The sequence below is a fragment of the Haliotis asinina genome, chromosome 14, assembly GCF_037392515.1.
Source record: "Haliotis asinina isolate JCU_RB_2024 chromosome 14, JCU_Hal_asi_v2, whole genome shotgun sequence".
Classification (NCBI taxonomy): domain Eukaryota; kingdom Metazoa; phylum Mollusca; class Gastropoda; order Lepetellida; family Haliotidae; genus Haliotis; species Haliotis asinina.
This window is the reverse complement of record NC_090293.1, coordinates 45,845,328-45,917,416: the sequence shown is the minus strand read 5'-3', so window position 1 is coordinate 45,917,416 and position 72,089 is coordinate 45,845,328. Positions and strand designations below refer to the sequence as shown.

The following is a 72,089-nucleotide window of genomic DNA, read 5'->3' as shown; positions in this document are numbered from 1 at the left end:
AGAATACCCCCATAAAACCTCGGACGAAGAAAAGCCGGGCAAGCGGGAATTACTAAAAATGGAGGCCTCGCTATTAAATAACAAAACACGCTAAACTGGGTAGGTACACGTAAAACTACTAGGTAGGTACATTTGGAGAATGTCAGTAGGATTGACAAGACATATTTCAATACAGTTTAAAGATCTCACAACACTGTTTATTAATGTGTCCCAGCATAGTCAGTGGAGTTCGGTCACTCGTGATTAGGGCTTTCACAAATAACTTCAACTTCATAGATATAGCTTGAATTTTGTTATATTTATAGAATACCTAAATTCAAAAGAATCTCAAGGCTTAGTATTCTAAGTGTACTGTATATGTTGCTGGAAGTAAAGCTCTGTGTTCGGGACCCGTGAAGATCTGGAGTAGAAGAGGGCTTCAACAACCCATGCTTGCCATAAAAGGCGACTAAGCTTGTCTTAAGAGGCGACTAACGGGATCGGGTGGTCAGGCTCGCTGACTTGGTTGACACATGTCATCAGTTCCCAATTGTGCAGGTCGATGCTCATGCTGTTGATCACTGGATTGTCTGGTCCAAACTCGATTATCTGCAAACCGCCGCCATATTGCTGGGATATTACTGAGTGCGACATAAAACTAAACTCACGAAATTAAACTGAATTGTCATTAGAATTTCATCTATTTTTAAACCACATGTTTGCAAAATAAAGAAAACAAGCAAACGAAAATATTTTCGTCCACGAGTGAGATTAGTCGAATTAAGACCGGAATGATTTCATTTTTTTGTCATGATACTTAGAAACACGCTTTCATTCATAAATTTACAACCTCCAAGACAACAAAAAAAAGACTATGAAAATTTAAGTGGAAGTCCAGATTCTTGTACTTGTTACAAATTAGCGGAATTAAGTCAAACTGAGTTGCATTTTGTGCCATGATACTTATGAATATATCCTCATTCATTTACAACCTCCAAAACACAGGAAAAGATGTATTTTGAGTAAAAGTAATTATTCTGGCATAATTTTTAAAAATCGCCCTGAAATCGCAAAGTTAAGTCAAAATCAGTTGAAGTTTGTGTCATGATACTTATAATGGCACTTTCATTCATCTACATCCTCCAAAACATTAGAAAAGATGTATTTGGTGTGATAAGGAAATATTTTCACTCATGGGCCAAATGTTTTTCGCCCATGGGCGAGATGTTTTTGAAAGTCGGTCTCAATTAGCAGAATTAAGTCAAACTGAGTTGGATTTTGTGCCACGATACTCATAAATATATCCTCATTCATTTACAACCTCCAAAACACAGGAAAAGATGTATTTTGAGTGAAGGCAAATATTCTCGCCCGTGGGCCAAAATGTCTTTCTCCCATGGACGAGAGTTTTTAAAATCGCTCTCATTTAGAAGAGTTAAGTCAAAATGAGTTGAAATTTCTGTCATGATACTCATAAATGTAGTTTCATTCATTTACATCCTCCAAAACATTGGAAAAGATGTATTTGGGGTAAAAGGAAATATTCTCGCCCATGGGTCAAAATGTTTTTCGCCCATAGGTGAGATTTTGTTAAATCACTCTAAATTAACGGAATTAAGTCAAAATGAGTTTAAATTTGTGTCATGATACTTATGAACATACTTTCATCCACTCCCAACCTCCAAAACATGGAAAAAGATGTATTTTGAGGAAAAGTAAATATTCTCACCCATGGGCCAAATGGTTTTCGCCCATGGGTGAGACTTTTTAAAAAATCACTGTAAATTAGCCGAATTAAGTCAAAATAAGCTTAATGTCGTGTCACGACAATAATAAATACACGTTCATTTATTTAAAAACTGCAAAGCATGGAAAAGACATGTATTTTCAATGAAAGTAATTATTCTCGTCCATGGGCCAATATGTTTTTAACCCATGGGCGAGATATTTTAAAATCGCTGTCAGTTAGCAGAGTCAAGTCACAACAAGCTGAAATTCGTGTCATGATACTTGTTAACATTTTTTCATTCATTTACAACCTCCAAAACATTTATTCTGGACGAAATTAAACACTCTCGCCCATGGACCTGTCCATTGGCCACTGTTCGCCAGCGAGTTTAAATTTTGAGTTTTCGAATTTTTTGTTTCATTTTTTCATCCTTAGCACACATACATAACAGCTGCATATTCAATTTTGCCAAATCCCTTGTGAAAGAGTGGCCACATTGCTGAGAGTTTCTGGACTTTTGTGAGTCCAGAATTAAATTGTGACGTGTTTGACATAAATCGCTATGAGTTTTAAATTGAACATTTATGTTTAACAAATCAACTTTAATCGTTATCAATGGGCTTACATCGAATTTGTGTGGGAAAGCATATTAGTCTCACGTCTTTGGTGTCAGCCATATTTTATCGGCGTATTCATTATAAATTCCACTAGGTATATGGCAGCAAGGTTACATGGATGTTCATTTTATAAAGTCTGCTCTAGCAGTTACGTTTAATATTATTTGTATTTTCTATAAAATAAATCGCATTGGTGATTATAACCTCATACATATAGAAATACATATACATTTAGAAATACATGGTGAACAGCTGCTAACAATCACGTTAGAATATGTGTTCAACATTATTTTGTTCCTCCTTCATTTGGTTGTATAAAGAGGGTTAATTCTCCAAAAGAAATAAATGATAAAATAATCAAATTCCAAGCAAAACAATGTACGAGTGCTTCGGTGATATTGAGTGCCGTTGGAAACAAAAGAGGAATAGAATAGAGTTATCGTTCTTGTCTGAGGCAGTTCTGATTTTCAAGCGCCAATATAAAAATACGGTGCTTTTTCCGAAAGTAAGCCCAGGCCTTCTAGACGGGAAACAAGGTTTTTGACAAGTGAACTTTGACACATATTCTACAAAGTCCTTAGGTTTAAATGTAAAACAAATACTAACAGACCAGTTTATTAAAAAAAGTCAAGAAAATAAACGTTCCAGTTCTAAGGGATTCTACAATCAATACTTTACAAAATACACTGTCCTTTGAAAAATATCTTGTATTTCCAAAATCTATACACATCCCTATTTAGAAAGTTGGAACCTTAAACCTCAACCTCCCGATCGAACCTGGCAGATGGCAGAACATACCGAGAGAAGAAAGAATATGTAGATTATGCAACTGCAACTTCGTTGGTGACGAATTCCATTACTTGTATGAATTGTTACGCAAATAACTCATTATCATGACTCATGTATATATTTATATTGTTAATATTGTATATTCTTTGCTCTTGTACCAAATATGATGAGAACAATCTTTTTGAGAATATAGAAGTTGAAGTTGACTTCAGTCAGATAGAAGCCCGGGCTTATATTCGGAAACATAGGCTTTTAATTCGGAAAGTGACAATCGTGTGAAATAAAAATAATCATAAGACAATAAGTGAAGGAAATCTATGGGGTATTTAAGAATGAAGATTTTATGGATATCAACTTCTTTATGAGATTACACAACGTTTCGGAGTTAATGCTTACTCCTTCATCAGGTGATTGAGAAAGGGATACAGAGGTGTATTTATATGTACAGGTAAAACAATAACAAAGTAACAAGTGGAATGAGTTAACGAAAGCTAGTATAAACAAGCACTGATAGGAAGCCGATAGTTAAGATAACAATGATGGAAGCCAATGGTAATGCATTACAGTTGATTGGATATGTTTACATAACATGATTGGGGATAAGGATGGAAGCCAATGGTGATACATTACGCATGATAGGATGATGTACATAACACACGATAGGGGGTGAGCATGTTTACATGAGGGTTGGTGATGTACAAACACAAGTATGTACTCGGGTAGATAGACTATACATGAATTACATAGATAGAATGTACACAGGTAGATGAGATTAATTTATCAATAAGTCCCAGGCACTTGGTAGGTACACTCCTTGGTCGCGGTTGATGGCTGGTTTTTCACGAATACTGTAAGGACTATGCAATAAAATACAAACTTTATTATAACTCTTCAAAACTTCAAATGTTTAAAGTTGCTCCTGAGAACTGTGGCGTTCAATCGAATCAATCCATCGCACAAAGATCATGACAGTCGACACCGCTCAAAAAAGTAAACCGATATGTTCGTCATGTCAAAAATAGGAAGAAATAACATGGACAAGCTGTACTTTAGAAAGGGGAGGCTACTCTCGCTATTCGGCTTGTCCCGGAATAACTCGAGCTGGTGACGAATGACATCAACTGATCTTTTTTATCCATTTTAGTCCCGGCTAAATCGAACTGTGTTTCAATATCTTCCTGAACGTTTGTGTAAAATCCAGCTTTTAATTATTACTTTTTTAGTGAGATGATCATAGGGATTTGGGCTGAAAAATATGTACGCAAACGAGTTGTGTTGACAAATTCTGTCCATAAATTATATCCTATGTGTTATATGTCTGTACGATCAGATCCGATGCTTGATATGGGCAATTTAGGGACCCCGAGTACGGTCATAAGCTGCCACGGTCGGTTTCCGCACTAACGTGTTACTGTGGCTTTTCCTATCCGACGTTTTCTAGCGGATCCGACATTAGAGATTTATACATGGGCCTGTTGGAGGGATCCGAAGTTAAAGTTTGTACTCGCCGTGATTGCACAGCATGACTGTCGTTCTACTGAAATTAACGCGTCAAATACACCTGATATTCGCTCACACAGGCACATAAGCCCTTCGCCTTCACGATAATGCCAAAAGCAACTCGCAACCATCATTGTAAGCAGCCAATGCATACTGTATCAACTATTAATGATCGCTGCTTACAGGTATTCAGTTGACTGGTAAACTAAGCGTTAGTTCTCTCGTGACCTATGATTTCGGATCGGCACGACTTGCAAATTTTCGGATACGTGGAGATTCCTCGGTTCTTACTTGTTCCTTACTGTGGTTGTTGCGCCTCAGCTGCGCGTATTGTCGGATCACAACCATTGGCTTGTATATATATACGAAGAAGCTTCGGCGCTGTTGAAAAATATCTGAAATAAGGTGTATACGAAGCACCGGTAGAATTGAGTTGAATAGCCCGTTTGAATCAGAACTATTTTCATAGTTTCAGGGTTATTGGACTCTTTCAATTTTTTAAGGACTGATCTGCACCATTTGTGTTGTGGATTTATTTTGACCCACCGAGAATACATGCAGAGCTTTTGTTTCATGCCTAAACACGATTCCAGCATTGCTAGGGGCTACCTTACCCAACGATGCTTTGGTCACTTCGTAGCACGTTTCAGAAAGTTTTGTTTCTGTCTTTTGACATAAAATTACCTAACTTGAGACATGAGACAGACATTAGTCCAGTATGAAGAATCTGTGAATTGAACTGATTTGCAGTTACCCACGCATGTCGTAAGAGGACCAAAGAGGTCGGGTGGTCAGACTCACTTACTTCGGCGACACATATCGTCGTATCTCAACTCAGTAAATCGATGCTCATGATGTTGATCACTTGCTTCTGATGATCCTAACCGACGCCATGTTCATGTAACTTGAAGTTAAAGTTTCAAATTCATGACGAATGTTTGTCAATTTAACAAAACAAGAGTAAATCTTGACAAACTTCAAATTCATGACGAATGTTTGTCAATTTAACAAAACAAGAGTAAATCTTGACAATGCATCGGATCTTCATAAATGCAAGGCACGCATAATATGGGTGACAGATATTGTAATAGACTAACGCTTAGTCCCTGAATAATAAATATTTAATAATGGTAAAATATTGATAGTAACAAATAAACAGATTTAAACTGAAAAGGAGCCCCAGTGGGTTGGGAGACACTGAACCAGGGGAAATCTAGATTTGGGCTTTAGCATTTCAGGGAGGGCTTGGTAGCAGGGAAAATACTATGGTTCAGGGACCCGGAGACAGACGAAAGTACTGTCAGAAAATAAGAGCGACCTCATTGCCACCTGTAGTCTGGTCTATTGTTTATAGTAGCCAGTCGTATTTTTCTGAGTTTTTATCCGATTTTACGAGTAAACATGGTGTCCTGTACGTCCTGTTACGCATCCCATTGAAAACCCAGTAAATTTGAGGGTTACCCAGTAACAGCCTAAAACAGTTTTTTTTCTGTTTCAGACAGTACTTAAGTATTGTGTGTGTGTTTGTAAATAGTAAATTGTTTTGCTAAATTAACGTGACTGTCATTAATATGGGAGCAATGGTAATCTTGTGTGCTTGGGATCTTCCTAACTGCAAGGCCATACTGTGTGGGTGTAATAGATACTGGATATCGTCACCATTGTCTTTCGGATAAAACAATTGCTATCTGTGATATGTGTTGTGTGTCTATTCTCTCCCGCTCTAATCAATCATACCCGTATAAGATCCGATCCGATGCTTGCTATGAGCAACGTGTTCGCTCGACGACGGACATATTCTGTCACAAACACGTTTCTAGCGCGACTACTCGATTCGTCTTCCGATCCGAGATTTCCCTGCGGATCCGACATTAGTGGTTAATCGCGGGCCTGGTGAATGGATCCGAATTTAACGTTTGGACTGACCGTCGCCGATTGCACACCATAGTTATATAAGGTAGGATAGTTCCACGTCAGACTCACCTTATGTGTTGCGCGTCGTATGTCGCTCGCAATTAAACGCTAGCGCGCCGCCGTCATGTCAGTTGTTTTCACAACCATATCTGATATGAACGTATGCTCATCCCATGTTTTCAACGACTAACCAGCCAGGCTGCATCCAGCGGAGTTATGTATGCTGTACAAAATTACAGCCGATGCGAGATATTCTGTAGTCATGTCAGAGTGGAGTCACTTCTCTCACGACGTGTGATTTCGGATCGGGAAGTTCTGTACGTGTTTCGGATACACGAAGTTTAGTCCTCGCCGGTGTTTGTTACTGCGGTTGTTGTGACTCGACTGTTCACATTTCGGATCTCAGTCGTCTGCTTGCACGTCTGTCGGTTACAAGTGGAATACGTGTTTTGGTCGGCTATGTTGAATCTCAAACCCTTTGACCATCAAATTTTTACTGTATTTTCAAGGTCATTGAACTTGCTTTGTTTATTGAGAGACTCAATGTGTTTCACAACCCAAGAATGATTTAAGTTCAGCTGGATTTACGGTATCGCACAGGTAGTTCCTTACCTGGTGTCAGGTATAGTGTTATGTATAGTATCAAAACATAAAAAATGAATTTCTATAGATTTTGTTCTATGTATCTACGTGTACCTGTACACTAGCAATGGGACCTCATCGCTGATATATGTATGTAAACATTTCTTTGGAACATTTCTTTCAGAGTCTAACCATTACCGTTAATTTGCTGAACACGAATGAGTGACTTCACACTGTTCCCATGTGGCAAATCGAACTCGGGTCTTCGGTGTGACGAGCGAACACTTTAACCAGTAGGCTACTCCACCGCTCCTTCTAAACACGAATGGTTACAGTGAGGATGGAGTAGGTGATTTTTTGCAACAGAAACTTTATGGTTTGTGACAGAATATTATATTATGACAAAACAGCCTTGTAAAATGCATACGTTTCCCGGTGGAATTTAGAGCATGGGACAAAATATCAAATACTTATACCCCTATGATGTTATAGTCAACATTTTCCTTACTTGGAACAGTTTAGAAATTAAATATATTAAAAAAAAGTCAGATTCAGTTTAGGGTTTGTGGAATAATAGCTTCAAACATTAACAGAAACGTACAATTCCGATTCATGAAAACGATTTTATAAATTATAACAATTGATTGTTTAGAGCACATGCTTCTATGTAGTTGGCGATAAATTCAATGAGAATGCTATGATTAATACAGTTCTTAAAAATGTATGACTTTTCTTCATTATCAAGGGTTTTCAGAGTAACATTCGTTCCTAAAGGAACATAGTATTGAGGTAAACGGGAAATTTATTCCCTAGTAAATTTGATTTTGGACGTCTACGTGACATGTATTACACCCTCCCCTCGCCTTGAAGTTGTTAACATCACAAAGACTATCGGTAGTCACGGAACATAAAGTTTCTGTCGCAAAAATTACAAAGACTTCACACTCACTGTAACCAAGTTTCCTGCCAGTGAATATGTTGTCAGCCACACAAATTTGCATAGACTCGTTAGTCAAGCCAAGGTAATAATTTGACAGAGATAGAAACAGGTCTTTTTTCTCCGTTGCTCGTAGGAGATGGTCCCATTGTATGCGTAAATATTCTCAACTCAGAATACTGGTAGTCTGAAACATTAGTGAGTGAGTGAGTATAGTTTTACGCCGCCTTTTGCAATATTCCAGCAATATCACGGCGGGGGACACCAGAAAATAGGCTTCACACATTGTACCCATGTGGGGAATCGAACCGAGTCTCCGGCGTGACGAGTGAACGCTTTGACCACTAGGCTACCCCACCGCCCCACTGAAACATTAGACCAGTACATAAATTGCTATGACTATCATTATGGTATTGAGATACGACACGTCAACATTTCTGAGTATAGGATAGCTTAACGCACAGCTCTCTGATAATGCTGTTCGTGTATGCATTTGCTTGTTCTCGCTCTCTTGACAATGCACATATACGATCCGATCCAATGCTTCCTGCTTATTTGCAACTTACTGGCCCCCATGACGGACATGTGCTGCCACAAAAATGTGTCCATAGCGTCAACGTCTTACTGTGCGTTTTTCGGTCCGATATTTCCTTGCGGATCCGACATTAGAGATTAATCGCGGGGCCTGCTGGAGGGATCCGAATTAAACGCTTGGAGCGGCCGTTAGCGATTGCGCACCTTGGCTATCAAAGCCAGCGAGTTTTCTTATCAGGCTTACCTGACGTGTAATCCGGACAGAGTGGTCAGCGTATACACTAACGATACACGTTACAAGGTTCTTTGCTTGCACCGACTAATGTGCCGCTTCGGGCGGCGAAATAATAAAACGCCGCTGGATACCTTTACTGCGATGGCGGATGAGGGTGGTCACTTCGCCCACGACGTATAAATTTCGGATCGGGACGATTTGCAAGGTTTTCGGATATGTAAGGATTAATTTGCGCTAGGGTTTGTCGCTGCAGTTGTTGCTGTTAACATTTTCGGATCACGCCTGCCTTGGTACGTTTGTTACACCGCTGCAGAAAGAGTGTGAGAAAAATGGTCGTGGACCTTGAACCCTAAAATAAATGATCATAATCATAAATGGCTTGTGCATCAGGAACGAATCAAGCTCATCATACGAGACACCGTATCATGCAGATGCTTACTTGGTATCAGTTACATGTAGTTGTATAGTATGTCACTGCCAAACTGGGACAGCTGGGCAGTCTAATCACGCTGAAGATTGCGGTTCTATTCCCCACATGGGTACATTGTGTTAAGCACATGTCTGGTGTCCCCCTCCTCATATTGCTGCAATACTGCCTCAATCACTATGAAACTGACCATACCTTTCGTGTAACGCTTTGGGTCAAAGTAGCCTAAGTGGAATAAAAAAAAAACCCAAAAAAAAAAACAAAAAAAAAAAAACAAAAACAAAAACAAAAACAACTACAAAAAAACAAAAAAAAACCCGCCCTCAAAGCATGGTGCTGCAAGTCATTTTAAGGGTGTTAACACTGATCTTGTCACATGAAAATGGTCATTGAAGACACAAGTGTATGTGTTCAGTGAGACTAATGAGTATCAGGTGGATCCGCTACATACCCGGATGACACATTACACACCACTTCCAGTGCCTCCAGTTAGGGGTAGGATCTATTCTCAGGCCAGCAAACTATTCAGCATGCAGATGAAGATTCTGTACTGGAAGGTCCAGTGCCTCGATGTGCTACAATGCTCCAGAGGGTTCAAATCTGAGTTTAACGCTAGTCAGGTAGAGTAGTCACGGCATTCGTCTTTGTGTAATCCACTACGGCACGTGATCGACGAGACCTGGCGTTGTGGTCCATGTACTGAGGTCATGTAGCAAGTGGATGGTTATCGAGATGAAGGACAATGTCTCCAACGTCCATCAGTAGCATGAAGAAAGGTGCGGCTTTCGTCTGACCAATGGGTTTTCCACCAGGTCCTCAAATTCCAGTGTTGTCTGAGCATGTCTCCGGACTAAACGGCTAACAACGGTGTAATGGCTGCCCAAATTTCGCCCAATCGCCTTAAAGAACATACCTGCAGTAGGCATACCAATAATCTGATTCCCAGTGTCGTCTGACAATCGCTCTCTCCGGGCCATGCTCTATGAATAAATGAATATGTTTGGATGGCCGTTTCAACCAATTTTAAGTACCCACACATACAGTTGGGCCATACTGATCTGCGTGATCGTAGGTGGTAATGTTTGCAGGTGCAAGTCACAAGCGACGCATGAGACATGAGGAGGCATCAATGGTTATTTCTGCTCTTACGATGATTATACCTTGTATTTCCAGGGAATATATATACATATGTGTGTGTGTGAATTCATAAAAAATATCAAGGGTGCTTAACTGTTTTCTATGTATGCAGTAATTTACAAACATTTACACATTTTACACAAAATGTTTAATCAACGTAGGCATGGAAAAGAATTTGAAAATACCTAATTATTTGATTCATTTCCTGTTTAACACCTAGTCGTCCTCCCCGATTTTGATTACGATACGAATACACCCTTAACAAACGAGGAATCTTAACCTAAGCTAAACCGGAGCAACTAATGAGCTGTCGGAAATTTCAGCCCTCAGTACATCTGCTAAGAGTGTTTTGTTTTCATCTCGATGAACTGATCTATGGCTTGTAACGTGTCAGCATCCCAAGCAAGTATAGCGTGTAATATATACTACCGACATGAAATAAGGGAACTAATGAAATAATAGCGAATTTGAACCTGCTTTAAATATCCACTAGATCAATTTTAGGCGTCAAGTTCAATATCTGGTGAGTCCACCAGGTTGGGCAACACATTCACGGCACCTTGATGGTATGCTGTTAATCAGTTTCCGGATGGTTGCCCGTGGTATTGCCCGCCATTCCTCTTGGACAGCTGCACCAAGCTGGGCCAGGTTGGCGGGTCCTGGGTCCCTGGCGTACACCCTTCGACCAAGAACGTCCCAGAGATGTTCAATTGGGGCCAGGTCTGGAGACTTAGAGGGCCAGTCCAATGTCTGGATACCTTCTTGTCGGAGATAAGCGGAGACAGTTCGGGCCCGATGTGGTCTGGCATTATCATCTTGGAATACAAAATTTCGGCCGATAACTCTAGCCAATGGAGCCACAACATGACGCAATATTTGGTCATGGCTCCGTTAATGATGACCAAATCTGATCGTCTATCATGTGTAATCCCACCCTACACCATGACACTACCACCTCCATATCGATCATGGTCAAGAATTGCTGCTCTGGCAACCCCACCCGTTTGACGGTACTTATCCCACAGGCGTGAAATTACACTTTTTGATTTACCCATCTGCCGGACAACTTCACATAATGATGTCCCCCCTCTATCATCCCCACAATTCTCCATCTTGTTGCTTCACCGAGATACTGCCTTGGAGGCATTTCTGTCAATAAGTGTCAATCTCTATTGCATTAGTGATTGCGACTTCTCCAGTACATTTACAGGAGTTAACTTCTGTATGCTCGTGTAACACGTGCTGGGCATGCATTATGCGAAATTCCATTGTCATTGGATGTTGCGTTTGGGAGATACGCCACGATAACGGACCCTGTCACAGTCAAAGTCATCTGCATTCAATTTCTTGGTTCCCTTATTTTCTGTCGGTAGTATATTTGACACAAAATAGCCCTAACAAGACCACTCACTTTAAACGTTTTCTTTCAATTGGTAAATGTGCTCCAAAAAAGACAGTGCTTGGAGAAACTGGTCGTTGTAATATGTTTGTAAGTAGGACAATATGCAAGTGTTAAATCTGTGTTACAACCTCTGTTACATAACCATACGTGATAAATCTTTAACAGGACGTTTATGTAAATTCAGAATTTCATTACACGTTTTAAAGATTAATGGATATCGTAGATTAAAATCATGTGATTGCAACACTGTGGATAAAGTATGTAAAAATGATGAATTACTTGAAACTGAAGATGAGTACCATGTATTCTTTGTTTGCCCCCAATACACTCATATTGGTAGAAATAACTACCTTGGCTACATAACGTGCAACCCAGTATGCAAATTTTGTTATCCATTTTGATCTCAAATTCAAAACTCCTGTAAATCACGTGACTAAGAGATTAAGAAAGTTATCATAATTGTACAATAGGCCATTAATACCGAAATATTGAATCTTGACTGTTGACACAATGAGTGCAGACAGTAGCTGAACGGAAGCGGAACCGTATCATGTACTTTGTTTTTTAATGATATTTTAATGTTGATTATAATGTGAAAATGGGTCCTTCATGATCAGCTTGTATGATCTGGTTACCTAGATAACAGGTTTATTACAATTGTTCATTTGAAGAAGGTTTTCATTGCGAGGTAAGTTCTAGTTTTAAAGTTGAGAATGGTATTTGGTAGCTTGAACACTAACAATCCGAGTGTTGATGGTGGCAGCAAGTTGATTGAGGCTCTCGTAAAATATATCTATCTGTGCTGAATTAAGAGCCTGCTTCCTTTCGTATTGTTGTAAGTGTCATGACCGTGTCTAGGTGGCTGGTTCTTGCAATATGTTAGCGATCACATGTGCTATATACATACGCCATTCTTTTCCATGACTGAAGGACTATCAGTCTGATAGAGACTGGATGTTTTGGCATATGATTCAAGTTTGTGGACTCAAGAAGACAGCCATCGGTGCTTTATGAGTACGCCACAAAACCCCTTTACTCGTAGTCGCGTCAGATTAGGAATAAGTGAATGACTGAGCTTTACTTTACACCACAGTAGCAGCCTTCCAGCGATATGGCGGCAGTCTTTAAATGATCGAATCTGGACCAGACATTCTAGTGATCAACATCATGGGCATCGACTGTCGATGAAGGTGTCAACCAAGTCAACGAGCCTTACCACATGATCCCGCTAGTCGCCTCTTTGCAACTATTGGTTACTGAAGATCAGTTAAAGGGTCCAAATTTGGAAGAAACATAAATTGATAGGATATCAGTGAAAGACACGCGTATACACGAAGAACTGACACATGTATATCAAAGAACCCAAATCATTACAGAATGCTGTGTTGTTTGATGCAATTTCGCATTACTATGTCGACATTTAGACCTGGTGATGTGAATATTTAATACACAATCAAATTCTGATTGTGATGCAGGGACCCACACTGTGATGATTCTCTCCTGTTATCTAAGGACCGTCAAATGGGATCCACCATCCATCCATTCCTCCATCCATCCATCCATCCATCCATCCATCATCCATCCATCCATATGGATGTTATAAAGAACAAGCTGAAGTAATCATAAATTATTTGATTGTTCTGCATTTTCACTGCTATTGCATATTGATTTCATATGAACATTTAAGTTTAAATATATTAATATGTAATGACTTACATAAACATACATGTTGTCTTGTGTCATACATTATAATGATAGTTAAACGATTTCATTCTACGTAAATCGCATGACGTTGTACTATTGATTTTGGAATATCTAATTATGGCCCAGCTATGCAGATATTGGTTTAGAATGTTCTGGATTCAAAAAGATAAAGTGGAAAAAGTGTTGAAAAAATGTGCGAACGGTAATTATTCAGTTTATTTGTAGTACAGTATGCATGAAAAGGATATATAATGTAGCATATATATCATAAACAAAGGGGAAACACATTCTCTTTGTGGACTTCTGTGGACAATATCAATAAAAACAAAACCAGAGCAAATGATTATTATTTCTGTTTAAAGTCCCACCAGTTTTATGTATATGAATATATAGACATGAACATCACACATGTAGTAACGATAGTTTTAAAAAAAGATACACCCAAAGCATGTAGATAATAGATGAATTAATATAAAGACGTTTAATATCCATCGCAAGTGTAGAGTTATCGAAAATATGTGCGTTCTAAGGGGGTGATGACTGAAGACTCCCATTGCTTATCAGACAGGACCAATATCAAAACATTTTTATTTTGTCCCAACTATAATCTTTGCCTTGTCCTGCTACAATGACAAGAGATTATTGTGGTTGGGCTATGGTGTTAACTTCAGCGGACTAGATATTTTCATCTATACACATGTACATGTAAAACCAGATATTTGTTTCAAAACTAATATTTTTGAAGATGTGTTTTAGACAATATTTCTTTCTTTTCAGTCAAGAAGGAGCAAACCTTCTAATATCATGTCACATAGTTATGATAATACAGACAATTAATCGGAAAAAGTGAGTACATGGTTTAAAACTATCTATAGGCTTAGAAACAAAATTGAAAATATATTAACTCTCAAAGCCAGAATTTTTTATCAAACATGTAAGGAATGACGGAAAACATAATGCATACAACATTACACATTGATGCCGTCACGTGGACTGCTGAGCGTGAAGAACACTAGTGAAAACCCACGTGGCTTTGTGCGTGACTTCGTGTGTAAAACACTAACTTGCGATACCTCTTAAATCTGTTTGACGTATAGAGTTCAAAAGATAAATAACAAATTCCTAGATTCAAGGGATATGCTGAGGTATGAACATTCTAAAACCGATTGCATAGACATTTACCGGGTATGCTCGGAGTAGAAAGGGAGTGTAAAAGTGACATGAGAAATATCAACATACTTTGCTAAGAAACAAAACAAACTCCATCTAACACTACTGCGCTATTGAAGGTTCCATCGATGTTTTTGAGTCCATTTTCACAAATCCTTTACAATAACTGGAAGCCAAAGATTGTTTCTTGTAACCTTTCCCTTTTCGTCTCTCAAAATTCAACAACTTGTTAAAATTATAGTTATACGAGACACACGGTGAAGGATATGTGTAAATTTCGAATTTATGTAAAATAATCTATTTATTCATTGACACACTGATAAGGTATCAATCATAAACCAATACCAATATCCCCACAATAATGTGCCTAGTATGTTATGGTATAGTAACATTAAGGTATTTGGAGATATTTATGGAGTCATTATTTATTGGCCCGAAAAAATATGTTTGAATTGTTTCATTGTTTAACAATAGTTAAAACTCTCAGTTAATATAAGGCAGCTGATTGGACGGCAACTCTTTCGTCATAAAACTTATAAATGGGCGTTTTTATCGGTCTCAAATACATTATCTTCATTAGAATATTTCGCCATTGAAATTCGTATGACTATTTAATGTCAGTTGACTTCGAAGATATTTCTTGATGCCTGACAATCCCATGTCTGTGCACTTCATAGCAGGATTGCTTAGTTGGCACCAGGAGATACTGTTAACGTCTTCCGGTCTGAATGCAAGAAAAGAAGAACATGAACATTTCTAATCATGAATGCATAAAGAGGATATGGTGAGGATATCCGAAAGACAAGAGTGTTGGTTTTATTTTGTTTGCTTTATATTGGTTTTAACATTGTGTACAACCTGACCTTAAGTTTTAGTTCTCTCCTAAACATATAATTTTACCACGACCTGGATGAAACGTGTGCTGACTTATTTCAGAACTCTGGGCACTGATCGCGAATGCTACTCTCAAGGCCCCTGCTCATTCTCCTCATCAGTGTCCTCATCTTGTTTTATTCAACTCGAAGCAAAATCGTGACTAAGAGTATTCCAAAACTAAAACCTACTGAAAAATAGAAAACATTCTCGTGGGTAACGACTGAGCAATATACCTGGTTTGAGAAGCACAACGTTAAAAGAAACAATTTGCTTCAAGAACGCGTAGAAAAATTGTAGTGAGTGAAAAATGCTCCCAGATAAGGGAGTGAAGGGGGCATGTATGCCATACTGATGTATAATATACATATGGAAATTAATTAAGCAACACCAAATTCAAAGACACATAAAAACTTAACAAAGTTTAACGAAGTAATTTTGATGATTGATTATTCAATTTTGATGTATTGACATACAGCATGAGCTTTTCATGGGTTGATATGACGCGCGTGAAGCTTGCACAGCGCACGTGCATTGCTTTAACCTCAACTTTCGAAAAATGCACTTTTTCCCTGGGGTGTTTACAAGCGCAGGTTGTCGATTGCATTCGGTTTTTCATTCATTTCAATGTCATGGCACGTAGGAAATTATCAGAGGCCACTCGTTGGCAAATAATCGGCATGAGGAATGCTGGTATGTCTCTAAGACAAATCGGGACTCAAATCGGACGACATCATTCCATAATTTCAAAACTTTTGAAAAAATACCGGGCCACTAATGAAGTTAAAGACCTGCCTAGACCAGGAAGACCCAGGAAGACCACAGTCCGGGAGGACAGAGCTTTACTGAGACTTGTACGGCGCAGGTCCTTCGACTCGAGCTCTCGGTTGAGACAGGAGTGGCTTCCAGGGAGACCCATCTCGAACAGGACTGTTCGGAATCGTCTGAAAGCTGCAGGATACCGGGCAAGGAGGCCAATCAAGCGACCCAGACTGTCTCCAGCCCATAAGGCAGCCCGACTGGCCTGGTGTAATGACCGTTTGCACTGGAACATTGCCTCTTGGAGGAAGGTCCATTTCTCAGATGAGAGCCGGTTCTTGCTGCACATGGTGGACGGTCGTACTCGGGTCTGGAGGCAGAGGAACACAGCAATGGCTCCACGGAACATCCAGGAGACTGTGGCCTTTGGGGGAGGTTCCGTTATGGTATGGGGGTGCATTTCCATGAACTGCAAGTTGGATATCATTACCATCCGTGGCAACCTTAACGGTGTTCGTTACCAACAGGAGGTTCTTGACAGGGCTGTGGTACCTCATTTTGAGAACCATCCTCTGGCAACGAGACCCATATTTATGGACGACAATGCTAGACCTCACAGGGCGCATGCTGTAAATGATTTTTTGCGGCAAAATGCAATTGACAGAATTCCATGGCCTGCCATGAGCCCTGACCTCAACCCCATTGAACATTTGTGGGACTTTCTTGGCCGTCGTGTGAGGCAGAGAGACCCACCAGTCCATAATCTCAACGAATTGACGGCTGCCCTGCATGAGGAGTGGAACAGGATCCCCCAGAATCAGATCCGGAGACTCATCCAAGGAATGAGGAGGCGTCTGGAATCGGTGGTGCGTGCGCAGGGAGGACACACTAGATATTGATGAAAGTCGGTGTGCAGACTCTCAGATGACTGTTCTTTCTTTCCATGTGACATTTGTGTTAATACACCTGACAACAACGTCTGTGGATGAATAGTAAATTGTGTCCATTTTTTCATGAATTTAAGACAGTTTTAAGAATTTGGATTTCGTTGCAATAAAGCAAAGTCTTGATACTTTTTCCCTTTAAGTTGTTTGTCAGAGATCGTCTGTTGAATAAAAAAGTGTCAAACTATATCAACCCGGCATATTTTGATTGTCAGAACACTTCAAAGTTGCTCCAATAGAAAAAATTGGGGTGTTGCTTGATTAATTTCCAGGTGTATAAATAATCATGGACGTAATACATGCAACAATATTTATATGATCATCCAAACCTTCTTGTCTTCAGTTGTCTTTGCAGTTGATTTCTTCTGGCCAACACCGAATATATCTTCGTGGTATCTCTTGTCACTCTGGAAGACAAAAGCTTTGTCAGTCCCACTAGGAGGGTTTTGTTTTTTGAAAGATAGTTTCTGGATCATACAAGCAGCCGATGCTTTCGGTTTGAGTTACTATAACAAAAGGAGGTATATTTTTCCACCCATTCAATTCTTTTAGGGGAAATGTTATATTCAGGTGACGAACATAGGCTCTGGCTCCTCCCAGTTTCCATACTTAAACTAGGGCTGACGAACGTAATATGTGACTCATCCGAGTCTGAGTGCTTACCCTCTCTGCAGACATCCTAGAACATAGGATGTGGCTCCCCCTGGTCTTTATACCTACCCTCAGTTGACGAACATGCATGTGGATCCTCCAAGTCTTTATACCTACTCTTAGTAGACCAACATAGGATGTGGCTCCCTCTGGTCTGTATACCTACCCTCAGTTGACGAACATGCATGATTTCTCCTCTCAGTCTTTATACATACCCTCAGTTGACGAACATAGGATGTGGCTCCCTCTGGTCTGTAAAGCTACCCTCAGTTGACGAACATGCATGTGGCTCCTCCAAGTCTTTATACCTACTCTTAGTAGACCAACATAGGATGTGGCTCCGTCTAGTCTTAATACCTACCTTTAGTTGACGAACATGCATGATTTCTCCTCTCAGTCTTTATACATACCCTCAGTTGACGAACATAGGATGTGGCTCCCTCTGGTCTGTATACCTACCCTCAGTTGACGAACATGCATGTGGCTCCTCCAAGTCTTTATACCTACTCTTAGCAGACCAACATTGGGTGTGGCTCCGTCTAGTCTTAATGCCTACCTTTAGTTGACGAACATGCATGATTTCTCCTCTCAGTCTTTATACATACCCTCAGTTGACGAACATAGGATGTGGCTCCCTCTGGTCTGTAAAGCTACCCTCAGTTGACGAACATGCATGTGGCTCCTCCAAGTCTTTATACCTACTCTTAGTAGACCAACATAGAATGTGGCTCCGTCTAGTCTTAATACCTACCCTTAGCTGACGAACATGCATGATTTCTCCTCTCAGTCTTTATACATACCCTTAGCTGACAAGCATATGGTGTAGCTCCTCCACAGTTGTAAAACATAGGATGTTACTTCTGCAAGTCTTTACACTTACCCTCAGTTGGCCAATGTAGTCTCTGGCTGCTTTCGTGGTCAGCTTTCCCTGTTCAGTCAGAATCCGTTCTAGCGTCTGCTTGACGTCTTCGGCCATTGTTATATCGCCGCATATGTAGATGTGTCCCCCGGCGTTAACCATGGTGTTATAGACGTCCTTGGCTTGTTGTTGCATCATGTCCTGGACGTACATCTGTGGAGAAGACGAAACAGTTCACTATCAAATCTAGAGCATTATGCAGGAGAAGGAACTTTTTACTATCAAGATGGAGGTGGTGGAACTTTTTACTATCGAGATGGAGGTGGTGGAACATTTTACTATCATGATGGAAGTGGTGGAACATTTTACTATCAAGATGGAGGTGGTGGAACATTTTACTATCAAGATGGAGGTGGTGGAACATTTTACTATCAAGATGGAGGTGGTGGGACATTTCACCATCAAGATGGAGGTGGTGGAACATTTTACTATCAAGATGGAGGTGGTGGAACATTTTACTATCAAGATGGAGGTGGTGGAACATTTTACTATCAAGATGGAGGTGGTGGGACATTTTACTATCAAGATGGAGGTGGTGGGACATTTTACTATCATGGTGGAGGTGGTGGAACATTTTACTATAGCGTGTGAAGGTGGTGGGTGGTGGGACTTTCCACTCCCATGCGTGAAGCTGGAATATTTCATTGTCACGTCTGGACTATCAAATCTTGAGGAGAAGGAACATTTTCACTATCGAGTCTTGAGGAGAAGGAATATTTCACTATCAAGTCTGGAGGAGAGGGAATGTTTCACTATCAAGACTTGAGGAGAGGGAATATTTCACTATCAACTGTTGAGGAGAGGGGATATTTCGCTCTCGAGTCTTGAAGAAAGGGAACATTTCACTATCAAGTCTTAGGGCGAAGGAACATTTCACTATCAAGTCTTGAGGGGGAGATATATTTGGCAAAATAAAATGAGGGTGCAAAACTAGGAACTCTTCAATATTATTATGTACAGCATTGATCAACAAATGCTTGTCGCTGGTGCCCAGAGATTCAGGTGTCAGCGAACAGCTGCTTTTGGGTCATGGTTCAGAAGATGGCATCTACTTCAATTCTATTCTTGTCTTACTCAGTAGTCTGAAACTGATGCCGACTGGCTTTACGATGGTTGACATAGGCTTCAGTTGTAATGGCAAAATAGGCGAACAGAGACAACGTGTCAGTGAATGATACAAATGTCATACTGATATTCAAAGCAGGATGACATCACCTTGGGTTTCTCTGGTTCGCGGGACAAAGCCACGTAGTAGTCGGTCAACACTTTTTTGGTCTTCATTGTCGCCAGCTCCGAGTCATACACGTGGTCCTGGCTGGACGACCGGCAGCCGAAATACAACCTCATGTCACCCCAACCCTGTCGGTTTCCGTCTGAAGAAAAGAAAGAATAGTATGATTCTCAATGGCATCTGACGTCAGTCTCAAACATATACGGCTACATCCATAGTTGCAACGCCTATATTTTCCATCGCAGGTATAATTAATGGTGACATGTTACAAGTTTATTATCTTATCCATATGCGCTGGACGTTGTCTAGATGTGTAACGGACTCACTGGTTGGAGCAGGCCCTTTAGCCATGTCCACCTCTCGCTGCTGCCAAAAACTCCTAAAGGGGGCGACACCTGTCCCTGGTCCCACCATTATCACCGGCAACGTCTTGTCCTCTGGGAGGTGAAAGTTGGGGGCGCTGTCACGCACAGAAATGGATTTAGATGTTAAAACCAAATATACGCCTGCTGTCAGGGTGAGATTCAAAACTATTATTAAGCATGACGATTTGCAGATTTCAAGCTTTATTTGATTACTTACGCTCTTATAGCGCACGGGATGACCTCTCCGACCTTTTGTCTGTTCAGCCAACCGGAACACACTCCCTCACGTTCAACACCAGCTGCAGGAACAAACACTTTTAATTTTGTTGTCAAATTTTAAAACTGAATTTACGTTAATATTTTGTTTTAGCTGCTAATATCCGTAAGTAGGTATGCACGTTCTACCTTGCTCTGTCAACCGTGTTTCTATGTGTTTTAGATTCCGTTTGTATTATTCTAGGGTAGCCTAGTCGTTGAAGCGTTCCCTTGTCGCTCTGAAGACCCGGGTTCGATTCCCCACATGGCTGCAATATGTGAAGCCCGTTTCAGGTGTCCCTCGACGCGATATTGCTAGAATACTGCTGAAAATGGCGTGAAACGAAACTCATTAACACTCTCTCCCTAACACTGATTTATACTGTTCCTGTGCTCGACAGAAGAGACAAGCAGTGTTGTAGTTTAATTAGGTAATATAATAAAACTGTACACAACCGACAGTCTATACCTAGGCTATTTTTAAACGAACCTATCTTCGCAACGAAACGATACAGAGAGAAGAGTGGGTTATAGATTTATCTGTACGTTTTACCCCAGTATCTAAGCATTATCACGGAGAGGCCAAACGTTGCCGATCTAATTAAAGACCTCACTGATATTAGTTTGCTATTTTACAGGCCATGGCTCGACTAACGCAATTAAGTTGTGTGTATGAACATGAGATATTCAATCTGAACTATTATTTAGATATGTAAGTGTAAGTAAATATCAGTGAAAGCAATTCTCAGTCATATGATCAGGCATTAGTGACCTTCAGTTGTGTACTTAAGTACGGCGACAGTTGCATGAACCTCTTTGGGGTTCGCATCGTTAGACGAGCTGATGCTGTAGTAGCGCTGTTTCAGGAAGGGAAGCTGCGTGACCAGCAGTGAGGTGGGTACCCGGAGGGAAGGGAATTCCTCCAAAACCTCAAGGATGGTCGGGTTCTTCGTATCCCTCCATTCCTCGTAAGCGCTGGAATTCTGAAAAAAGGAACAGTTTTCATTCAATAAGCACCTTGGAGCACACCGTCAGTGTAACGTTTCGTAGTGAAGACAAAAATCAAATTCATTCATGATCATAACTCTTTAAATGTCTTAAAAATTCAGGTTTCCAAAATTTAAAAGCTAGAGATACAGTCATAGGTGAAAATACTCTTCACACTTACCACTATTTTAAGCGATTTGGGTGGCGATTTTCAGCTTGGTGTCCTATTTTTTCGTGATAAGCACTATTTAAATAGGTAATATAGTCTGGATACCAAATCGTAGTAAAAATGTCTCAAAATCGTTGTACGTGATCTTTTTTCCAAACTTTGGCCATTGTCTATACACCCATTTAGGATTTATTTGAGATTTCAGTTCTGAGGAAAGAGAACATTTCTTCTATAATTACGCTTTTACGTTTTTTCATCAACAATCGGGCAGAAAATACAACTGTTTAATCAGATGATGCACTACTGGCGCTCATACAGTCGACTCACGGTGGTCAACAGGTCCAGCCTGTCCTTGTCCTGGTTCTGGTTTGCCAAAGTGGACAGTATCTTCAGGAAGTCCTGGGTAGGCGGCGTGGTCACATCCAGGTACTTGGTGAAGGCGATTCTTAGGGTACATGCCGGGAGCTTATCCCATGACACCCATTTCTTGGTGGAGTCTGGAACATTTTATGTCCATGCTGAAAAATATCTGATACAAAATCGGTGAATGATGCATCCCTGGACACCAACGGACAGTGGTATTGTGATAACAAACCCAGAAACATGATCAGGTCGAACTACGACCTTTGGATACTGGTACGCATATGGGAGGCAACTCTGAAGAGCAAGCTGTCGCCATGTTTGACAGGGTCACCATGGCAAATTAAAATGAAATGTCTGTTGTTTCCAGTTTCAAGGATTTTTAGTTTACCTGGTGCGGTTGTCTCCTCCTGCATCATCTCTATCCGCATGATTTGTCCGTCAGGTGGCGCGTCGTCGAGACGAGACAAGATGGCGTTGACCATTTCCGGTGGATTTGAGGGAAATATGGCGAGGTGATCACCTGGGCAGTACTTCATGACAGAGGCGGCATTAGTACCGAGCCGGACCAGGATGGTTTGCCGCCTGGATGAATACAGTCAAATTCATATCCGCGTTAAATACTTTTTAGGCACCGTATGTATGCTTACCAAGAGCTTACGAGTCCAGTCATCGAGCCTAACAACCCGATCCCGGTTGTTGTCTCTTATGACAAGCAAAGTATACCGAGGACCAATTTTAATCCGGATCTTCACACGTCGCGGAGAATTTGTGGGTAAATAAGGAATAGTAGAATAGCAGTAAAGGAATAATTATAATTATGATTTGTAATAAAGTCATATTTAAAGGACATTTACAAATACCAATAAAGTGTACGTTAATTGCTTTATATCAGGGAATCGCAATGTGCAGACAGCCATAATTTGTAATGGACCAGCTTAGGATAAATGAGACCGAGCTCTTAATGATTTTTATGATGAATCTCGGGCACCTCTGATCGATGTATCGAATGCAATTATGAAAAAAAACTATTTTGCGGTAGAAATGGAGTGACACTGGAAGGACATACGGAGACGAGGATGACTGCAGCTGTTTTATCTCAAGGATCTTACAAGGGACGACGGCCTTGTTGCTGATCTTGCCTAGAGCTGGAAGAAGATACGACAGAGTGAGTGAATGTTAGTTTATGCCGCATCGTATGTTTCATGTATTTAAGGAACATTTTATGAGGTTTACTGTTACCTGTGAACAAGTCACTCTCATTCTTGTCGGGGTGTTTTGCTATACGGAATCTGTCGGCCGTCCAGGTGTCGTCGTTGTTGGATAGGTCACCGACGAGGTTTGTCACGTCCATGTCCACATCGAACGCGTTGAGGGAGGCCTGCAATTGAGATGGGGTGTATTGAAGGATACTTGCAGTGGTACCAATGTCATGGAGTGACCAATCAAGTGCACCCAATTCCTATCCCTTATACCAGCTCCTCACCCCTTGCACTACCTCGAAAGCAAAGCTTTAGGAACCAGTTTACGGTACTTTGAAATCACGAAACACGGCCTAATAACCTTCCGAAAGTTTTCAAAAAGCGAAAGGCTTTGCAAGTTAATAGGAAATGCAATTTCGCAGCAGACAGACGAAGAAAACGGATGAATGTCTGACAGACTTCAGAATGCTTTTACACAAAGTTGGCGTTTATAAGGGCCGAGATAATGAAGCCGCTTCGGTGTGACAGAATCTGCGAGGTTTGGACATTTCATTCGGCCCATATAGTCTACTAGTTCATTCCAAGACATCATAAACTGGGTATGATTACACAATGCTGTTTGGAAAGTAGTCAAATGTAACGCATGTCATATTTGGGATTACACTTTCTTAGTAAAGTACATATTCTAGCACTTTTTCGAAGAGTCCCTTCCGGTATTCAGACCCGTGCCCTCAGAGTTAGGCACCTAATCGCCAGCACACAAAGTCAGCCGCCTAACCCGCTCAGCCACCGAGACTTCCCGTCTCCAGTTTAGACTACCAGGTGTTCGACTTTCATTTTGTGAAACATATGTTTTATCAGTCCACCTCACTTTGAAGGCGCGCTGAGCCCAGATCTTAAACGATTGCTCCTGTCCACTCAGTTCATCCCCCTCTCCTGTCTCAAGGATCTTCTGACCTCCAAGGTCGCCCAGCAGCGAGTCCAAGAAGTGTCCGAAGGCGCAGAAATGAGGGTAGGCCCTTGATCCAAGTCCAAACACTCCGTATCTTTTTAAATAGAAGAAGCAGTCAAATACTCTTCAAAGTCGTACAAAACAACTATATGTTAACTCCATGCATATTTTAACCGTTCTATAGCAACAAGTATACTTTCCTATTTCAAGGTAGACAATTGTTACGGAAGTGTTTGTATGTACTTAGTGAACATCACTGCACAATGGTTGTTGAAACACTTGTTTAAGGTGTTAAAAAGTGAGTAGACAAACACGAACCTGATGCTTTTCAGTGGTCTTCCACTATCCTCGATATTGTTTCCCACTTCAGTCCCCTTGTTTCTGAATCACATGTCAACAAGAGGGAAGGCATTAGGAGGTGAGTTTAAATGGGGTTTAATGTTGCACTTCAGAATACTTTGCCCATGTGAAGACGTGCAGGAATACCCCACTCAGACTCCATACTGAAAATACGGCTGATGTTCCTTTACAAAATGTTAGAATGTTCAGGCGTTCACATTTATTGACATTTGAGCGTTTTGGAAACGAATACTTACTTCGACTCTTTGAGTTTCTCCAGACACTTGGCGAAAGGCTGAAAGATACAACCCACACAATATTTACAATAAATATACTATGAGTTGTTTACTGGTCTCGAGGGGACATGGGTTGATGTACCCTCTATGTTTGTATATGTTCCCTGAGCCCAAAGGGGACATAAAGGAACATCGAGGGTACATCAACTCATGGTCTCCGAGGGACCAGTGAACTATGTATTTATCTTACAGAACACTTCAATGTTAATTTTGAACTGTTTGAAGCATGGGTATCGGATCGTACACTTCAGCCAACCTGTGTGAATTAAACGATTCGAATATTGCATCTTACTCTTTTTCCCGCACGTATTGTCTTAGTAAAATCGCCGCAGTGTAATTCCCCTTCTTAATATTCACAGGGACTACATTTAGACGTTTTGTCAAAATTTATTTATTGGAATGAGAGAAAAATCTTTTCTGAGCCATCGTTAGATTTTGCAGACGGAACAAGAAAAACACAGTTAGATTTATCTCCCTTTCATCCAGTTGCATTCGCAAAACATCGGTAGTTTACGTTCATCATGCGTGAGTCAATGTTATTCGAGCTAAAGATGTTCTGCCACGAAGTACCAAATGCGTTGCCATTGGCAGCGGGGTTCACTGAAATGCACATGTATCTCGCTTATAAGTGGGCTACACTGAAATTAATAGAGGAGTGCTTAGCCAATGAGAAGACGACATTTATGTGTGCAAAAAGTGCAAAAGCTCTCCGGTCTCTCTGTCTCATCTTTCTCTAGTTATGTGTACATCCTTCCTTTCGCTTTTCGTCTGCCTTTCCCATCTGTTGTCCACCCTGTAGCTACATGTCCCTTCCACTTTAGGCTGCATAAAAATATAATTGTTTCTCGGGCACATATTTTTCAAAAGTGACGAAAGCGGTAGGACTTTTAACCAAAAACATTGATGAAATAAAGTAACGAGGGAGGAACACATTTTTTATGTTTTGCTCTCACAAATACAGCTTGGAAAGTTTACCACGTGTTAATGAGTTGCAGATTCACTCTCGTTCTTACAGACACTCATTCTCATGTGCACAAATGGATGATCGGGTATGGCCATGAAAAATTGTTACGCGCACACATAAAAGTGCCTCGCAGATGCCCGAGAAACATTTCACTTTTTTATTTAGCCTTACCTCTCCTTCTCTCGGTTTACCTATATCCCAACCCTTCTCTTTTGGTATGGTGAAGATTTCAAACCCGCAATGCCCACCTCGCCATTCTCCGGACCGTCGCCGTTGCCGAAGGTGCTGGTGACTACGAGGATCAGGTCGTGCTGCTTCAGCTCATTGACGTCTGTGTCCTCCATACACACGACCTGCATAGGGACCACGGTTATTAGTTCAGGGCGTTTGTCAATAGCTGTAATGACATCAGTATACCTGCAGTAAATTTGTCTGGTGACTTGATTGTTGTACCATGTGGGAACCTTCCAGACTGACCCACAACTGACCCACAATTACCATTTTTTCTCGGGTTTGCAAGACTGTTTGTTTTTCAGTCATGGTCACTACTTCAAAGTGTTTGTCTGTGAATGATCATATGAGGTTTTAGGAAACCGCTCACCTCGGTGGTAAAAGCACGCTTAAATGTCTGACAGAGTCGCCTGGCAAAGCGCTCAGATCTGCCGGTCTCCGTGGCGTACAAGATGAGGCAGCTGACATGACTGGCCACCGCGCTGTCTTGGGATTTGGCCAATCTGTGATAGTGTGGACAGACTCATCACCATTGATAAGATATAATGTCACAGAGCAAACAAATAGAGCGTGCATTTTACGAGTGATTGTAGTAATTACAAATGTCGCACCAAATGGCATAACCGTCATAGGGTATGAAGATGAAGCGCCACGAATCATAACTGAGTGAGTGAGTATGATTTTATGCCACTTTTAACAATATTCCAGCAATATCATAGCGGGGAACACTAGAAATGGTCTTCCCCACCGCCTGAATTACAACAGAAGTACTTTCTTAGTTTTTGCACATACTGGATTAGTGGGGCAGTGACATTGTTTCTTGTTTAACATTGATCTGAAGTTTAGTGTCCACTTACCGTTTCTGTTGCACTTTCAGATACTTTTTTTCCAAGTCCTTGTCTTTCCAGTTGTGAGCCGCCCATGCATCCTCCTGGAATACAAACAGATGATCTTACATTGGTCCGGTGGTTTTATAGAAAAAATAAGATCTGTAACAGATGAAATGAACTCTCTTGTATGTATATTTAGTCAGAGATATCAATATTATCTGGATATCCTTAACACCAATCCGGAGACAGTCTTAATACAGGAGGATTTCCTGTCCAAACAATCAGTGCCTTTGTAGTAAGAGTTAACGGTTACTCCAACTAACCAACTCTACTTCCAAACATATTTTTACCGTTACCGTTACCTCGTACTTCTATCCTGCTCTGATAAATGTCCAAAATACAAAACAGGTATTACGCGGGGACATTAGGGGACTTATGGCGTTGACAGAACTTGAGTAAAAGGCTTCCGTGTGACTTCTTTGAAAGGCATTTTAGAAGTTGTATTCATGTAGATGAAGGGGAAAAAATCTATAGATAGTCAGCTTCTTTAGTGCAGCGGGTACGACGTTTCTGTGTAGGTACTAACACCGTTATCGAGCAAGTGATGCATAGAGGCTTTCGTCTGGCTGGACAGGAGTCGTTACCTGGTACTCATAAGAAGGCTTGAGTTTGTAGACCATCATCTCTTGGTGAAACACCTCGGTCTGACTGCCACTCATCGGGGGCACCACCCACACCCAGTCAGCGGGACACCCCCCTCGAAGACGCTGCTCGTTCTGGAGATGCTGCATGAAGGATTCGGACGCTGTGTGATGATCGAAAATTGTCACACCTGCTGCCTGTGGCAAAATGAGGACACCGTCAAGGACACAAGGGGAAGAAGAAGATATTTCACATGACTAGAAAACTGGATTCTTTTGGTTGGATTTTCCTTGAAAAACGTGTTAATAAAAAACAATTAATACTAAATGCGGATGCATCGATTTTGATCAGGTCATATACACATAAGCACCACCCATTTTCATGCTAACACAACACACAGGTCATTCGTGATATGGAAACCAAGCACATGGTTATATATATTTTCGTCAACTGGACCATCTAAAGTGTCAATCTATCAACTACCAACACTGCTGCTACTTTCGACTGTAATTTCTTGACGGTCATATGGGGGCACTAAAGACGTTATCAATAATCGTGTCCAAAACGCTGGTCACACAGACAATGTCTGTGGTCCCATGCAGACAAGGTTCTCAAAAAACGTTCATTGTTCAATCTTAGACGAACAGTAATGGTGACATCAGTATTTTATGTATCCTCCCCTCGCACGGATAACTGCTGCAACCCTCCTCCTCATGTTGGAAATCAAACGCATCACTGGAATCCTCTGCCATTCCTAATACCATTCCTCATGACGAGCCTGGGCTAATTCCTTTAGATTTTGAACAGGTGGATCCTTTACTTGAACTTGACGCCCCAAATGGTTCTGTAAATGCTCAGTTGGTTTGAGCTCACGGTTTCTCGCAGGCCAAGGTAATCTGTCAACTGCATTGTTCCGCAAGTATGCGATAACAGCTCTGGAACGATGGGGCCTAGCATTATCGTCCATAAATACTGGCCGAGAGGGTGGGTATCAAATGCGGGACAACAGCAGCTTCCAGTTCTTCCTGTTGGTATCTCTGACCATTGTGTGTACCTTGAACGGTGATAAGATTCAGCTTACATTCACAGGAGATACATCCCTACACAGAGCCACCGCCAAAAGTTTCAGCTGCATAGATCATCCGCTGGTGATAGGCCTCATTACTCCTTCTCCAAACTCGCCATCAGTAACAGGAAGAAGAAACCGGCTTCCATCGGACAAGTGGATCATGTACCATGTCCTCAGACTGTGGGCTTGCCGTTAATTACACCACGCCAAACGTGGAGCCTTGTGTCTATCAGTGAGCAAGAAACGTGCGATTGGACGACGTGCACGGGGTCCAGCGGACCTGAGCCTCTTTCGGATGGTGCTGGTTGAGAGACGAACACTCACTCTCCATTGTTCTCTGAGATCTTTGGCATTGGTCATTGGCCTGCGTCTCACTAGGCGAACTCGGTCGCGGTCATCACGGGGAGTGGTCTTTCTCGGCCTTCCTGATCGTGGACGATCCTTGACATAACCAGTGGCCGCATGTTTCCTTACAAGGCGCCTGATGACAGTGTGACTGATATTCAATCTGGACCCAATGCTGCGACAGGACAAATCACCTTCATGCATACCAATAATCTGCCACCTGGTATTTTCAGAAAGCCTATGCCTCGGCATGTCCAAAAACATTCAATTTCAGCACTTTTCACTTATTGATGCGTCAATACGAAAGCAATGAGATTACTTCATTTCACCTGTTTATACCCTTCAGCCGCTTGTAGCGTGACAGTACTTTAACATGAAAAGCATGCATTTGAGTCAGCACATGAATTTCATGCAAACTGCATGTGTATTTAGGTACAACTGGTTGACTTCTCTGTTTTGATCCCTTTTTGTTTCAATCAACAATTATTTTTGGTGGTGCTTAATTAATGCTAATGTGTATATTTAATCCCAACACACTGGAGAGAGAGTGTGTATTGTTTTACGCCGCTTTTTGCAATATTCCAGCAATATCACGGCGGGGCACACCAAAAATGGTCTTCACACCCTGGAGGCCATACAACTACAGCAGCCATTAGGCGTACCAAATTAATACGGGTTCCAACTAACAGGTTGGTTGACAGGGACACATAGTCACAGTACTTTGTTCACGTTTATTGCAAGTTGTTGTGTACTCGCAGCTGTTTCCGGCCACCATCTCGTCATTTACCTACGAATTCTTGGGTTCTTTTATGTGCAGAGAGGGTCGGTTACAGCACACTAGGGGGCTGGGACAAATCTAAAGAGTTGACTCCAACGATTTTTACACCTGGTCAAAGGTGGGGCTCGATAACAAGTTCGCTGGATCGCTACCCTAACGCCCACGGCGCCCCAGGATTTGTAGAAGGAAAGGCAATGAATACATTTAATAAACTAATGCGGACACCTGCGTATAACAAGATATAACACGGTTATTACAATGCTAGACATTTGTATATAGCTGATATCCAGATCGCCAGTTCAACTGCTCAAGGGCGCTTTGTGTCCCCCCCCCCCCCCCCCAACCCCCCATCACTGGATGTCTATCACAACAACGACACATCGAATCTTCAATCTCAAATCCCTGGGGACCATACATCTCTTGCACCTAGTTAATGTGGCTTTCCTATCCTTACGAGGTACCCATTCACTGTTGTGTGGACTGGGACACACAGTCACACAGGCACCCGCAACTAGATGTTTGCACTTTTTTGTATAGCCACCATCTGATCATATATAAACGGATTCGTGGGTTCCTTTCAGTGGGTTTTGACAACATGGAAGAGTCTGCACACAAAGTTGAATCCAAGCTTTTGTTACACCCGGTCAAAGGTGGACTCGATCCCGGCACCTCCAAATTAGCTGGATTACTAGACTAGCGCCTTGGCCTACTGTGCCTCCGCTCTGTCACCCACCGCTTATTGATGACGTTAAGAGCTTTAAGCTTACAACATCGCACGTACCTGGAAACTATGCAGTACAGCGACGTTCACCTCAACTAGAGCTCGGTCACGCCACAGTGAGGAGACTGTCTTGGTATTCAGCCCCAATTTTGTCGCAACTTTCTGAAAATTGACAAGTTACCATGTAAGAAGTTGCGTAAAAATTAATAACTGAGTGATTTTGATTTCACGTTGCTTTTATCAATATTCCAGCAATATTACGGCGGGAGACACCAGACATGACCATTATGCTGTACCCATGTGAACACGAGTCTTCGGCGTGACGAGCGTACGCTTTAATAAACTCCCACAAAAAATTAAGGCGTGACTTCATTACCTCGCCTATACTGGAGACAAGTAAGCATCTGAGCCAAAGGCATAAACTCCTTGACTTGCTATTGTTCAATTCCTTGGAGGTCTTCGAGCTTGACTTTCTCCGTGTATGGTGTCACATACGTCACTATCACTTGCCTGAGTGGCGTTGTATCGTGTGGTGTCAGAGATGTGCCCGTCACTATCACTTGCCTGAGAGGCGTTGTATCGTGTGGTGTCAGAGATGTGCCCGTCACTATCACTTGCCTGAGTGGCGTTGTATCGTGTGGTGTCAGAGATGTGCCCGTCACTATCACTTGCCTGAGAGGCGTTGTATCGTGTGGTGTCAGAGATGTGCCCGTCACTATCACTTGCCTGAGTGGCGTTGTATCGTGTGGTGTCAGAGATGTGCCCGTCACTATCACTTGCCTAAGTGGCGTTGTATCGTGTGGTGTCAGAGATGTGCCCGTCACTATCACTTGCCTGAGAGGCGTTGTATCGTGTGGTGTCAGAGATGTGCCCGTCACTATCACTTGCCTGAGAGGCGTTGTATCGTGTGGTGTCAGAGATGTGCCCGTCACTATCACTTGCCTGAGTGGCGTTGTATCGTGTGGTGTCAGAGATGTGCCCGTCACTATCACTTGCCTGAGTGGCGTTGTATCCTGTGGTGTCAGAGATGTGCCCGTCACTATCACTTGCCTGAGTGGCGTTGTATCGTGCAGTGTCACAAATGTCCCCGTCACTGTCACCTACCTGAGTGCGGTGTCCCAGACGTCCTCTACGCATACGAAGTTCTATCTGACGACGTTACAGACGTCAAGATAACGTGTCACCTACTCAAATGACGCTATAATCAACATCAAGCAAACTTGGCACAATACTTACTTCAGTCATATTGTATCTTGCGACGTCACACAAATTCCTTGCTCCGACCTCTGTCCCCATGTACCAACCGTTGAAAGGGATTGCAGGAAATTCAATCCCTCCACAGTCGAGCAGCATCTTTGACACGCCGGGAAATGCGAACCACTTCAAGCCCAACTCCTCAAACCACGGGTAACTATAAAATGTGAATCGCACGTGTCATACATGACATTTGTGCATAGATGTGGGCATTATTGTGGGTACAGAAGCATTAATTTAAAGAATGCATCCAATGTCTGTTTGGCTTCAGATCCATTTTCACAATATACTTTAACATATCATATTTCCTTGAAACTAAACAAAAAATAATTAATACCTAAATGCTTGTGTCATGAGGAAATCTGAGCCGAACTGTACTTGGCGTATTCTACCAGAATGTAAACAGTTATTATCTGAACCAATAACGCCTAAGATAGATATTCATGGAGCGTTTTTTTTTCAGTTACAGTGCACCCTGGCTATAAAGCCACCCGATTATAATACCACCCTGGTAATAAAGCCACCCTGTTTATAATGGCACGTTTTTGCCAGAACGGATTTCCTGCCCTTAAATACCCTTTTAACTAAGCCAAACTGGTCATATTGACAATTGCCACTGTTTTTTTTCAAGAAAAATATCCACACAACTCTATGAGGAATATCCACGATTTGTCCTTATGCTAGTGGTTAAAATACAGTCGATATACTCGATATTCATGGGACTAAGAATAAATATCCGATCTTCGAGACATCCGACCAGGACGTCATCACATATCACCATGAAAAGCAAACCATTTGGTATCCCTACAATCTCCCCAGGGTCAACTATCATTATGCATGTCACGTGATTACACAAAACCCTCACTGGATTCTCAGCATGTTTTGATTTGAAGCTATAATCCGTCATCGACAGTGTTTAGACATAACAGTGGATACTTCCTAATCAATCCCTAATCCTAGTTAAATAACAAACCAATAACACATTCAACTCAGCCTAGTGGTTGTTGAGTTTGACCTCATCAAGTGAATACGAATACATTGCGTGACAGTGTCACAACTGGTTGGGTTTATTATTGTGGAGGGGTGCGCCTTTGTCGTTGATTGTCAATGTGCCGAGACAGGGTCTCCGTTTGACATCTAAGTGTCGAGAAATCGTCAGCAGTGTACTAACTTTCTTTAAACAATTAGGTACAGATGGTTCAATGTTTCTCATTCGGGCTTTTAGGCAGCGAGTTCCCCTATATAATGAAGTTAACTCAACCATCCGTTTGTGCCATTTGACCTCCTGGGTCATGCATAATTACAGTAGCTCAGGTCAAGCTTAACAACCTGTAATTAGTTTACACAACCGCATCCGTTTTCTTCGTATCATGTGTAAACGTGCCTAAACAGCCTCAGTTCAGAAAGGTAGGTGAATATCGGTTTCTTTCCAAATATCGAGTTAAGAGGGTTCTTTGGTTTGTGTGAACCATCATCATTATATCGAGATATCCGAAATATCGAGACATCCGTATCGATTTAAAAGAGCTTGAACAATGATAAATTATGAAGGATTTTAACGGGAACGACATGTTACATCGAGACAACCGAGATATCGAGTTATCTGTGTTCGACACAACGGTGCTTTTACGTAACTGCATGAGGTGTAAGGCCATTCACTCATCTACACCTAATATATTACAGAGTCCGTCTACATTTTCCCAAACAGTTTCAACGAAAACAACAGTGTACAAACTTTGGGTGTTTGAGTTTTACTTCCATCACTATTTTCTCGGGAATGTCAAACACCTCTGGGTCGTTGCCGGCGGCAGACAGAACAAGTGGTAAAACATCAAACATCCCACCCTTTCCATGCCATCCCAGCTCCTCGCATATCTGTTGAAGGGTAAAACATAGTGAGTGAGTTTAGTTTTACGCCGCTTTTACAACGCAAACTAACGCATAGGATAATCGGAGTCATAACTGTGAAAATGCAAATATGAAAGAGAGGAAAGTTAAACTTTCAGTTTTGAAGACAAATATGCGATCGAGTCAAAAAGATCCACCGCGCAAACAGAGGACCTAAAGGTAGAAGGAGTTTTTGCATACATATATTTAAAGTTTCGGACCTGACAATTTGTCCGTATGATTTCCCCTAAATCTTTGTCGCACTGTGAACAAACTTTAATAGTTGCGACCACTATTTCTGATGACACTGGCTGGCTCGGTGGTAGCGGCGGCTTTGCTGATTGTGAGAATTGTGAGAATTGTGAGAATGCGGAGCCAACAAAGGGCGGTAATTATCGAGCCGTAGATGCATGCATCCAGGGTAAAGTGGAGATTTATCGGAAATTCTACCCTGGAGATATCGAAGATGTGCAAGGGGTTGGCCATCTGACACTCTGGGCCTTGAATTTCTTTCCAAACACGCAAGAATACTGTACTGTACAAAGTACTGTACATATTGTGCAGCTTGAATGTTAACCGACCTCTGTGAACTCGACGTTGCCGGGGTCGCCGATGACGTTGCCGTCAGGTTGACGGTAGCCGGCGTATAAGATCAGCTGATTGTTCCATACCCGGAAGTCCTCTCTTTTCGCTCTGCGCTGTGGAAACACAGTGATCGTAGACCTGTAACAGGTTTTATCAGTTGTAGCAGTTATAGTAGTGGACCTGCGGTCCGTTGTCAAGAGCTATCTTAGCGCCAAATGACCGTAATTCCCATACGGTAACGTCGACTTACGATAGACTTACGGAGCTCTCTTCGTGGTACGGAACACAGGAATATATGGTGCTACAAGTTTTTCCAGAGCTATCTTAGCGTTAAGGTGACCGTAATTCCCATAACGCAGACTTACGATACACTTATCAAGCTCTCTTCATGGTTAGGAACACAGGAATATGGTGCCACAGGTTATTGGATCGGCCATCACTTCTCTCACTGAAGGACACATCCTTTACATATCTGCCTCAGAAGATTCCCCGAGGTCGTGAGTTTTCATCATCAGAACATCTGGAAATAGCTTTACCTTATGTTGCCATTGTTAGTGCCATATTCAAGATGGGCGCAGATAGCTTCAAACATCCCTCGAGCCGTTGACACATGGCGAGCATCCATCACCTAAAAACAATGACATACTACTGATGTAAACCTTTAACGTATAATATACTGCATAATGCCAGTTAATTTTTACTGGTCCAATCAGTCAGTGTTTATCCGTTCGCTTGTCATGCCAAAGACTCGCGATTCCCCACATGGGAACAATGTGTGAAGCTCATTTCTGGTGTCCCCCGCCCTTAAATTGCTGGAATATTGCTAAAAGTGGCGTAAAACCACACTCATTCACAATGTGAGAGTGATTCAAACCCGTCGGAAACTGTCCTATATATGTACTAAAAGGGAGAACAAAAGCCTGTTAGAGACTTGCCTATAACCTTATGCAGACACACATCCTGGCAATACTTGTATTTGTATTTTCAATTGTTCCACCACAGACACATGTTTAGAATGGGGTCAACTGCCTCCACCCAAACTAAATGCTGTTGGAAGTCTCAGACCTGATGACCTTTATCCTTCTGGTACACATAACGGGCGGTTGGGTTCCCAAGTGGTTAACGCGTCCGTCATGCCGAAGGCACGGGTTCGACTCCCTACATGGGTATAATGTGTGAAGCACATTTTCTAGTGCTCCCCCCTTTTTTTCTGGTGCTGCAATATAACTAAAGGCTTAGTAAAACCACACTCACTCACTGGTATTTGGACACATTCTAATTTTGTCACTTCATTGGCTTTCAAATCCTTCCGCAGACAGGCACACTTTATATGACAGTGGTCGTACATGATATTGGAAAAATGGCAGACACACATTCTAGTCTTGTCAGTTACACTGTTCCCAAATACAGTAACTCCTTCAGACATGCATGATTGTTCTGCAGCATTATTCAGTCAGCTATCTTACCTTGAGTTTTGACCACTGGATTCTTCCAATACACCGAGGCGCGTTCCTCCACGCTGTCTTCACGCCAAAGGTCAGCTCTTCCAAAGCCAGGTCGTAAGTTCCGGTCTTCGTGATGTCTTCTTTAACTTCTGCCCATCTCTTCTTATGGCGCTCAGAATTTAAGCTGGTGAAAGGGAAAGCAGAAACGTTGCTTGTGGTGAAACAAATAATTCCGATCGACAGTCTTGGGGGTTTGCGATTGATTCTTTGTGACAGAATATATTTTTGTCATCGTTTCAAAGACACACATTATCTCTCTGTCTTTGTTACGGAACCTCCAACATTTCAAGAACACAAATCTGTTTGAATCGGATCTGTGGCAAACGTGTTTTTCTGGAAAAGTGATTATGTTTCAATTTGGAACTGTTTCTTTAGATGACGATCATATTTGTCATGTTTTAAAGAAACTGATAATGATGGCTGAAAGACAGACATGATTCACCAAAGATATGTTTTGTGTCAATGGATGTTAACACTACGTCTCCTATTGAATATGTAGTACAATACCTCTTTAGAGACGTATAATATTGGTCAAAGAAGTCTTTGGCACCGGCCAGTACATCTGCCTTCGACCTATGCGCCTGGGGGTGTTTCATGTCGTCGTTCAGCATGGTGGAACCCATGCACAGATTGTTCGTACAGATCCCGGACTGAGGTAAGACAAAATAAATAAGTTAATTTAGCATTCCTTTGAAATGCGAACAGACAAGACCCATGCTTGTGTTCATTGCGGGAAGAGAATAGAAATATCATAATAATGTACATTCTTTCGATCTGTGGTCATTTAACGTGTCTTAAAAAACAGTTTGGTTTGATATTTAAGAGTTTGATGATTCTGTTAGAGGTTAAGTACAAATACCCTTATAGGTGCCAGATTTAAAATTTCAAGGGTAATGATATTGAATGTTTCAACCTCATGAGGAAGCGAAGCGGGGTCATGCTTTATCACTCACACTGAAAGCATACTTCCTGCCCGAGTACACAATGCCATTTAGAAAGTGGTCAAATGTAGCATATGTTATATGTGGGATTACACTTTCTGGGTAGAGTACAAATTCTAGTACTTTTTTGTGTTGGCGATTAGTTTCCTGACTCTTAGGGTGTGGGTTCGAATCCCGGATGGGACACAACTAAAAAATGAAACAGACTTTGCACTTTACCAAGAAAGTGTAATCCATAACATATGTTATACTTCCTGCATATCATGAAAGACAATCAGTTGGACTATACTGAAAGTTAAAAAACCCCAAAAAGTTAATGATGGCCACTCCGTGGTACAAGACAACCGTAGTAGACGTTAGAATTATACAATTCCGATGAAATGCCAAATAAACAGAATATGAAAGTCATTTGTCCATACCAAATTGTAACCATAATTTCAGACACTGGTATGAAGAATGGAAAAGTTGTTTAAGATGGTTTTGCAGCAAGCGGACTACAGTACCACACCTGACGCTGTTTCTGATGCAGCGTGTCCATGGCAACTGTTCCTGCCATGTGGTTCTTCAAGGAGGTAACCTTTGACCCGCTCATTGGGCACTTTTTCGGGACTGCATTGAGCGGCGCCACACGGTTTCTGGAGATGACCACATGCTCTGTTCCTGGGGAGATGCTTCGTGGCTTCCTCTTCAAGCAGCACAACACAGAGGAGGAGCTGCCATTGCTGGTGTCAGACATAACGTGAAGAGTTTGTCTTTGATGGTAACCCTGAAGAATCGGGATAACGACTCATATATTGTCTGTTTGGGGTTTTCTTTATTTTAAAAAAAATACTGAATGTATTAACACAAACGTTGTTCTTAATGATCGAACTGAAGATCAGATTAGCCATCAAAACGCTAGATAAAGGGAGGTGATCTTGAATATTGGTACGAAATATACTGAACAACAAATGAAAAGCAAGTTTCGAAAAAATGAAACTTCATAAAAGTAAGCGTTCGTGTTTATGTCACCTATTTAAAAACTTGACAAAAAGCCAGAGTTGTGTTTCTTTTGTTGTTCAATATATGTACCCCAGTATAGTTATCAAGTTTATGAATTCATCAATGGAGTTTTAGACACAGACAGGAGGCATCAATGGTGAAGCAGATGTCATTCCTGAGAGAAGCGGTCCTTTGAAACAATGACTGCTGGTTCGAATCGCTGGGGTTGTCGACATGGTTGCGGTGAAATGGGGTTTATCGTTTATCGTTAATATAAGCTGAATATTTCGCCCATATGACGACATGTGTGAGTGTCGCTGCATGACACCAGTCCAGACTTAAGCTGGTTTTACAGTGCCAGCTCACTGAGATACCAGACCGCAGTTAAACATGAATACTCCATTCAGACTGACTCCCAGCCGACCGGTCCTTGTTGTACCCATTCATACCGAGCGTCAGGCAGGGAACAACAAATATCATATTTTAACGTCTTTTGGGCATCACGCGATCGGGGATTTAGCCCTCGACCTTCCGCTCTCCGGGTTGACGGTCTAACCACCAGACCACGGCATGATTACGCGCCGCTGTGGGTGTAACAAAGTGGCAAATATCTACGTCCGGATTGTACAGCAGTTCCCTTCAATGTATGTTTCATTTATTTTCGAGTCATAGCTTGCGTTGGTTGGCTGGTCGTTTTTTAGTGGTAGCGGTCTGTAAATAATCGATTCTAGGCCAGATAATCCAGCGATCAATAGCATGAGCATCGATCTACAGGGATACGATGACTTGTGTCAACCAAGTCAGCGAGCCTGACCACCCGATTCTCACAAGCATGGGTTGCTGAAGACCATACCCGGATCTTCGCTGAGTTGGAAGAAGTTCACTGGGTAAGTCTTGCGGTTGATATAAGCATCAATTTGAGGCGGTTTAAGGTTATAACTTCTAACTCGCTGAAATATTGGTCCAAACGTGGCGATATAGAATAAAATACAAGAGAGAAGGCTTGAGTTCCAACTCTCTTCTCACTCTCTTTCTAATTTTACTAACTGGGTCGAGTGGTCAAGCTCACTGACATAAGCTGGGTTGAGTCATTGTACCCCGATTGCATAGTTCAATGCTCATGGTGTTGATCACTGGAATGTCTGGTTCAGACTGGATTATTTACAGACTATCGCTGTGTACTCAGATATAACTGAGAGACACTCCAATAGTACCAAAAATATTACGGTCACCATATGCAGAAAATGATAGACCCTTCTGCATGATCTAAACTATACATGTACACTATAAGTTGTTAGCTTCCCTCGAGGGTAATACGGTGTGACTTACGACATCAACAAAACAAAAAAGAGAAGCAAAACAAAACAAAATGGCGTCTGTTTCTCGACTGGATTTTTAACATCAGCCTTACATATTCTGAAAGCTTAAAACTGCTATGAAAATGATTAATTATGAACTGTGTCATTTAGGAAGACGATAAATATATGAAAATTGAACCAAAATGGGATAATTTTTGAATAAACAGAGTATTCATAAGTCATGTACAATTTTTAAAAAATCATTAAACTTTAAACGTCACATTAAATAAATTGACTGTTGATTTGATTTCAACTACTAATGGTTTTGTGTGCAGTATAATGCGTGATATTATAATAGCCCCACTGGGCACAGTTTTCCAATCTGTTTTCGAATCTTCTGAAAGTAATAATGCAAGGTTTCAAAATTCATGAGCCGATTTGTTTTCCAAAATACACGAGTGATAAATCATATGTCAACCAAAATTGGGATATATTTACTCAGGTAATCAAAGTAACAAGAAAGGAAAATATTCACATACCCGTACCGATGAAGAAGAAAAATCAACCTATGCTGATTCACTTCGATCAAGGCTTGCCAGGAGAATATGAGCTAGGGGAGCGATAGTGCAGGTATTACCATTTATACGAACTCGGTTAAGATTAAATGTGATTTGCTGTCACATGTTGCAGCAATGAGGAACACTTACGTTCAACTTCTGATTGGACAGATAACGTTTCAACAGTCCAGACCCACTGGGCGTTTCTCAGAACTGATCAGTATATATATATATATATATATATATATATATATATATATATATATATATATATATATACACACACACACACACACACACACACACACACACACACACACACACACACACACACACACACACACACACACACACACACACACACACACACACACACACACAAGGATACACATAGCATACCAACCGAAGCAATTAGTTGTACGACATTATTTCCGAATGAGTCAGCAAATAACAACCTTTGAGGTATAAACAGGAGAAGAAAGCCCGATATGTTGCATGTCAGAAAACTTGAAATCCACAAGGACAGATACATTAGTTGTCAAAGAACCCAAGACACACTCAGGAGTGATCGGAGATCTTAAGTGAGTGAGTTAGTTTAGTTTTATGCCGCACTCAGCAATATTCCAGTCAAATGACGGTGGTCTGTAAATAATCGAGTCTGGACCAGACAATCCAGTGATCAACGGCATAAGCATCGATCTGCGCAATTGGGAAAAGGTGTCAACCAAGTCTGCAAGCCTGACCACCCGATCCCGTTAGTCGCCTTTTATGACAAGCATTGGTTTGCTGAAGGCTTATTCTACCCCGGACATTCACGGGTCCCCGACTAGACACTGTACTGCATCTTATACATATATAAAGTGACAGGTTACAGTGAGTGAGAATGATGTTACGCCGCTTTAAGCAATATTCCAGCAAAACGGACACCAGAAATGGGCTTTGTACCCATGTGGGGAATCGAACCTTGTCTTTGGCAGCTTTACCACTGGGCTACCCATCCCCCCAAAAAGGTTAAGGATATATAATACATACAACAAAGGAGAAAGTGATAACACGTATGATTAAACGTAATTCAGCTTCATGATGTGCAACGAACCCATCAGTCTTCTAACGGTAAAACAACTATAACCTACCTGGTGTAGCCTACATAATTGGTGTTCGCCAAGGCTCTCTTCTTGGGCCTGATTTATTCTCTCATCTGCAGCACTAATCCAGCGTTTCCCGTTTCTTAGGTAAAACTCCCAGATGTACCTAAAATATGTCTTTGCGTCCCATATATTCATCGATAAAAAGCTAATTTCCTCAGGAAAAGGTTGGATAAAACATACTAGTCAATGGTACAAAACTGCAGATACAGAAATTACTATTCGCCAACTATTGCTGTCATGTGACATAGTACTGTGTTGTTTTGATCGTTATCTAAATATTATTTTCAAATGAGCATTTTCGAATGTTGTTATGAATTTTAGTTTACAGAATAATATAATGAACAGGAAAGTACGTACAAACAGTTTCTAAAATTGATTTAAGTTAGAATTTGCTCATTTTTTTGTTGAAGAAGTCCCTGTGAATAGACAGACTCCGTGTGTAACGTAATGAAAAAGGTATTAGTATTGTATGCATACTCCATTATATTGTATGGAGTCGGAGTGATCTCCGCTGATTAAAGTTTTCGCACTACTAGACGAGGGTTCGATGTCACGCGATTTTGATTTGTATTGCTTACAGTGAGGAAAACCCTTTAGAATAGTCGACAAAATAAATAACAGCCAAATATTCTCCTGTATATATTAATTTTCAAATTCCAATGTCGAGAACCATGACACAATGCACCGAATCCCCTCGCAACAATCCGACATTAGACGTTACCAAGATGCCATAAACAGCCATAAACAAAAAGAGGCCGTTAGATAAGAACTCTTTCCCCGATTCATGACTTGCGTAAACTATTGAATGGAAGATTACACACGTTCAATATAGTGATTAACTGGTACAATAAATACGGCATCGATTTATTTTCAACATGGTGTGATGTTGGTATAATTTTATCTGTGATGTTACTTTCAGTGATAAAATGGTCATAGTCCAGACATATACATAGTGATTGTGATCATTGTCATATATGTGTACACCTTAATTAAGAACGCAAATAATACATGTTGATTTATTGGTCATATCTATGAAAATTCCAACATGAAAGTTAAATCAGGCAAAACTTTCAGGATTAAAACAAGCATGTCGATGGAGTCAAAACGATCCATGTCGATGAACTAATGGTATGAGTGAGTGAGAAGGATTTACGCCGCTTTTTGCAAGATTTCGGCAATATCACGGGAGCACAAGAGATTAATTTCAAACATTTCACCCACATGAGGAATCTAACCTAGGCCTTAGACTTGATCAGCGAACGCTTAAAGAATTAGACTACCAAACCGCCCTAGGTCATAATGAGAACAACATTAGGGTAACAAATGAGGTGGAGACATTTTCAGATACTGAGATTTGGGCCTAAATGTTCAAATTATGTCATTTGCTTAACGCTAGTACTGTAATATTAGCATAACATCATGATTCCAGACAGGTGTTTAGACAGAAGTTTAGATTAGCTTCTTTTGCGAAAAAGGATCTTTGTTTATCTGGACAGTTTCGTTATTCGAAGTTGAGGTTCGGGAATCGAGCGAAAGGAGATGAAGTACACATTAACCCTTTGATAACAGAGTTAACCGACACAAAATTCAACAAGACGTGTACCTCTATGATATTATGCGTTATATTATGTTTGGAGTATATTGCTACCAACGCAGTTGTTACTGACTGGCAGGCCGACTCGCCCTGTTGATAGTGTTGCAATTTACGGTTCTGGGACTCGGTCAGCTCGTACATTCACATGTATGACGATTGCAGCATGCACATTAATATCAATGAAATCACGATAAGTAACGAAAGGGAGTCAACAGTTATTCGGATTGGGTTGAAGTTGTCTCGATATACAAACAACTTCTTTTCAAACCTGTGCACCTGTTCAGCAAATGACCTGGATCCCTGACAAATTCTGCTTTCTGGCATCACTGGTGTGCTCCGCCATGACAGTGCTGAAATACAGCCTGAATGGCGTAAAGCCAAACTCTCTCTCTCACTAACATGAATGCCGCAGTTCTTGATAGAAATTAGCAACATCTCGAGGCAGTAGCCAGTCCTTTATTATTGATCTAGAGCTTATGTTCATGAAGTATGTTATGCACATATTCTTTACATTTAAAAAATAGTTTTGTATTTTCTTGGACGGTAATGTTGCTGTAACAGATAACTTGATCCACTTTTAAAATTAAAATTAATATTGAAGCATTTGTGCTCTTTACAAAAATAGCTTGTCGTAAGAGGCGACTAACGGGATCGCGTGGTCAGGCTTGCTGACTTGGTTGACACTTCTTTACAATTGCGCAGATCGATGCTCATGCCGCTGATCACTGGATTGTCTGGTCCAGACTCGATTATTTAACACTGCCTCCATATAGCTGGAATATTGCTGGGTGCGGTGTAAAACTAAACTCACTCACTCACTGCGAACAAGTTGAGAATGATAATGATATATAAAACGCCAGTTCCGTGATACGCGCCTGAACATGGTCGATACTCGCTAAGTTCGGCTACGTGCAACTGAGAGAGAGAGAGAGAGAGAGAGAGAGAGAGAGAGAGAGAGAGAGAGAGAGAGAAAGGTCTGCGTACCATCTGCGTACTCTTCATCTGCGCAACTCGGTCATCACGACAACGGAAACGACATCAACGCCTGTAGGACGTGCAACAGCAATGGCATTGACCCAGGAACATCATCGCCTTAAGTTACTGTGGGCAAAGGACTGTACGTCGCTGGCTGGTACGCAAATGGCAGCGAATGGGTTTTACAGACGAAAGTCGAATCACCATGTTCCAAAATAATAGCCAGGAGAGAGACTAGCGCCGAACTGCGTCCAAGAAGTGTATGCTTTTGGAGGAGGCTGTGTGATGTTGTGGGAAGGATTTGTGGGAATCAACGTACAGGACTGGTCGTAATACGTGGAAACTTGAACGCTCAGAGATACAGTGATGTCATTCTTCAAATGGCCAGCACCCGAACCGACAAGAACTTTCAGACCCTCTCAGGAGCGAGTGGAACAGGATTCCGAATGATTTCATTCGTCGGCTGACGACATTAAGACGGCGAATCTGGACGTGTACTGCTGCTAGAGGTGGTCACACTCGTTATTGAGAATGTGTATGCGTGACCAGAGACTTGAAATGACTGAGACGTCCCACTACTGACTGTTGTTGTATCTGTGATCCATTCCCAGCCCTCTGTCCATTAACTGGCACGTGCTCTTCACATGTGAAGAGTTTCTCTTGAACACTGTTGGTGCATTGTTCGAAATGCGGGCTTTATTAAATGTACTAGGACTTAAGCACATTGTATGTTTGCTTTGATTTTATCGATCATTAATAAGGAAGTTCACTTTCTTTAGCCCACCAGTTCATTACTGAGTGTGGCAGTTTCCACGTATGGTGGTATGGTCTATGTTGGTGTATTGCATCGTATCCTACTGCGTAAGTCGAGGCTCATTGCGTTAATCATTGGATTGTTTGGTCTAGTTTCGATTATTTCCCGGATGCCACCATTTAGTCTGAGTGTTGTTGAAAGAGGCGTTCAACAATGTCAGTTTCTACCTAATTTACATTTTCGTTGTCATAATAATAGTAACAATAATAAAGTCCATTTGTATAGTGCCCTATATCCAATCACCAAGTGGTTGCTCATGGCGCTGACATATGTACATATTTACAAACAGGGGTTCTTATAGAGGTCGTAGTGCTTCTTGAACAGGAAAGTCTTTAAGTTAGTCTGGAAGCTGGCTATTGATTGGGATTCTTTGATGGACACATGTAGATTGTTCCAGTGGATAGCTGACAAAGTTGGGAAAACGTCGGTGTCCATATATCTTTAGACGTGCACTGGGGACGATGAGCAGTGACTGATTGGCTGATCTTAAAGTCCTTGTTGGAACGTAATTTCTGACAAGACTAGAGAGATATGATGAAGCTGCATTGTTAAGACAACTATATGTCATGCTTAGTATCTTATATTCTATCCTGGCTGAGATTAGCAACCAGTGCAGACGCTGGTGGGTTGGGATGATGGGGCTGTGCTTGGTGCTTCTGCAGATCAATCTGGCAGCTGCATTTTGGACTTTTTGCAATCTGGAGAGCAGGTCTTTGTTCATGTTCCCGAGCAAACTGTTACAGTAGTCCAAACGGGACAGCAAAATAGACCTAACAAGATGGTGGGTTGCATTAGTTGTTAATAGGTGGCGTATGTTGGCGATATTCCTTACATGATGATGACAGATTTTACATAAGTTACGTGTGGCTCCATAGAAAGTGTAGAATCTATCAAGACACCCAGGTTTTTTACTGTAGGACTCAGGGAGATCTGAGATTCACCTATCTTAAGTGAAGTAATATTTACACTCAGTTTAGCTGAGTTAAGCCATGAGAATGTCTGTTGTTATCGTTTAGTTCGAGTTTATTTGCAGTCGTGCATGCCTATAAACACTTCGACTTCTGCAACTTGTGAATTTGCATCTATAACACTGATTTTTCGTAGCAGTTGAGTATCATCAGCACAACAATGATGTAAGATGTTATGCCGGGTAATGAAGTCCCCAGGACTGCTTGTGTACGGTGTGAATAATATCGGTCCTAAGTCGGAACCTTGAGGGACACCACATGAAATGTTGCAGGTGTTAGATCTAATATTTTGGATTAGCACAAACTGAGATCGCTCTGATAGGTATGAAGAAAACCATCTTAGAACAGAGCCGCCAGGTCATCGGTGTCACGGCTTGGTTTCTTCAATAAAGGCTTCACTGTAGCTTGTTTCAGGCATTCTGGAACGTGCCAACCTGAGATTTATGATCTGTGTGATGACCGGAAGAAGAATGCCCACAAACTCTAGCATGAATCTGGCAGGGATGGGATCCATCACACAGAAGGTTGGTTTAGAAGCTACTGTCAGCTTCTTTACCTCTTCTTCACAAAAAACCTCAAATTTGTCAAGATGCAAATCTGACTTTAAAAAGTCACCCGGTAGGGACTCAGACAGATCACATTTCTCAAGATCAGAACGGATCTTTGCTATTTTCATCAACTCTTCCACTCTCGAAAATCCTTCAGAATCAAATTATTATAGAACACTCTAATTATACCGTATTATATCACATGATAATGCCGTTTTATAATGTATTTATGTAAAGCATGATGCTTAATATTTTAGGCTTTTTATTTTTGACCATTTCATTTTTATTCACTATTAACCCTATCGCAATGAATGTAAGATTATTGGTTTATCTAGCTCTATATAGGTGAACCAGATTCAAAGCGCTCAGTGCTCTATCAACAATAACCTTTGATTACACAAATGATTTGAACCTTGCGTGTGGGCTTCTGTTTATAGCTACCAAAACATTACAAACTGATTTGTACAATGTGACATGTTTGACACGAGTGGAGAAATTGGTTTTCCCTCTCAGCAATGATAACTTCCTCGTTGATACAATTCACATCGGATCGATACTTCTCATTGACATACGATACAGAATTTCCCAAATACCAACTCTCAAGTACACAAATCAAACACGACATAGCTGCATGAGGTAAATGATATATTAAGCCATAAATACCATTGTTTTTTAGATCAATTCTTAATCTTTGATCCTGTAATTGTGACCAAGAATATATTTACAATGGTAACGAAAGAAAACATCAGCTAGAGTTAGATAACTTTACAAGGTTTAAGTGATTGTGCGGGGTGAAGTAGACAGGTGTACATGTATTTGTACACACGTGTCCCCAACTATGTCTTGATTATTGATACTTATCTAAAACGATTTGACCCTATCCTTTGCACAATGCTTTTCGTGCTCCTTGCATAAGTCTGTGAAGTTGGGACGCGTGATGTTTTGCAAGCGCTATGTTTACACATGTTATGTATCTGTAACATCCGCTATTGCGCCACTTGTTCTGATGCGTCACTTGATCTCGTTGTTTGTTAACACAGGTACCCGACGCTTGACGACAAACAAAAAGCGGAGTCAGGCAACATGCAAGCATTTGTGCAAGTACCACAGGGTCATGACTAATTTCAAATAATTCAACCCGTGAACATCCGGCTTAGAATTGGTCCTCAATAACCCATGCTTGTCGTATGACACGTCATGCTGTTGATGGCTGGATTGTCTAGACAAGATCATGTACAGACTGTCGCTAGATAGCTGGAATATTGCTGAGTGCGGCGTAAAACTAAACTCACTCACATATTACAGCTTTAAACAACGAACATTTTGCCAGAATCTTAATGTTATGGGTTTTGGGTTTTTTTTTCATTTTCAGTACTGATTTTAAAATGTCCAAATAAAATCTGTCAAAGTGTGTCAGTTATGATAAATGTAACTGATTAAAACATATTTCCTAACATGGTAAGCACCATTTAATAAACGCATCGTATCCAAATTGTGTCGATCGATGCTCATGTTGTTGGTCACTGGTTTGTCTGGTCCAGGCTCGATTATTTACAGGCCGTGGCCATTTAGCTGGAATACTGCTAAAGCGGCATTAAACAACAATCAACAAAACTAATCGATAACGTTCTACGTGCCCTGAGCACCAGTCATAACTGGCGTTAACGCTTGAAATAGATGTGTACTGGTGATAAAAGCTTTAATCAGGAATCTAAGTAACTGTAAGGGAGAGATATATAAACTCGCATAGTGACTAGATTAAACTGAGTGACATTGTTTGTGTTTGGTTTTGTTTGTAGCAAGAGAAGTTTTACGCCCATCTTATCAGTGTTACTGTTATTCTACTTCTTGTCAACTTAAAGTGGGGGACGATTTTAAATATGCACAAGCCTTGGTCGTTTACTAGGAAAGCTTAATGCTACCACTTTTGTATCAGAAACTATTTTTTCAGTGCTCGTTGCTTCGATTGCTTCGTCACATCAATTATGTTTACATTGCTTCGATTATTATTTATTTTGTTTTAACTCTTTTTTTTCGTTGCACCGTTCATTTTCTTTACGTTTCTTTACTGTTGCTGCCAGTAGTTTCTCGTTATTTTCATTTTTTCAGTTACTTTAATTATTTTTTCCTTGCTTTGATTACTTTACTCATTGCTTAAGACATCAAGTACTTGAAATTTCAAGTTTTTAACTCGAAGTAACGAGTAAATTTGAAAGTAACGAAAAATACTCGAAAAATTAAGTTTTTGAAAGAAACTTGAAGCGCTGAGAAAATACTCGAAAAATTAAGTTTTTGAAAGAAATTCGAAGCAACAAGAAACTAACCCAAGCAACGAAAACGCAACTGTGCAGTACTGAATCTGCCTCGTGTTTGTTTATAGTTTAAAGTCGCAGTCAGCAACAGTTCAAGGTGAATACACAAAGCCTTTCAGAAAATGTTCAAATGTAGCACACATAGGTTATTTTTGGGATTACACTTTCCTCGTAAGAAGCGGTGACTAACTGTTTTGGGAATTAGTTTGACTGTACGGGTGAGGGTTCGAATCCCAGATGGGACTCAACCCCCAAAATGGTCTAGACCCTGTACTTTAGTAGGAAAGTGTAATCCCAAATATAGCGTATGTTGAATAGTTCAGCTGTATTGAGACGGTCTGTAAATACTTGATTCATGGGTAATCCAGTGATCAACAGCATAAGCATCGATGTACCCAAATGGGATACGATGACGTGACAACCAAGTCAGCGAACCTTATCACCCGATCTGTTTGTCTGTCGGTCGGTCGGCTGGATGGTCTGGAACAGCATAACATAAAACACAGTCAGGCCTTGAACATGGTCTTGAACAAATGACATTTTGGACATCGATCCCTACTCTCTGGACACAATTTCAAACAGTTTTGCGAGAACAAATATTGATTCTTGATCAGCAAGCAGATTAATCAACATTTACGTCACCAGCAACTGATACCTTATCTTCCTTCTTTCAAAATGCAAAATCATTCTGTCACCGAAATTCGTGACACATTTATTAGCAACCTTTCTACAGGGGTCTAGTCAACCCGCTGTCACAAGCAGGAGTGAATTAAGATAACACCAACGCTTACAGTACTGTCACGGGTTAGTAAATAAACTCAAATTATCAACCGAGCTGTTATTTGTGGATTGCGGTAGGGCTGGCTAAAATGATCGATTATCGAAAATATCTTCCATAGGATATATAGTATATGATTATGGTGATGAAATAATATCAAACATTAAACTTTGTGATTGCAAAATTTCATTTTATCACACAAATATACAAATTCAGCTCTTATTCTTGGTCTGCTTCTAAACCATGTGAACGACGCTGTTTTGTTAATAACTCATGTAAAAACATGTCGCCACTCACCTGTGATGTGAGATTTATTAATTTCTTTCAGTCAGTTTTTGTTTTTGTGCTCAAAGTCACGTCTATTAATTTCTTTCAGTCAGTTTTTGTCTTTTTGCTCAAAGTCACGTCTCCGATGTTTCTCGACAATTGATCTGTATCGATAGCGAACCCTAGACTGCGGACATTTTCTGTTCAACTGTTTCATGTATATGTCATTCAAGGTGTTTGCAAATGAAGCCGTTTCCGAAAGCTCAATCTCTTCAATCAACGTTTCAAAGAGTGTAGATATATCTCTAAGAACCATTTTCTGAAAGAATACATGTGTAGTTGCACCACGGTCTCATGGACAAGAGGGCCCGTGAAGGTCCCGGGGTAGAATAGGCCTTCAGCAACCCATGCTTGCCATAAAAGGCGACTATGCATGTCGTAAGAGGCGACTAACGGGATCGCGTGGTCAGGCTCGCTGGCTTGCTTGACACAGGTCATCGGTTCCCAGTTTTGCAGATCGATGCTCATGTTGTTGATCACTGGATTGTCTGGTCCAGACTCGATTATTTACAGACCGCTGGAATATTGCTGGGTGCGACGTAAAACTAAAATCACTCAATCAATCACTCACTCACTCATGGACAAGAGGGACGCCTTGTGGTGCAAGCGTTCAGCAGTAGCGCTACCCGGGTTTGATTCCCCTAGTGGATACAATGTGTGATGATTATTTCAGGTGTACCCCGTTGTGATATTGCTGGAATATTTCTATGAGCTGCGTAATACCACACATACTCACTCCCCTAAGCTGGACCAGGCAATCTAACGCCTTCAAAGTTTAATGTCATCCTGTACTGTATAACCACCTGAGAAAATCTCTCTACAGTCTCCCAATTGTGACAAGTCGAAAACAATAGTAGTGATTTCAGATAAACCGTCATTGCTTCGAGAACCCCTATGATCTATGCTTGCTTCCGTAAATGTCTACGCGCCTCACTACCTAAATTCGCATCACCAGTTAAACTTTGGCACTGATAAATGCTACTTCTAGCCTCCGAAGTTTTGTTAGACAGTGTAAAACCAGATGGAGAAGGAAATCCTAAGGGGCTCCGCCTACCAAATATGTTTTCTCTAACATATATGCCGTCAGAGATGGATAATTACAATGTAGATGATCATTTATTGAAGTTGCATAACAATTTAAGCGCACTTAAAATCAATTTAATGATGCTAATAAGTAATTCAACGCCACTCATTTCGTCGGTCCGTGTGGTAGAGCGTCTGCCTACAAATGTGAGTTGCAGTTCCAGACTTGCTCTGCTCTTTGAGCTTCGTCTTGAACGCATGTCTTTTCAACTGATTTCAAACACTGATTTCATTTGAATGGCAAACGATACACCTTAAAGTGATTTGTTCGTTCAGAGGTAGGAAAATTGCAGAAAGTGAAACCTGAGAAGAGGTCTTACTAACGAGAAGTACTCGTAAAACCTGTCCCTACAAAACAAGGAGATAGTAACTCCTGCGTAGGAGATATTAAATACTAAGTCCTACGTAGGAGTTATTAAGTCCTGAAATGATTGGGTTGTTTTTCAAATTTGTTTTCTCCATAATGTTACGTTTGAAGACCAGATATTTCATCGAAGACTAAAATCACATCATAATATCAGGAAAGAGCTGAATACCATGTTTTCCATTATTAACGATTTCTAAAAAAAAAGCCGAAGAATGAAAATAGAACCTTGCCTCAAACCAACCCTTTATTAATAGCGACCAAGGCTACTCTAGCCCCGGTACAAACAATATACGCTGTTTCCCTCACAGACTTCTGCATCCCACGTAATCCCCCATCCCCACCTTTTGTTATCATCACATTGTTAATCTTGCATAGATTCTACGCTCTGTGTATCACTGGCTTCAATGTTTATCCATGTAATCCATTGCTATCCCTTATTCGTTATCATCACTTGTTGATGTGTCTTCTGTAGATTATCCGTATTGCCTTATGTAAGGGAATGATGACTGCCTTTGTCAACTGCTCAGGAAAAAAGGTTGAATAAAACATACTTTTCTTGGACATGGGTTAATGAGGGTTTCAGAACATTTCAACATTTCGGCGAAAATATGATCTTGACCAGATGACTTACCATTCTTTGTATTGGTGATAGCATCAAGGAATTCTACATCAGTAATAGTCGATTGAAGAACCCACCGAACAGTTTATCAACATATCCCTCGAAGGCTACATAAAAGTGTGTATCTAAACTATTACATTACTATTACATTAGGATTCATTCAGATGGCTGGTTCAATGTTTAAATTACTAACATCTGTGCGAGGGAGACTTCTTAATTCCTTTCAAAATCTTGTTTGGTAAATATGTTTTGACGTTTTACTTATTTATTTATTTTCATTTCTCATATGATTGTACAACCGTATATTTTCATTACCTTTATTATTTCTAAATCTTCTCAAGTGTTTTCTCTCTTCTTGTTTAGCATTTTCACATTTGATATTACAAAAAATCTCTATGCCGTTGTTAAACTCTAATTCTAACTCTTCCCATCATAGATTCAACAGCATTTACAAACATGTCTATGCTCTCCGTAAACTTCAACTCTCTTAGTTCTATCATGTAACAAGGGTATGATGTTTTGTTGTCCACTTGTTGCATTCTGTGGTAAATTAGTTACAGGATCTGATGATGCTGGAGACTGAAAACAAAGGATTACAGGCATATACTTTAAATGGACCTCATAGTAGACAACTATGTCATTAGACAGATTAAATAAAGTGACACTAATGAAGGAGTCCTTGTACTGATATATAGGTGAAGCCTCCCTTTCTATCACCCGGAGTTCTATGTTAAACGTGTAAAAGAAACAGCACTCAATCTGTTTATTATCAAGTTATTACATAGTTGCCTTTCATTCACCGATACTGAGGTTCCTCGGGAAATGCTGCTTCGTCTAGCCCATGCTTGTTAAGTGTCTCTTATCGCGGTCGGGTGCTTTGAGTGTATTCGTGACGTTTGCAAGGAGAAGTGTTTCCGGGTGCAATCTAAATGAGGGTAACTTGACAAGAAGAAGTGTCTGGCTTATACGTGTATATGGTTTCGTCAGGTGTGAATCATGAAGATCTTGGTAATGTTATTTGTCAACTCACTGACTGACCTTGCACCCTGTACCGGTTAGACATTGTTTTATTTGTTTATTTGTAGTTGAATCTTTCACTCAACAATATTTTAGATATATGGAAGATGCCCTCTTGTCTGGTGGCCTGGAGGTAACGATGAATACAGAGCCTTTTGACAATGAATTGACATGTGTTTTCTCTGATACATTTCAAATGACATGTAAGGATCCGGGTTAGAATTGATCTTTAGTAACCCGTGCTTGTTATGTTGGACGACTACCGGAATATAGGGGTCAAACCCGCTGACGTGGTTGATATACGTCATCGAATCCCTCCTTCGGTAATTGATGCTCATGATGTTGATCACTGGATTGTCTGGCCAAGACTCGATTACATATAGACTGTCGCCATATAGCGTCGATAAAACGAAAAAGATAAAAAAAACCCATTTAAATCCTTTATTTGAAATTTATCACCTCTAATTTATATGTCCCTCTCCCTAAACCTGTAAGGACATTTTCATGTGTGTGCAAACTATAAACTTTGGTTGCATGGCAAACGATACGCCTTAAAGTGATTTGATTAGGTACTGATATCGAACGTTTGCTGTTGTTATCTACAGCCTATTCTCGAGAATCGACACGTGGGCGACAGATGTCAATGCAAGGGTGATGTCCGTGTCAAATGATTTAGAGTTGTCTATCAGACAAGTGTTACCCTTCAGAATACTGATCTCAGGTGAACATGAAGTTGTATTCACAAAGATAAACTCGTCACTAGATTTACTTTGTACCCCAAAATGTGTTTGACTATTGGACCTAATTTTGACAGTTCAACTTATCAGGTGATTCCCTTGTCTTATTTTTGTCAAACTATGATATTAGATAAACATATAGAAAAGTAAACCGACTTATATTACCCATTTATCCATAATCCTTCCAATTACAGACCCATCCACCCATCTTTGAAAGTGCATATTTTTTAAAGCAAGTTGAGAAATAGGGAGTTCTTAAAGTAGAGAGAGAGAGAGAGAGAGAGAGAGAGAGAGAGAGAGAGAGAGAGGAGGGGAGAGAAGAGATAGAGTGTGAGAGTGAGAGAAAGAGAGGGAGAGTATTGTGTTGAAGAGGTTTAGAATTGTGTTCATGCTTTCCATACTTTTTCTGAAATTTCTCAAGAATAGTTTATTTATTCATAGACACACTGAAAGAATATCAATCATAAAAATAGTAACGTCCCTAATTTTATTTTGTCCAGTATAGTAAGAACTTTGTTTTCACTTGGAGCTTGTTCAAAGCTTATTCTTGAAGCCAGTGGAACCATCGCAGATCTGTGTTCTTCTTGACCTCACATGTTTGGATAAGAGTCGCTGAAGCTCTGTAAAATACCTCCAAATGAGGTTGATATTTCTCATATGATTTGTAAACACAAATGTTACAGAACCTTTGTCCACAGGCTTATTGTACAGTCAGATATGTAAGTTGTGTAAATCATCACACGGGGGAAAAGTATACATTTCTGCAGAATACAGCATTTTCTTGGTAAACAGATGAACACTGTTGCATAACAATGACGTTTATTTCCAAAACCAGTTCAAATAATATAAGGCATACAATACAATCTAATCATTCAGTTTTTGTTCAAAAGGGTAGATAACATCCACTATTATTCAGTGACCTACATAATGGTCACGTCATCAGCTTCAGCCATCACAGAAATACTTCCGGGTACCCTTTAGGACAACCCGCCCCTGATTTATTGCATAATTTCAGATAATCACTGAACAACCATTAACAGCTGGATTACTCCAAGTGCGTTTCTCAAATCGATGTATAGAATATGTGTTTACAGATTTGTCACAAATACAAATAAAGATATCTATGAACAATCATAAACCAGAAGGTTTTGCACATAATGAAAATAGTGAAAGCATATGTTTTGTAAATTCAGAATTCAAGGCTCGGTTAGGCTTTGCTCTTTAGGTCAAGGTCGTCTTGATGATGTTGACAACAAGGAGAGTAGCCAGGAACGACGGCAGAGAGATTTCACTGGCTGCGGCCGCTGCAAAAATATTTAATAAATGTATACGGAACTAATACTCATTGCTCACTCGATGACATTTTTTATTATAGGATGTTTATATAACGAATTTATCCACTCAATTTTGTTGCTTTGTGTTTTTTCGATAATGCATGGTTTGACTACCGACCTCAATATTGTTTTAATGACTCTTAGTTTCCAGTTATTGATCACCCGACTGGGGTTGTGACAAATATTTGCAATTACAATTCGACAAAACCATAAGTATCGTGGGTTCGAATCATATATTGTGTTCAGTTGTTTTCCATAGATACATACTTACTAATAGCTAAAGAAGTCCTCCATTAACAGACGTAAAACCTTATGGTTACTATATTTTGATGGAAAGAGTAAATAAGCAAACTGATATCATAGGGTTATGTTTTAAAGGCATATTCTGCTGCTAGGGCAGTGTACTGGCATACAGTTTCTATTGCAATATATTGCGACATAGGTACTCGTATTGCGATATGTATTGCAACATATTGGGACATAGGTACCCGTATTGCAATATGTATTGCAATATATTGGGACATAGGTACTCGTATTGCAATATATTGCGACATAGGTACCCGTATTGCGATATGTATTGCAATATATTAAGACATAGGTACTCGTATTGCAATATATTGGGACATAGGTACCCGCATTGCGATATGTATTGCAATATATTAAGACATAGGTACCCGTATTGCAATATATTAGGACACAGGTACCCATTTTGCAATATATTGGGACATAGGTACCCGTATTGCGATATGTATTGCAACATATTAGGACATAGGTACCCGTATTGCAATATATTGGGACATAGGTACCCGTATTGCGACATATTAGGACACAGGTACCCGTATTGCAATATATTGGGACACAGGTACTCGTATTGCAATATATTGGGACATAGGTACCCGTTTTGCAATATATTCTGACATAGGTACCCGTATTGCGATATGTATTGCAACATATTAGGACATAGGTACCCGTATTGCAATATATTCTGACATAGGTACCCGTATTGCGATATGTATTGCAACATATTAGGACATAGGTACCCGTACTGCAATATATTCTGACATAGGTACCCGTATTGCGACATATTAGGACACAGGTACCCGTATTGTAATATATTGGGACATAGGTACCCGTATTGCAATATATTGGGACATAGGTACCCGTTTTGCGACATATTAGGACACAGGTACCCGTATTGCAATATATTGGGACATAGGTACCCGTTTTGCGATATGTATTGCAACTTTTTAGGATATAGGTACCCGTATTGCGATAAGTATTGCGATATATTGGGGACAGAGAGTAGCACTTATTGTGCATGTCAATACTATTTTCTACATTATAAGTAACTGAACATATATCTTATGGTTCTGATAACAGCAATCTCAAAATTAGGTTGTGTAGTCATGGATACTATTTCCTTTTTTACAGAATTTATAGTATTAATGTGTGCATTTTTGTCATTGAATAACGAAGGAAAACATCATTTGTGAATAAGAATATGAGTAGATTATAATTGAAACCCTAAAGATTATCACAAAAACTTCACATATGTTCTTTACGAAATATACCGGTTTTCAGAAAACATATTGCAATACGTATCGTTTAAAATATCGCGATATACCGGTAATATCGAGCAGTCCTACTGCTTACCATTCTGACATTGATCTCCCGTATGGTCAGCGTCACATACACACAGAGGCTTTGTTTGGTCCTTGTCGTCAGCCTTACATTTCCCGTGGTTACTGCAGGTGTGGCGTACGCAAGGACCTGGTACAGATGTAAACAAAGGTAGAATAATGAACAACAGTCAGCGTGGAATGTCCGTGATGACCACCTCCAGGACAATCGCCATCTAGAACATATCCGCCTACAATGACATTTCTATCCTTTGTTCCGTGCGATATTAACATTTTATCAAGGAAACCGTGTAACTGATCATGTTTGGTTGGTTAGCTGTTTAACGCCACAACGTTTTCACCCACATGTCATGCAATGCGCGTGTTTTACGCTTCACGCAGCAGTATTCCAGCTATATGGCGGCGGTCTGTAAATAATCGAGTCTGGACCATGGCCAGTGATCAACAGCATGAGCCAAGATACAATGGCATGAGTCAACCAAGTCATCGAACCTGACCACCTGTCTCCGTTAACCTATCTATCGACAAGTATGGGTCACTGATAAAATAGACATATTGGCAACGCAGTTTTTTTAAAATAAAAAACAAAACAAAGTAAACCTCGTTTGCCTTCGAACGACAATACCAAATAGCAGCAAAGATATTCATTATCATGTTTGATCTGGTTGGTAACGTTGTTTAACACTGTTCCAGCTATATCTAGATATAACAATAACTAAGTGATTGATTGGCTCTGTAAATAATTGAGTCTGGACAAAGTGACCCAGTTATCAACAACACGAGCATCGAGTCTCAAGCAAGATCCCAACTGTTACGACAAAATGGGATGCTGAAGACCAGAGCTAACCCGGGTCTTAAATGCTTGAAGTCAAACCATTTCATCTTCACTCTGCTTCCTTACTCCCTACCTTCATCACAGACACGCCCGCTGTATCCAGAAGCACAATCACAGGTGTAATTACTGCCACCTTCAGTTACGTCGCATTTCCCACCATTCTTGCAGGGTCGTGGCGAACAAACAGTTATTTCTGTAATAAACATTTCATTCATCATAACAAATACATACCAAACATGACATTAACTCAATAACACTTACAACGCGAGGGGAGGTAGTCCTAGTGCACTGGCTGAACCCCCTACTCAGAATCTATGTACCAAATGTGTCTAGTGTTTGACAAGAAATAATGTTCCCGAATGTATTTTGTTGATATAAATAAACACAACTAGGTATTAGCCTACATTAATAACATGTACTCTTATCACTAAATGCTGTTATTATCAATAGTGAGTGGAAACAACTAAACATTACCAAGATTTTGACAGATGTTAGTTTCTAATAATTGTGGCAAGATGAAGAACAAACTGGGAACACACTACAAATGAATGGGGGGCATGGCAGTACATGTTTTAACCACCGGATAACAGAGCGTATTTTTGTCCTTAATCAACATTAACATGAGTTAATGTTGTGATCAAACCCACCAAATTTCAGACGTCAAACCACATAATGCCATGAGCTGCAGGCAAATAACTGCATGATAAAATAAAAGCTAACGTTTGTTTGATTGTTTGATTGTTTGCTTCACTGAGCAGTATTCCAGATATATTGCTGCGGTCTGTAAATAACCGAGTTCAGAGAAGACAATCCAATGGCCAACAGCTTGAGCATCGATCTACTCAACTGGTGCGCATTACGATAATATGTCTAAAGCAAATCAGCGAGATTGACTACCCGATCCCGTTAGTCGTCTCTGAAGGCAATATTGACCCGAGCTCCAGATAAGGCGAGTATTTGCCTATTTCATTCAATAAAAATCACGTTTACTCAATTAATTACAAATCTGGTCGAACAAAAAACGCATAAGAATCACTTAGAACCCAATAGGTCTATAATACCTTGCGTACTTTACTCAGGTTACTCAATTGGCATGCATATGACAATTCGTTGAGGCGACCGAACTCTACAACAGCGTTGGCAAATGTTAAGCAATGCCTATGTATACATACACTATTATTGCCGTAGACACTGTCCGGAGTTTACTGTAGTAGTCACGTGACTTCCATGTTTGAGTGTTGAAAAATGGTTGCCAACTATTTGGCAATATAAGAACTGCTATACACTTAGGTCTGTTGAATAGACATTTATATTTATGAACTCAAAACTGTTAATTACCCAGCACGGGTGCGAAAAACTGAGTAAAGTACTCGATTCTTTAAACAAAACGCTAGTTACTCTTCAAAGATTGCAATTATCCATGCATTACCTGATATGGGAGTGAATACCAAACTGGTTGCAAAAGTATCTGGAGCTCTGTATTGAAGACCAGTATTTTATCCCGGATCTTCTGGGTTCAGGTTGTTGTGCATAACTATCTCCAAACGAATATCATACTAACATACACTTTCCAGTATGCTACAATTAGTTCGGCTCAAAGATTTCGACTCAGCATTCAACCACATAAATGTATCATGTTTCTAGCTAAAACAATGAAGAACCAGAAAGCATTTAATTTGGGGTCAAATTTCTCGTTATGCGAGTATGGCCAATGAAATTTAAACCTCATGCCTTCTGCGATGTTGTGCCATTATTCACAGATTCTTGTTAGGTATAATACCTGTCATATTTCAATGTGTCCTCAGAAATGGATGCATTTCCGGATTAATAATCTTATTTCCGGGACGGAATAACACATGTTTGATGACAGATTTGAGCAAAATGCAAATGACGAATATAGAAACATGCATTTCCGGTTTCATGGATTTCATTTGAAGATTTCCAGTTTCACATACTGAGACGCCGCAAGGACACAATGGCTTTGTTCGGCCATCAGAAGAACCTGACAAAGACCATTCTTTTCACCTCGATTTTCGTTTCAGTGCTTAGCGCCAATGGTGCTATGTATCAAGTAAGTGAGTTTAGTTTTACGCCGCACCCAGCAATATTCCAGCTATATGGCGGAGGTCTGTAAATAATCAAGTCCGCACCAGACAGTCCTGTGACCAACAACATGAGCATCGACCTACGCAATTGGGAACCGTTGACATGCGTCAGCCAAGTCAACGAGCCTGACCACCCGATCCCGTTAGTCGCGTCTTACAACAAGCATAGTCCCCTTTTATGATAAGCATGGGTTGATGAAGGCCTATTCTACATCGGGACCATCATGGGTGCTATGTATCAAACGTTATTCTACCGTTGTCACCTAAGCAGGATTTAGTCACCCGGATCAGGGTACAATTTATGCGGATGGCATTGAGACTGTCATCACCTGTCATGCCTAGGCTTCATATAACATACAAAAAGGAGAATAAATATTTTAAATTCTCTGCATGTATTGGGAAAAGGACGTAAATAACAGCTTTCACCTTAACTTACATCTCTTCCAGTTTATGTTTGTATAGTACCAGCTACTCGAAAGTACCACTTATCTTAGTTCGTTGTAACCGGATATTTAAGTATAAGAGTCAGCAGTGGTCACGAGAAGAAAAATAGATTGCTTTATCGGTCAATTGTTTAAAAGCGTGTTTTAAAAAACACAGTTTACTTACCAAAACTAAAGGAAACATGTGTCAAGTATGTGTCAAACATGAGTATTCCTACAGACAGGGTAAGTGTGATGCAGAGAGTAGTGCGTCATCGTACGATCATATGGCACTCACCGCAGGCTGCTTTACTTGAATTAGGGCTTGTAAGAAGAGTGGAAACTGAGACCCCATCGTTACATGTACTATTCGCTGGTACTGTCGTCTGATTGAGACATGTAACGTATGTCGTTAACGCCCTGAAACAATTTCATTTAAATTTCTAACTAATTGGACGACTGCCATGTTAAACATCAAGAAATACTTTTAGAACACTAGAAGGAACAAAAAATAACAAGTTGCTTGAAATGATGTCATTTACTGCTACATAATACCCTTCTGTAGGAGGATCTGAGGACCATCTCATCAGGTGGGTTTGCTCATATGAAAATCAGCTTCGGGGCTTTGAATGCATGGGACGAATGAGCGAAGCATTCTTAAAATATTTATTTTTGTTATCTCTCAGACGATTTCTTATGTAGTGGACATGTCGTTTATTAGCAGTGTACATGTAGCAATGGAACAATGCCGTTCCTAGAGCCAATGGCTATGATATCCTCGTGCAACTCATCAATTTGTTTGTAACATATATGTGTGTCTATGTGTCACAGGTTGCATTGTTTATATTGCACAACACCCATCACAAATGAATACTTTTGTCCCTAACAGCTTGCCGTAGTGTTGCGCTGTCTGCCAGCGGGTGCATCCGGGGCTCTGGCACATGCTGCTCCTGCAGTGTGTGCACCGAGGTGCTATAAAAGCTGCATGTGCCATGTGCCTGGCACACACCATGCTGGCAGTGACAGCTCAAATACGTCGGGTAATTTCACTAATTACAAGTATGCAAGTTTCTTTGCATTGCTTATTTTAAAACAGTTTCTTGTTGGCGTGTATTTAGATAACTGTATTCAACGATAGGTTAGAAACCATTAGTATTCATAATTACTTATATCTAATAATGGTTTAGTGATAGGTAATTTAGACCCGTGAAGGTCCCGGGGTAGAATAGGCCTTCAGCAACCCATGCTTGCCATAAAAGGCGACTCAGCTTGTCGTAAGAGGCGACTAACGGGATCGGGTGGTCAGACTCGCTGACTTGGTTGACACATGTTATCGGTTCCCAAATTGCGCAGATCGATGCTCATGTTGTTGATCACTGGATTGTCTGGTCCAGACTCGATTATTTACAGACCTCCGCCATATAGCTGGAATATTGCGGAGTGCGGCGTAAAACAAAACTCACTCACTCACTAATAGGTAATTTTTTTACAATTGTTTTCATATTTCATGTAAATGTCTCAATAGTTTATAAATTGTCACTAATGGTGGACACACACCATACTGGCAGTGACAGCTCAATTACTTCGGGTAATTTCACTAATTACAGATATGTTTATGGCGCATGTTTGGCAAGTGACGGTAAATAAAGGCATCAAACACCAGCCCAGTGGTCCGGTTATAGAAAACCTGCGACATATGTAAGTGTGTGTGTCTAAATACAAACATATATACACACGTACACATAGATATGTTGCATAGGGGATAAATATCTTCAAAAACTGTTATGATGAATTGCACGAGGATCATCGCCACTGGCCCAAGGAACGTCATTGTTGACATGGTAGACGGCTGGCGGTGATTGGCATGGGATCTTCAATTTTGTAAGACATATGTTTTTCATATAAATGAAAATGTATGACACAATGCACCTACTTGTAACAATTATGATATCCGAAAACTAACATACACATCTGTTTCCAATATTGACCTGTTCAATAACCTTACGTGCACTTGTCTGTATGTGTTCCGTTTGTTCCCCAAAAGTCCTTTTGGCATCTGCATCCTTGGGGCAAACTGGGCGCTGAAAGTAACGTGTTTGATTTTAGCGCTGCAGTTCTTTGATAATGATTAAATTATGTAAAACACGATGACATGACCGATCAAATCCAGTGATTGATATTCTGTGCGTGTCCCACGTCATCGGCCTTACGATAACGTGCATAATAATACATTATCACATTCACGCTGTGATGACGGGAGTGAGTTTAGTTTTACGCCGCACTCAGCACTATTCCAGCTTTATGGCGGAGGTCTGTAAATAATCGAGCCTGGACTCGACAATCCAGTGATCAACAACATGAGCATCGATCTGAGCAATTGGGAACCGATGACGTGTGTCAACCAAGTCAGCGAGCCTGATTCCGTTAGCCGCCTCTTGCGACAAGCATAGTCGCTTTTCTGGCAGTGATGACGGGACGATGAAGACAAAAGTTGATTTATCAAACATTAAAATTATAAAGGTTTCTGTTATAATTCCTGCTTACTGCAATTAGCATTTTTTATCTTCAAGGCCACTTCATCTGAGAGAGCACATGGCGTTGTGATTGTAGCGTTGTCAAGGCAACTCAGGTAGGTCTTCAGGGAACTGAAAACAAGACACATATTGATATATTCCAAAAAAGAAACCTTTTTTGTCAAAAAAGAAATGTTTAGAGAAATCGACTCTTGCTGATTAATAGTACCATTTATACTGTGGTTGTTTCCATTGTCCTTTTTTGTTTGAGAAAATGTTAAGACTATATTTTTTGTCGGTGAGTGAGTTAGTTAGTTTAGCTTTGCGCCGACTCGGCAATATTCCCGCTAAGTAGCGGCGGTCTGGACCAGACAATCCAGTGATCAACAACATGAGCATCGATCTACACAACTGGGGTACGATGACATGTGTCAATCAAGTCATCGGGCCTGACCACCCGATCCTGTAAGTCGCCTCTGACGACAAGCATAGGTTACTGAAGACCATTTGTAATCAAATCCTCACGGGGGTATATTTTATTGCCTTAATACATACGCTCTTTAAGAACATTTTGTTCCTTGCAACTACTAATGACGGGTATCCTCTCTGTATTCCATAACATATATTCCATATATGGTGATCTGCCTTCTGTTGTTATCGATCTGCTTTTGTAATGTACATGTATGTCCCAATAGTGATATTAGTTTCAACTTTCCACATTAGTTTAATTCTGGTTGTTTCGTTGTCCTTTGTCGACAGTGTTATATAATATACATATGGTCCTTTATAGTGTTAACTGCTCTCGTCACGATATGGCTGCAATATTGCCGAGGTGACGTTAAAGATTAACTCACTCACTCGATGCATTCATTTGATGCGATCCTTTATTTAACGTAAGCGAAATGGATGATGTTATGTACTTACGAGCAATCGGTATCATTTGTCCCATTGTAATTAGAAGTACAGGTAGCACACGGATCAGTCGCCTCAATACTGTTGAACACTACAGGGAAATATATAAATGAAACAGACAGAACGCTTTCCATAAAGCCATTTCTGCTTATACATTATAAGATGTTCACTAGTCACAAGGGGGCCATGGGCTCATGTACCCTCGAGGTTTGTTTATGTTCCCCGAGCCCGCATTAGTGTGGTGAAGGGCGAGGGGAACATAAACAAACCTCGAGGGTACATGAGCTCATGGAACCCGAGGGACCAGTGAACAACGTATTTATCTTACCGAACACCCGAGTTTTAATTTTGAACTGTTTGAAGCACTTCTGTTGAAGGCGAGGCGAATCGCCATTTTGCAGACGACACACGGTAAACAGAGTTAGAGTTATCTCCCTTCCATTGATTTTCAATCTCAAAACATCGACAATTTCCGTGCTTCACGCGTGATTTCAATGTTATTCGAGACAAAGAAGTTCTACATTGAACCAGAAGAGTTCGTAATTCCCAGCGGTGTACATTGAAAACAATACATCGCCTGTAAGAGGGGTACATTGAAAATAATGGGATAGCGATTAGCCTGCCAGAAAGCGACATTCATGGGTGAGGTAAGTTAATAATATACAATTAAAGCAAAAACGTGTGCTAATGAATCACTATGAAGTAAGACATCAGGTGTCATCGAAATGTGAGCGTATTCTCATCGTTGATCCCCTCTATTGGCTGCATCCGTCACAAATACATGAAAAGGCAAATTTAGTGTTTACGTCAAGCACAAGAGCATAATATGCGTGTCAAAATAGAGAATACATTCGGATCAGCATTCTCTTGCTGGTGCATCATGCTTGGAACAGTATCGCGTTTAGAACTGCCCTAAAAGGGCCATATAATAGTAATTAAAGGTTGTGATTTACAGATTTGCCATAAATAACATGACTTTTCATGGCTTACCAGTACTTCTTCGCATTCTCTCGTGTTCTCATCGAAAGAAGTTTGGGAACACCTGTTATTTTGATAGTGTTCATGTAATGATGAATAGTAGCGCCCAAATATTACACTAAAGCTGTCATCCTGAACAATGTCAGGTAGGTAATGTCTGAAGCATTCACACATGCAGCTGGACGGTTGATGACACGTTTTGCCGAATATCAAAGGACCCGAAATATGCCAAAGTTGCTCATTGTTGAGATCATAGTCCTTAGCCTGGACGGCAACAGAGAACACAAGTGCGAACATGCACGTGCATCACATGAGTGAGTGAGTTTAGTTTTACGTCGCACTTAGCAATATTCCAGCTATATGGCGACGGTCTGTAAATAATCTAGTCTGGACCAGACAATCCAGTGATCAACAACATGAGCATCGATCTGCGCAATGGGGAACCGATGACATGTGTCAACCAAGTCAGCTAGTCTGACCACTCGATCCCGTTAGTCGCCTCTTACGACAAGCATAGTCACCTTTTATGGCAAGCATGGGTTGCTGAAGGCCTATTCTACCCCGGGAACTTCACGGGTCCCGTGCATCACATGATCCTAGTGAGGCAATTGTGTGAGTGGGTGAAAGACGTTTTGCATTTTGCATCACGCCTAATGATGATTTTGTCCATGCATAATGCTCCAACCATTGAGTGAATTTGATCGAGCCACTGGGTGGCTTCGGGATGGCGCTTCTATTTGTGAGGAGGCTGGGCGTTCCGGAAGGTCCCGTTCAACTCCACATGCTGATGAAGTTATGTCGTTGCGGCAGCTTCACAGCAAAAGCTCTTCTCCTGTAGTTGAGGAATGGCTCTAATGTCAACGTCAGTACCCAGAAGCTTTTACATGAAGCTGGCATGCAATACAGACGTCCAGCAGCCAGACGACCTCACGTCCTCTTTACAGAACAGCACAGGAAGCATTGAATCGTCAACAGTGGTCAAGAGTGCTGTTTTCCGATGAGTCAGAATACAACTGGAAGTTTCATGACGGTCGTGCAAGAGTGTTCAGAAGTTCAGAGAACGCTCTCACCATGTGAACGTCAGTAAACGTGAACGATTTGGTGGAGAATGAGTCATGGCGTGGAGTGCCTTCAGGACTCCTCACCTGACTGGTTTGCAGTACAGACACTAGATTCTTGGTCCACTTGTCATTACGTCACTCAGCGTCAGTGGCCCGCAAGCGGTGTTCAATGTGAATATTATATTTCATAATTAGTTTTACATTTTTGACATAATGCACTAACAACTGAAGCCATATGAAGTTATAATAAAGCCAATCACCATGATTTAAGCAAGTGGCTGACAAGGCCTAAAAATGTCAAAAGAAAAGTGAAAATCATCCTTTTCATGGAATGAAAGGAATCAAGATTTGAAGAAATTGCCAAAATGGACCATTAACAAAAATCATAATAGGTTATAAGGTCGATTGGATAATGTGCCATCCATCATTTGATTTTAGATATTTACAAGGCGCCATAAAAAGTAGTTACACATTGAAAGATTCACCTCAATTTCTGAAAACAAGATCTTACAGTAATTTGGAGTTAATCCAAAGTATCCAGACAATCTTAGATGAGATTATTTTTAGTAATTATAGACTATTGATGGGTCAATACCCTCGAAAAAGCAATATCGCTTTTCGGGGTCCATAAAAAACAGATATTGACTCACATATCTGTAATTGCTTTGTTGTGTGATTACCGAAAAAAGCTTCCAGAAACAAAAAAAACTTGTTTATTTATTCAGGAAAACTAATTTTATTTTCACTACAAAAGAATAACGTTATGTCAACAATATTGTGACAGACAAACAGTAAAATGACGTCATAGCTTGACGTCATAGCATCTGTGATGGTAACCCAAGTCCGTGTTGGTTTTGGTCAGACCTGGACTGGAACCAGCATGCTTTCCTCTCGAAGTTCAGGTGATAAAACAAGTAGCCGGAGAGACATTTTCTATTGTAACGCGAGCTGTCGATGAATGGTTCAAAAGAAAAACTGCTGGCTAAAACAAAACTCGACTGAAAATGCGAACAGTAAACCAAACACAGAGGAAGACGATCGTCTATCTGGGCCTTGTCCAACAAAGGCATTTCTCCAGTACAAATAATGCTATTATCTGGACTTCTAAGATGCTTCGGTGAAAGATCACAGATGCCGACAGTACGTTGTCACATGATAATTTGCACTTTTTCTGTTACGTCACAACGTGGTGGCGTCACTGCGCTATTCTAGACTGCGCCCTCGTAATCGACCACTTGGCATTATAAAGGTCACAATATAACCGACGTCACGATGCATGGCAGTTGTCATCGTCATTGCGCTCCGTTTCTAGGTTTGCAGTTGCTTCAACAAGCTAACATCACTTGTGGAAACATTGCGTTTTTGTTTTCTGACAGATAAAGTGTCTCAGTTCGACTCACTGTTTCACAGCAAATCGGTAATATTCGCAAAGTTTATATTCCCACAATGCCATTGTGGAAAGTTGCAGGACTGGTCACGTTCATCTAGATGTACTGATCTAAACTTACGTTGGAAGCAGAAATGCTGCGCCCCATATGGTTTACGTTAATTACAGATGTAATTAAAATAAATTAGAGAAGATATTGATTCCGACCATAAACCATCATCAAAATGTATATCATTTGTTTTTTCTGGTAGCGTTCGTCTTGACGTGGGGCGGTGGGGTAGTCTAGTGGTTAAAGCGTTCGCTCGTCACGCCCAACACCCTGGTTCGATTCCTCACATGGGTGCAATGTGTGAGACCCATTTTCTGGTGTCCCCCGCCGTGATATCGTTGGAATATTGCTAAAAGCGGCGTAAAACCAAACTCACTCACTCCCTCGTCTTGACGTACACATCAACAGAACGGCGTAACAGTTACGTCTTACCGAGGTCACCGACACCATCGTCTGTTTTCTGCCTTACATTAATCGTAATTATCCTTAGAGAGTAAATCTGGCATCTTAGAATTCAGTATTACAGTTCGCTCTAGCACCATGTATAGTGTAGTACAACACACTTTCGCTCTTATAACGTCAATTCGGATGCATGTATCCTAGTGCTTTAATAATAATCGTTTCGGGCGAAAGTGTGCTTTATTACATTACACATGGTGGTAGACCGAACAGTATTTCTTAAGTAAAAATCCAGTCCTCTCAAGAATCGCTGGTGACTAGCATCAACATCGGGTTTTGGGGATCACATACGTTCCTAACAAGTAGGACATAGACACAATTTGCAAACAAGATAACGCTTATATCACTTCCTCCACGCCCTAGAACACTCATGATAATGACATGGTTAGGGAGGAATCATGATAATGCGTTTGGTCCTATAAACGTCGGTATATTTACCATTTATAGAGGGACAGAAGGGTAGCCTAGTGGATAAAGCTTTAGCTCGTCCCACCGAAGACCAGGGTTTGATTCCGCATATGGGTACACTGTATGAAGTCATTTACTCGAGTCACCTGCTGAGGGAATATTGCCAAGGCGCTCTCTCTCTCTCTCTCTCTCTCTCTCTCTCTCTCTCTCTCTGTGTGTGTCTCTGTCTGTCTCTGTCACTGTCTCTCTCTGTCTCTGTGTCTCTGTCTCTGTCTCTCTGTCTCTCTCTCTGTCTCTCTCTGTGTGTGTCTCTGTCTGTCTTTGTCACTGTCTCTGTCTGTCTCTGTCTCTCTGTCTCTCTGTCTCTCTGTCTCTCTGTCTCTGTCTCTCTCTCTGTCACTGTCTCTGTCTGTCTCTGTCTCTGTGTCTCTGTCCCTGTCTCTGTCTCTCTGTCTCTCTGTCTGTCTCTGTGTCTCTGTCTCTGTCTCTGTGTCTCTCTCTGTCTCTGTCTCTGTCTCTCTGTCTCTGTCTCTGTCTCTGTGTCTCTGTCTCTGTCTCTCTGTCTCTCTGTCTCTCTCTCTCTCTCAAAAAAAAAAAAATCAAATTTCATTCCGGATACGTCAACCGCCCTTATTCGTTAGTACTTAGCATATATCTATGCGTCTCCCAGGCATGTCAAGTTAAGCTGTTCAGCTTCTGAGACGATGTGACGAAACATAATGACATCTTTACACTCGCACTGTTGATGTCGAGCATTGCTGATCCATTTTGACGTGAACAATCCTGGTTATTTCAGGTGTCTTTGCGTATGACGTAGCTACTGGTGGGGCAGGATGCGCCCACTTATTCACGAACGCGCGTTATCATCACAATTTCAATAGTGATCATCTTCATGGTAGGCTCGGAATTATACAATCGATTCTGTTTATTGATGACTATGGAAGGTTTTAGTCGCTTTTATTTGAAAGTGTCAGTTTTCATGTATCAAAAGCAAAAACATAGTTTGTAACTTTTAGAATTTTTTTTCATAACTGCAATTGAAACACAACAAAGTTAACTTGTTTATCTTAATGCCCATCATATGGCTGGAATATTGCTGAAAGAGGCGTTCACCACCAAACTAAACTAAATCTTAATTATTTTACACAATTCTATGTACCGTTACGTAGGTATATATTTCTGGGTGAAAATTGACAAAATGGTTACGTGTGAATTATAGAAGCGTTTGCGCGAAATTTTATTGACAAAGAATTACCAACTCAAACGCTATTATTCATTATTCGAAGTCAGTATTTGGAAGTTCATCCTTCAATCATGTAGAATTTATCAGTAAGTCTTGATACTTTTTTCTAAAATATATTACTTCGGTCGTATCAACACTTGCGACACGGTATGAATAAAACGATACATGTTAAATAATTAGAGAAATACAATGAAATGGAAAGTTTAAGTTTAATAGTATCAAAATAATGATGTAATAAAATGAAACATGGAAAATACATTACATTGCAACGACTTACATAAAAGCAGTGAGGGAATCGCCAACGTCCACATCCTGCTAACAAAGCGGCGTTATCTGGTCTGACCTCGCCGCAACACACCCTCTCTACCTGATTACCTGCAGCCTTCGTAGTATTGGTTTCCATGGAGTTACCTGTTGTTGGCAACACAGGTATGAAGTATGCAGATAGAAACTATGTCCTGAACAAACCGATGTTACAACACCATGAGGTGTCTCCTTGTACTATCAGACACGTTATTTAACTCTTGCACAATCGCACATGAATGTAATTGTGCACAATCGCACATGATACTAATCTTTTTCTCATCTCCACTTGTCAATAAATTCATGCACAATCACAACTGAGACTAAATTCATGCACGTTCTTAAAAAGTGTACAATCACACGTGATACCAAACATTTGTACAATCACACGTGATACCAAACATTTGTACAATCACACGTGATACCAAACATTTGTACAATCACACGTGATACCAAACATTTGTACAATCACACGTGATGCTGAAGTCTTGTATAATAATGCTAATGATGCTAAATTCTTGCACAATCACATGTGACACTAAAATGTTAAGTCATACTAAAATGTATACAATCGCTCGTGTACTGAATTATTTCACACGTAAATGAAAATGCTTAAAAAGTGTACAGTCACACATGGTACTAAATTCTTGCACAGTCGAACAAGACACTTAATCGTTACGTAACCCCACATGATACTAAACTTTCGCGCAATTCAAGTTGATATCAATTCTTGCTCAACCCCATATGTTACTCAATCCTTGCACAATCAAACGTCATGCTAAAAATTCATATCTATATCTATATCTATATCTATATCTATATCTATATCTATATATATCTTGTTTGCCTTAAAATTCTCTCTGTGCGTGTATGGCATTGGTTACAAGTAACTTATGAATTTGTTGTCCATGCGGGTACCACCAAGTTATGACAGTTCAGGGCTAATCTACACCTTTACCTTTACTGCACTAAGATGCCAAACTGGGGTTTTATATTTCAGACATGGATGTAATATCAAATCTGCTATATGCTTAGCCGTAACTTGAAACGACTTGAACAGGGCTAACCGGCGTGACTGAGTGAGTTTACTTTTACGCCGCACTCAGCAATATTTCAGTTATATGGCGGAGGTCTGTAAATAATCGAGTCTGAACCAGACAATCCAGTGATCAACAGCATGAGCATCGATCTGCGCAATTGGGAACCGATGACATGTGTCAACCAAGTCAGCGAGCCTGACCACCCGATCCCGTTAGTCGCCTCTTAAGACAAGCATAGTTCCCTTTAATGACAAGCATGGGTTGCTGAAGGCTTATTCTACCCCGGGACCTTCACGGGTCCTAAACGACGTGCTCATCAACGTTTTGAGAGAAACAAAGCTCATTTTTCTGCATAACTCAAAAAATATAGTCAACTTATGGTTATCTGTGCCATTAACATGACCTTGGCATCCTGTGGTTATTCACAATCCTATACCACTATAAAGCAACATAGAATTGTAAGTTTTTCATGTTAATCTACTTCAGGTGAATAACACGACTCGAAACATTCCACAAGTACATGAGGTCGAAGCGAACAATGCAAATGTAGACAATGTGTCGTCGGTTATTACACGATGTTTGGGAGGCTTTGAACGATTGGCGTAAACTTTGCTAATTTTTGCTTCAACCACTCATATGCGCAGTTTGATACACCTGAGAGTCATGAAATGCCGCGTTTACTGGGTTGGGTGCTCTACGGGATGTCACGTGACACCGAGAAAATGTTGTACATGTGAATATCTACCCGTTCAAGGATTAATCTGGTCATCTATCATTCACAGGGTACCGCGACCTAATCATGCAACCTATAGCTTTACTGTACGTGTTGCCAAGGATACGTTAGTTCAAGGAAGGAGGCAATTTTAACAGCGTTGTGACGTCAGGCCATTATGATGATAAAGAGTATATTTTTAGCAGAATAAAGCTAAGCGAAATAGATCTTCGTAACACATTACTGTCAAATTTCAAATCGATATGGTATGGAACCTGTTAAGTTGTAACTGACTGTTGTTTTGTTTCTTATGGGGGTTGTTGTTTTGTTTCTTAAGGAGGTTGTCACAACACACGCTATCACTCACTGGCTGTATGAACGTAGACTGTGTGAACGTTAATGACAAAAACCGATGCTCCTATGAAAATCTAAATATACGAGTTCTTTTAAGGAAGTCACGAAAGCCCCAGATAAGGCAAGCCCTGTCCAGTTTTTGCCAATCTAATTCCTAGGTTGTCAGTTACAAGAGGATAAAAACAAAAAGCGCGTTTAAAATAATTTCAACGTCGGCTGATCAAAATTGCTAAAACGTAATCTTTCTCTTCCTGTGGCTGAAAAGCTACATACCGGGGCTGTACAATGTGACTACATTATGTCATGACCTCTGGGAAACTTTATTCGTTAAACTTCCTGGTAAGCCGTGAGAAATACAAACGCATTTATAATACAAGAAAAGTCATGCTGGAAAAGTTAGGATCATTGAAGGACGGGCTATTTACAACAGCGTGAAAGGGCTGGCGTGTTCAGACAAGTACATGTACTGACTGAGTGAGCTTAGTTTTACAACGCAATCAGCGATAGTCCATCAATATGGCGGCGGTCTGTAAATAATTGAGTCTGGACCAGGCAATCCAGTGATCAACAGAATGAACATCGATCTACGCAATTGTGATACGATGACATGTGTCAAAGAACTTGAACTTGACCATCCGATCCCGTTAGTCGCCTCTTACGATAAGTATAGGTTAATTAAGATCAGTTCTAACCCGGATGTTCACGGGTCGTTACAGGCTTGACACAAGCTTCAGAATGCCCTATACATGACAACGCCTGGCATGATACAACTAACCCGACACAATTTCATAGGGGAGGTAGTTTAATTTTTTTACTTTTCGAAAAAATATATGTTCATCCTGAGGTAATATTCATGTCTGAAACTGGACACACTGGGAAGAGATTCTGGACTTTGGGGCTTCCAGAATTAAATTGTGGGAAGTTAAATGTACACTTAAGAAACCGCAGCGTTCAAAGATGAACGCTTGCAATAAATCCAAAGACGCAAATGCTTATAGTGTACCCATCCCTTATTAGTTTAGAGGATTAGACGAAGCAAGGAATTCAGGGTATTGATACCCTCACATGAGGTATGACGTCTGAAAATACCTACCCGCAGCCTCGTCCTTCCCTCAATCGCTTATAACAAACAAGGCCCATTTCTGGTGTCCCTTGCCACGACATTGCCGGAATATCGCTAAACGTAAAGCTAAACTACACACGCAATCTCCCTATCTTTTGAAAAGACTTTGTTAAAACCCGTTTTCAGCTGACTCAACTTTTCAAACATCTTTACAAAAACATGTTGCCCAGATATTCAAACAGCTGTGATAAAATACACGCGCTGTCAGTGAAATGTATTATCGCCAAGGAGAAATATCGATTTGAGCCTTGTTATCCTCACTTCCATAGTTACCACTCCATATCGAAAGACCAAGTAACCTCATTTATTCATTTGTTGCCAAAAAACCATCAGTGTTCAAACAAGAGAGGTCATGATAAGCCTGGTCGGGTGGGGTAA

The 72,089-nt window shown here is 40.7% G+C and overlaps 2 protein-coding genes across 2 annotated transcripts; both read right to left on the bottom strand.

Annotated features, from left to right (window-relative positions):
* Positions 1-13,684: 13,684 nt before the first annotated feature.
* Positions 13,685-37,312, bottom strand: LOC137261232 (nitric oxide synthase 1-like). The gene is made up of 26 exons (XM_067798943.1): positions 37,219-37,312; positions 36,277-36,419; positions 35,731-35,893; positions 34,801-34,892; positions 34,261-34,402; positions 33,528-33,667; positions 31,775-31,949; positions 30,599-30,700; positions 27,628-27,822; positions 27,011-27,084; positions 26,524-26,656; positions 26,171-26,275; positions 24,920-24,957; positions 24,642-24,704; positions 24,243-24,417; positions 23,412-23,550; positions 23,239-23,317; positions 22,561-22,754; positions 22,137-22,306; positions 21,426-21,636; positions 20,616-20,697; positions 20,360-20,493; positions 20,018-20,175; positions 18,764-18,955; positions 17,562-17,639; positions 13,685-15,380 (listed from the first exon to the last, which is right to left on the bottom strand). The coding sequence occupies exons 1-26, from the start codon at positions 37,300-37,302 to the stop codon at positions 15,366-15,368; spliced, it is 3,276 nt and encodes a 1,091-aa protein (XP_067655044.1). The 5' UTR covers positions 37,303-37,312; the 3' UTR covers positions 13,685-15,365.
* A 16,323-nt stretch (positions 37,313-53,635) lies between these two features.
* Positions 53,636-68,590, bottom strand: LOC137261281 (fibropellin-3-like). Its single transcript, XM_067799003.1, has 8 exons — positions 68,457-68,590; positions 62,607-62,685; positions 61,714-61,814; positions 61,175-61,250; positions 59,468-59,589; positions 56,716-56,835; positions 55,821-55,937; positions 53,636-54,137 (listed from the first exon to the last, which is right to left on the bottom strand). Exons 1-8 carry the CDS (start codon positions 68,488-68,490, stop codon positions 54,055-54,057), a joined length of 732 nt encoding a protein of 243 aa, XP_067655104.1. The 5' UTR covers positions 68,491-68,590; the 3' UTR covers positions 53,636-54,054.
* Positions 68,591-72,089: the final 3,499 nt, after the last annotated feature.

What these genes read in the sequence shown, in the direction of transcription:
- LOC137261232 (XM_067798943.1), bottom strand. Translation starts at nt 37,302, where the DNA reads ATGAGCGGGTCAAAGGTTACCTCCTTGAAGAACCACATGGCAGGAACA. An exon ending in GCAACGTCGAGTTCACAGAG is followed by an intron (nt 33,668 to 34,260) that starts GTCGGTTAACAT and finishes ACCCTTCAACAG; the next exon opens with ATATGCGAGGAGCTGGGATG. An exon ending in GCGAACCAGAGAAACCCAAG is followed by an intron (nt 18,956 to 20,017) that starts GTGATGTCATCC and finishes TCTTCTCCACAG; the next exon opens with ATGTACGTCCAGGACATGAT.
- LOC137261281 (XM_067799003.1), bottom strand. Translation starts at nt 68,490, where the DNA reads ATGTGGACGTTGGCGATTCCCTCACTGCTTTTAT. An exon ending in GATTCCCTCACTGCTTTTAT is followed by an intron (nt 62,686 to 68,456) that starts GTAAGTCGTTGC and finishes ATTTCCCTGTAG; the next exon opens with TGTTCAACAGTATTGAGGCG. An exon ending in ACAAATGATACCGATTGCTC is followed by an intron (nt 61,815 to 62,606) that starts GTAAGTACATAA and finishes TCTTGTTTTCAG; the next exon opens with TTCCCTGAAGACCTACCTGA.